The sequence below is a fragment of the Schistocerca serialis genome, chromosome 6 (genome assembly GCF_023864345.2).
Source record: "Schistocerca serialis cubense isolate TAMUIC-IGC-003099 chromosome 6, iqSchSeri2.2, whole genome shotgun sequence".
NCBI classification, from domain to species: domain Eukaryota; kingdom Metazoa; phylum Arthropoda; class Insecta; order Orthoptera; family Acrididae; genus Schistocerca; species Schistocerca serialis.
In genome coordinates, this window is record NC_064643.1 from 501,127,094 (window position 1) to 501,199,182 (window position 72,089).

Below are 72,089 nucleotides of genomic sequence, written 5' to 3' on the forward strand. Positions count from 1 at the left end.
TTCAGAACAGCTGTGTGCAATCTAAAGTGCTACAACCATGATGCAATCCTTCCCTTTCCTATCCTAATTCTTGTCACATAATGAAAATCTTTTTTTTTTTTTTTTGGTAACATCATTTCTGTTCGTAGGTTATACATTTTTTTTCCATTCGCTGAACTCCAGTGCGAGTACACTTATGTCACTTGTCAACATAATATTTTGCCAGTCTGTTTATTTGTTCTGAATATGCTAAAGAATTTTTTCAGTGCCTGTGCACTTTGTTATCTGTCAAAAAATTTGTATATACATTTTTCTGATTTGCTACTATGTTTTGTATTCACATTTTGTCTTTGTCTGATATATTTTGTACTTAGTGCGTGTGCACAACATTTAAATATTCTGTAAGTTGTAGGATTTTTTTAATTAAAGAAAAATTTTGCCGCGCTTGGCAAGTCCAAATGACTCACCATCGCTGCCAAATTTTTGCCCCCCCAGTGGAGGGTTATGAAACACGTATGTAACATAGCAGCGATGGCGAGGCATTGTAGCATCTGTGACCAGAGAGTATGCGCTTGACCGCGCGAGTGTTGCGAGCGGTTCTCAGTCAGTAGTCGTTGCGAGCAGTTCGCTAGTAGCCGTCATGTAGAGCAGTACGCGAGTTGTAGTAGTCTGTCAGTAGTCGTTGCGAGTCTGTAGCTCTGTCTAGTTGTCGCTATGCAGAGCAGTACTCTGTCAGTAGTCGTTGCGAGTCTGTAGCTCTGTCTAGTTGTCGCTATGCAGAGCAGTACTCTGTCAGTAGTCGTTGCGAGTCTGTAGCTCTGTTTAGTTGCAGAGCAGTACGCTAATAGTCGTCATGCAGAGCGGTCGGTCAGTAGTAGCAGCCCAGTGCGGTTGTGTGATGTAGGCGGTCGGCAACACTGGTCAAGATGCTGAATGAGGTATACTGTTAATTAATATAATCATTAGACAATGTAAAACTTATTTATTGTAATCAATCTCTAACAAGTCCCCCCAATAATAATTTTGATTTCAAAAGCATTTTTCAAAAAATTTTATTTTTTATTGAACTAAAGATTTCGTTGCACTTCCCATTTCATTCCACTTCTTTTGAAGAAAAATTTCAGTAAATTCACAAAAAAAGGGAATATTATTATTTGCAATGCAGTTCCTCCAAGCCGTGCGCAGAAATAAGAGCAGAAATTTGACATCCAGTTATTCTGAGGTAAGACTTTAATTCTGATTGTTTTACACAGGGCCAAAGACCGATGTTTCGGTTTAATTGAATTTTCTTATCACTGAATGGACTTTAATTTTTTGTGAAGAATTTATATTTGAGTCAGATTGCGAATTTAACATTTTTGTTGCCATTATCAGTACATTTCATTTTGGGCAGGTTACGCTTAGAGCAATGTCCATTGGCATTCATAAATAATATTTCTGTCTTGTAAACTTTTGTGGGGAGGTTACAACAGGATCAGTTTTCTCGACTCTGATAACAGAATAGAGATCTTCACCCTATTCTAAGAAAATTTCAGCATGTTAGCTAAATTTCATGTGCAGTGGTATCACCAAATGCAAAGTAGTAGTGAACCCTGAAGCTTCCTGGCAGATTAGGACTGTGTGCCGGACCGAGACGACTCGAACTCGGGGCCTTTGCCTTCCGCGGGCATGTGCTCTGCCATCTGAGCTACCCAAGCACGACTCACGGCCCATCCTCACAGCTTTACTTCCGCCAGTACCTCGTCTCCTAACTTCCAAACTTTAAAGAAGCTCTCCTGCGAACCTTGCAGAACTAGCACTCCTGAAAGAAAGGATATTGCGGAGACATGGCTTAGCCACAGCCTGGGGGATGTTTCCAGAATGAGATTTTCACTCTGCAGCGGAGTGTGCGCTGATATGAAACTTCCTGGCAGATTAAAACTGTATGCCGGACCGAGACGACTCGAACTCGGGACCTTTGCCTTCCGCGGGCAAGTGCACTGCCATCTGAGCTACCCAAGCACGACTCACGCCCCGTCCTCACAGTTTTACTTCCGCCAGTACCTCGTCTCCTACATTCCAAATTTCACAGAAGCTCTCCTGCGAACCTCACAGAAATAGCACTCCTGGAAGAAAGGATGTTGCGGAGACATGACTTAGCCACAGCCTGGGGGATGTTTCCAGAATGATATTTTCACTCCGCTGCAGAGTGAAAATCTCATTCCAGTAGTGAACCCTGTTTTTCATTGCAGACCTTTATCGAATTTCGCACAGTTTCTCACTTCTTTGCAAATATCACTAAATCTGTCGACAGTAATGAAATGATGGGCATGTTATCATGGAACTGACAATAAAGCTAATAGTAAAGCAAATTATCTTTTTTTTTACGGTTTCTGTGAAATCGTTTCACAAAGATTGCAGGACGTGTGCTTGTTTCTGTATTGCAGCATGTCGTCATCTAGCTGAAAGTGGGCAGATAATGTTGGCCCCCCTTTCTGAACGAACGAATGAACTCGCCCAGTGCTTCAGACGAAAACTGAACACTGCACATCGGCCAACATGTAATGCGCAGATCCCACCAGTGGTTACACTACAAGCGCAGCTGCTGACAGACGTCCAGTGTGGGCTGTAGTTATAGCATGGCAACGAAACGTGGTAGATATTCGAATACGATAATGCGGAAAATATTTCCTTTCGAAAAAAATTGTTCCATTTTTCGCCACCAGGTGCAAATCTGGCGATGTGACCGCAAGAAAGACTTACAGAAATGTTTCCATGTGTGAAGAATTAGGAAAGGGACATGTTTGAAAAGGTCAAACAAGTGAGGAAGGCATAATGTTGATTTTTTTTTTTATTAACCACCACTTGAACTTTCTCAATATGAGCACGGAAGACTTCGACGAGATGCTGCATCTGTAAAATGACGTGATTAACAGTTCCCTGCAGCAATTCCAGTGGAATATAAGCAATGTTTTCCTGTGTAGTGGCCTTCAGATCAGATAGAGACTGAACAAGTCCCAGGTAAGCGTGTTGCTTTAGATATTCCGAGAGCCAAAAATCACCTAGATTCAAGAGAGATGATCTTCCAGACTATGCGTCTGGAAAACCTCTGGAGAAAACACTTCCATTTAAGGCTGCATTAAGCACGTCTTCCACTGGACAAGCGAAATGAGAGGTTGCCCCATCTTGCTTGAGAAGAGTGGTTTCTACACAGTTACCATCTTCCAAGGCAGGAATCACATGCTCCGTTGCTATCCATTACATGTGGAAACATTTCGATATATCTTTCTTGCATTCACAGAGCCAGATTTGCACCTGGTGCCCAAAATTGGAACTAATTTTTTTCCCTGCGTAAATCGGTACCACATTAATACATTAGCATATCTACTAAGTTTCGCTGCCATACGATAGTGACAGCCCACACCTCTGGACCTCCGTGAGTAGCTGCACTTAAATTATAACCACTCGGTGTATAAGACGAGGCTGGTTGCTGGATTTCTTCAATTAACAGATTGTGACATTCAGCCGATCCGAGTAAACATTTCGAAAAGGTGCGTATCTGTTGTCACGCATGTTAAGGAAAAGAAAAACAAGTCCAAGTGGCCGATTATTTTTACTATCGTGGCACTGTATCAGCGTTCCAGTGGAGAGCCACGAAAATGCTGCGAATACCGAGAATCAGGCGTTAAATAATGCTTCAGTGCCATTTACAAGCAACCCGTGGACACGGTAGCGGGCAGCGACAGCTGCGATGCGAGAAGATAAGGACACCAGTGGCAGGTGGCGACTACACGGCACGCTGGGGCTGGCTGGCGCCCCGGCGCGGCAGGACGCCGAAGCGTGTCGCTCACAGGAAACGTGCGCATCGTGCGTCTGTCGCACAGCCAAACGCCGCAAGCCCGTTGCGTTTCAGGCCATGGATCTTGCTACTGATTATTTGTAATCTGCCTTCACTTTCTTGGAAATGCACTGAAGAGCCACAGAAACTGGTACAGCTACCCAGTGTCGTGTAGGGCCCCAGCGAGTACGCAAAAGTACCGCAACACGACGTGGCACGGACTCGACTAATGTCTGAAGTAGTGCTGGAGGAAACGGACACCATGAATCCTGCAGGGCTGTCCATAAATCCGTGAGAGTACGAGGGGTGGAGATCCCTTATGAACAGCACGTTGCAAGGCATCCCAGATATGCTCAATAATGTTCATATCTGGCGAGTTTGGTGGCCAGCAGAAGTGTTTAAACTCACAAGAATGTTCCTGGAGCCACTCTGTAGCAATTCTGGACGCGTGTGGTGTCGCGTTGTCCTGCTGCATTTGCCCAAGTCCATCGGAATGCACAATGGACATGAATGGATGCAGGTGATCAGACACGTATGTGTCACCTGTCAGAGTCGTATCTAGACATAGCAGGGATCCCATACCACCCCAACTGCACATGCCCCCCCCCCCCCACCATTACAGAGCCTCCACCAGTGTTCGAACAATCCCCTGATGACATGCAGGGTCCATGGATTCATGAGGTCGTCCCCATACCCGTACACGTCCATATCACTCAGTACAATTTGAAACTAGACTCGTCCGATCAGGCAACATGTTTCCAGTCATCAACAGTCCAGTGCCGGTGTTGACGGGCCCAGGCGAGGCATAAAGCTTTGTGTTGTGCAGTCATCAAGGGCAGACGAGTGGGTCTCCGGCTCTGAAAGCCCGTATGAATGATGTTTCGTTGAATGGTTCGCACGCCGACACTTGTTAATGGCCCAGCATTGAAATCTGCACCAATCTGTTGCACTTCCGCCACGTTGCACGATTCTCTTCAGTCGTCGTTGGTCCCGTTCTTGCAGGATCTTTTTCCGGCCGCAGCGATGTCGGAGATTTGGTATTTTACCGGATTCTTGATACTCACGGTATACGCGTGAAATTGTCGTACGGGAAAACACCCACTTCATCGCTACCTTGGAGATTCTGTGCCCCATCGGTCGTGCGCCGACTATAGCACCACGTTCAAACTCAATTAGATATTGATAACCTGCCATTGTAGCAGCAATAACCGATCTAACAATTGCGCCAGACACTTTTTGTCTTACATAGGCTTTGCCGACCGCAGCGTCGTATTCTGCCTGTTTACATATTTGTGTTTGAATAGGCATGCATATACCAGTTTCTTTGGCGCTTCATCGTTAATCATCCAGTCTACAATCAGGTCGAGAAAATTCGATAACAAAGTGTTATTTGCGGCGAAGTCTCTTTGATTTGTTGTCTTATTTTTTGTTCTTCATTGTCATCGTTTCCTCTTCAGAACATTAGCAGTGAGTGATATCTACTCGTGCTTCAACTACACATCATCTCCAAATGGTCCGATTGGAAGCGACCTTGGCGTTCGTTTATATGGAGTGCGTTTTTGTCAGATTTATGGGCTAATTGATAGTTAAATCAATTACGCTTGCACTGAATCACTGAGATTTTATTCCCTTGACTAATATTACATTCAAAATAAAACTTGCGTGTTAATGCCAGCCGGCCGGTGTGGCCGAGCGGTTCTAGACGCTTCAGTCTGGAACCGCGCGACCGCTACGGTCGCAGGTTCGAATCCTGCCTCCGGCATGGATGTTTGTGATGTCCTTAGGTTAGTTAGGTTTAAGTAGTTCTTAGTTCGAGGGGACTGATGACCTCAGACGTTAAGTTCCGTAGTGCTCAGAGCCATTTGAGCCATTTTTTTGTTAATGCCAAATAATACATTAAATTAATCAAATCAGATGCCTCTGAGGGAACCAGACTAAAACTTGGACGGGTTAAACAAGTAACGTTATGATCACAATTTAGTAGTCAATTAACATATATTAAAGAATGAAGTCATAAGATCATCAGTTACGAACAATAATGACCAGTAAAAGAATGCTTGGTATTCTTCATATAGGATAGTAGTTATTTCATAAACTCTATCTCAAGACGTGGGGAAAGCCTCGGTTCGGTGTAAAGGATGGATTAGTCTCATCTATATGCACACACACATATATCCAACAATAAACACACACACACACACACACACACACACACACACACACACACACACACACACACAGACACACAGTTGGCTTCAGCGATCGATACCTTGCGTAGAAGTTCTCGATCTCAACGATACCAAGTGTGTATGATGAAAACAAACCCTTATCCGATTCGAAAGTTTATTTAAACAGCACATTTCAATGAATAGGAACGTCGAGTTGAAGGCTCCCCAAGCGACAGAAATGCATGTAGTTTAGTTTACCTAGACAATACAAAGAGCTCACGAACTGAATTCGAAATTTAAACAAAGAAAACAGAATCCTAGTACGACAAACGGATAACATACGCACCACTCATTGACACTTTGAGATTCAAAATAAAACACACACACACACCACGAAGTAATTATCCGAACCGGACGGATAACGGTACATGTATAGATAAAATTCAAGAAAAAGAGCTTCGCATATTGAGCCAGAAAATAACGCGTTGGTCCACTTCTGGCCCTTACGCAAGCAATTATTGAATGTCTTCCGGAGGCATATGTTAAATTCTGTGCAATTGGCGCATTAGGTCATCAAAATCCCGAGCTGATTGGAGGGTCCTGCTCATTTTGTTCCAAAAGCTCTGTTTCGGAGAGATCCAGTGACCTTGCTGGCCAAGGAAGGGTTTGGCAAGCGCGAAAGTAATCACTAGAGCCGGCCGTGATGGCCGTTCGGTTCTAGGCGCTTCAGTCCGGAACCACGCGACTGCTGCGGTCGCAGGTTGGAAAACGACTATTCAAGTTACTTTACAGGATCTAAGAATCTGGAGACAATTCATCAGAATTTCGGAAAAATATCATCCACACAATCCCGCAATTGGCAAGGACAAGTACGTGCGAGAGATGTTACACAATTAGTTTAACATTTGCTTCCAAGAATAATATATAGAAGAATAATATATAGACGAATGTAGCAGGAAATTGTTTTGTTAGATGATCAGTTTGACTCTGTGAAAGGTAAGGACACCAAAGAGGCACTTCTGACGCTGCACTTGATAATTAAGCCAAGACATAAAGAAAATCAAGATACAACGTTCGTAGGAACTATCGGCCTAGAAAAAGAAAGATGTTCGAAAATCTCTGAAACCTAAGAGTAAGCTAAATGATTAACAAACAGTACGTGCAAGAGCCAGGAAGGAACAACATGGGTAAAAAATATCAATGGCAAGATTCACGAACGACATTGCTGTCAGTGAAGTGAGGAAAAACTGCAGAACATAGTGCATGGACTGAAATGTCTACTGATGACGCAATATGGACTGAAAATAAACCGAAGAAAGGTCGAAGTAATGAAGCGTAGCCGGCAAGAGATTAATGAAACGCTTATTATCAAAATTTAGAACGGCGAAGTAGATGAAGTGAAGTAATCTGCTACCTTGGAAGCAAAATAGACCATGGCGGACGGACCGAACAAAACATACACTGAGGAGAGAAAATTCATCGTGTCAAGATCTTCTCTCGCCCAGCGTACTGCAGCAACTAGATTTGGCTTGGAAATCCCCTGTAGACATAGCCATCCATGATTTCGAAAGTGTTGCCAGTGCAACATTTCGCGCATGAACTGATCTATCAGTTACGTCCCATAAATATTCGTTGGAATTCGTTTCAGGGCGATCTGGATGACCAAATCATTCGCTCGAATTGTCTAGAATGTTCCTCCAACGATTTGCGAATAATTGTGGCCAGTGACATGGCGCATTGTCATCCATGAAAATCCCATCGTTGTTAGGGAATACGAAGCACTTGAATGGCTGCAAATGGTCTCCAAGTAGCCGAACATAACCATTTCCAGTCAATGATCGGTTCATTTGAACCAGAGGACCTATTCCATTCCATGTAATGGCAGCCCACACAATCCCCCAAGGGAATTCGCCACCTTTTGGTGGGATCATGTGAGGCTACCATCGGGCCCCAGCATTTGCAGCATCTTTTTCCTTCTGTGCAATCTTCTTGCCACTCTTTTTCCCTCCCTTGGGTAACATGTTTGGAGCGTTTTTGGGAATGTTCCGCATTGTCTGTCGCTGACATAAGAACAGTCCCACAGCTGTTTTTCGTTCCCTTTTCTTTTCTTTGTTTCCCTTCTCCTTTCGTTCCTCCGCTTCAGCGTTTGAGGTTCCTCTTTTTCTTCTTCTTCCTCCCTGTGTACTCCTGACGGCTGGCCCAGGCGTCTGATGCGGAGCAGGTGACTGGGTAACGCATAATTCCCAGTCGCAGGTCAACAGGTAGGGTTCGCTCATACCCCCTGGTACATGCCAGGCCCAGGGAGGGGCGACTGCCTGAGCTGCTACATTCCCAGATTGTCGATTGGTCCCTCTGTCAGGTTTTCGGGAGGTGTGACCTGAGGTGTGAACCATCACCTAAAGCAGATGCACTCTCTTGTGAAGGGGGCTCCAGTTGGAAGGAGGGCACCACTGGACACGATGGCAATCATGGGGATTTTCTCGCAATGATCTTGTCATCTTCACAGTCAACATCTACGAAACGTAAGCGTAATGAGGCTAACTATTCAAAGACCCTTCGACCTGCACCACAGTTCCTCATGGTTTCATGTACTGAAGATGGTCAGTCCTTTGCCATGGTAAATCTGTTTATTATTCAGAAAGGTATTGATGCCATTGCTGGCCCTGTGAAATCCTACTCTCATGTGTGGAATGGCACTTTGCTTTTGAAGACTGCTTCTAATTCTAAAGCACAAGAACTGCTTGCGCCATGCTTCTCCACAGCTATCCTGTTCGTGTCAAGGCCCATGCAACACTGAATTCTTCCCGTGGTGTTATTAACACAAGGCTGCTCGACGGTCTGACTGAGGCTGAAATCCAATATTACCTCACTGATCAGGGTGTTACTGCCGTCAATAAGGTGTTGAAAAAGGTAGATTCCTCCTTAGTGCCCACCAGCACTCTTTCTCACACCTTCCATCGAGTAGTGCTTCTGTCCAAGGTCAAAGCAGACTATGCAATTATCACAGTCCGACTGTACATTTTGAACCTGATGCGCTGCTACCAATGTGACCATTTCAACAACACTAGAACATCTTGTTACCCAGCCTATGGTAGGGATGTGCATGAGGGCGACTGTCTGCCTACTCCTGCCCGCTGTATTAACTGCAACTGCCTCTCGGGGTTGTCCCCTGTATCTTGATAAGTGGGCTGTCCAGGAGATCCGTATAAAGGAAAAATTACCTTACCGAGTGGCTTGCAAGTTACTGGCTAGTCGCAAACCCTGCGTTCTCCCATCTGGCGCATATAGTTCTGTCTTGTTACCTCTCGCTCCTTGAAGGACATGGCCCCACAGACATGCGACCTCAAATTCAGCTGTGAGTTTGTGAAATCGCCCAGTGTCAAAGTAGCATCGCCATCCCCCCTTCCAGCTGTGCAACAAGCCATCAGACTCTCTCCTCAAGGGGTGAAGCCACCAGCTACACAACCAGTAGGTCGGAAAGGACAGAAGAAGTAATCCCGTGAACACTGTAAAACGTCGTGGTCTCCTGACCTTCATTGCTTACATATTTTGCCCTCACAATCGTATTGTATTCTGCACATCAAGACGATTCATTCGAGCCCAAACTCGATAAGACAAAGTCAATGTTGTATGAATTCATGTAAGCGATATGCAAATAACAAGTAAGCACACCGTGGTTGAAATACTTGAGGCTGGTGTACGCACATACATTCCAGACATGACGGTCACAGCAGCTTTTAGTTCGGGAGACACAAACCGCACGCTGGAGGGGCCGGTCCCTTCAGAGGAAGACATCTTCTTAATCAACCCAACTTCTTCTGCCTTGACATTGGAGCACCCACATTTCTTTCTGACTCCTCGCACACCGTTTCCCATTTGAACCTACCCTTCTGCACTGCCAAGATTGTCCATCACCTTGAGTGGTCAGTTCTTTCTGATACCTACTCGAGCGACCGTTTCCCTTATGCTATCCGTTTGCTGACTCCTACCCCACTTGCGTGCACACCCAAATGACAGCTTACTAAGTCTGACTGGTGGCTTTACTCCTCCCTGGCGACCTTTGAAGAACACGATTTCCGCATCTGTGACGACCAGGTGGAATATCTCACAAACTTTGTCCTTGCTGATGCAGAACGTTCCATTCCTCGCACTTCCTCTTTACCACGCCGTGTCCCAGTCCCTTGGTGGACTGAAGCATGCCACAACGAGATTCGCATGTGGACACGTGGTCTCCGCGACTGTAGCCGTCATCCTACTATGCGAAACTGCATTCATTATAAAGAGATGTGTGCAAAGCATGGTCGTATTCCATGAGATAGCAAAAAAGCTAGCTGGATTTCATTCACTAGTTTTTTTAACAGTTTCACACCTTCCTCTGTCGTTTGGGCCAACCTCCGACGACACTCTGGGTCCAAGACCAATTCGCCAATTTCCGGCCTGACAGCAGACGATGTGATCGTGGACCCTATTGCTATCTCAAACACCTTGTCCCGCCATTTTGCTGAAATTTCGAGCTCTTCCCATTATCATCACCCTGCCTTCCTCCATTGGAGACGAGTGGAGGTGGCTCAGGCGATACCCTGAGACGCTGTCCACATTCAGATGTTGTAGCGTCTTTCTCTTGCGAGAAAGCACATTCTTCTTAATGCATACAACTGCATTTGGGCAGAGGGCACATTTCCCAAACGTTGGCGTGAAGCCACCGTCATACCCATACCTAAGCCCAGTAAGGACAGCCACCGCACCATCTCTCTCACCAGCTGTGATGGAATGTATGATTCATGCCCAGCTGGTATGGTGGCTCGAGTCTCTAATTCACTAACGACCTTACAGTATGGATTTCGTTCACATCGTTCTGCACTTAACCATCACGTTGCTTTATCTATCCATGTCATGAATGGTTTTCTGCGGAAATCCCAGACTTTGGCCGTGTTTTTCTATGTGGAGATGGCTTAAGACAACTGCTAGAGAACTGATATCCTTTGTACTCTTCACATGTGGGCATTCCATGACTGCCTGCCCCGTTTCCTTTTCAAGTTTTCACGGTACATATGTGTTCTGCCTTGTCGGACACCTTTATCCAGGAAACCGGTTTGCCTCAGGGTTCCATCCTGAGCGTCGTCCTCTGTGCTATAGCCATTAACCCTATAATGGCCTGTCTCCCGCCAGGTATTTGCGGCTCCCTTTTTGTTGACGATTTTGCCATCTATTGCAGTTCTCCACAGACCTGTCTCATTGAGCGGCGTCTTCAGTGATGTCTTGATCGTCTATACTCCTGGAGCATCGACAACGGTTTCCGTTTACCCACTGACAAAACCGTCTGTATGAATTTCTGGGGGCAATTGGTTTCTCTCACCATCTTTACATCTTTGGCCTGTTGCTCTTCCGTTCGTTGACACCAAGAAACTGCTGGGGCTCATGTTCGATGGGAAACTCTCTTGGTTCTCACATGTGTCTTAAATGGCAGCCCCTGCCAGCCGCGGTGGTCTCGCGGTTCTAGGCGCGCAGTCCGGAACCGTGCGACTGCTACGGTCGCAGGTTCGAATCCTGCCTCGGGCATGGATGTGTGTGATGTCCTTAGGTTAGTTAGGTTTAAGTAGTTCTAAGTTCTAGGGGACTGATGACCACAGCTGTTAAGTCCCATAGTGCTCAGAGCCATTTGAACCAAATGGCAGCCCACTGTACACAGTCCCTCAATGTCCTATGTGTCCTCAATGGTACTTCCTGGGGTCAGATCGAACCACCATCCTTCTTTTGCACTGGTCCCTTGGCTGTTCGAAACTAGACCATGGGTGCTTTATTTATACATCTGCATGTCCGTCACTTTTATGCCTAATCAATACTATGAACCATCATGGCATCCGTTTGGTCACTGCCGCCTTTTTTACTAGCCCAGTTGAGCGTCTGTATGCTGAAGTTGCTGAACTACCACTGTTATACCGCCGTGAATTTCTCCTCAGCAGGTATGCATGCCATTTGTCTGCCTCCCATCCTCTGATGATTCCTTTCATCGCCAGTATGGGGCACGTCCCTCTTCTCTGTTACCTCCTGGAATCCACTTTCGGCACTTGCTCCAGTGGCTTAACTTCACACTACCTGCAGTTTCCTGGTGGGTGTGAACCCTTCACCATCGTGGCTCCAAGAAGTGGCCCATGTTAACTTTGACCTTCGTTCACTTCCTAAAGGACACTACTCCAGCCTCACTCGTCTGCAGCTCATGGTCTCACAGTCACGTTCTCGCTTCCCGAGCACGGGGTCCCGGGTTCGATTCCTGACAGGGTCAGAGATTTTCACCTGCCTCGAGATGACTGGGCGTTTGTGTCGTCCTCATCATTTCATCATCATTCATGAAAGTGGTGAGACTAGACTGAGCAAAAGTTGGGAATTTGTACGGGCAGTTGAGTGCCCCATGCAGTTGAGCGCCCCATAAACCAATCATCATCATCCAGCCTCACTCTATCACCTTCAGTTCCATGACCTTCGCATGGAACTTCGCGATAACACCGTTGTGTACACTGATGGCTCTGAGTGTGGTGTAGGGTGTGCCTTCATCCTTGGCGCCCACATCTTTTGGTATCAGCTTCCGGCAAACTGCCCAGTATATACAGCTGAGCTCTTCACCATGTACCTGGCCATGGAATACATCAGGCGACACAGATTTTTCGACTGTGTCATCTGCTCAGACACTCTCAGCACTCTTCGAAGTCTGTGCGATGTACACTGCCCATCCCTTAGTTCAACGGGTCCAGGAAAACTGTCACTTGCTCACTCTTGGTGGAGCCACTGTGATGTTTATGTGGGTTCATGGTCATGTCGGTCTGCCAGGAAAACGAGGCTGCTGACGCTGCTGCCGAGGCTGCTGTCCTCATACCTCAGCCCGCGAATTCCTATATTCTCTCCAATGATCTTTGTGTTGCCGTCTGTCAAGAGGTGGTGTCCCTTTGCCATTGCCAATGGTCTTCGCTTCACGGGAATAAACTCCGGCTTACTAAGCCTCTGCCAGTGGCTTGGACGACCTCCTTGCCCTCCCACTGGGAGTCATTTTAAGTAGGCTGCATGTTGGGCCCCGTCTTTCTAGCCATCGTCATTTGATAAGTGATGCTACCCCATCACTTTGTACACATTGCGCCCAAGTTTTAACTGTCCACCACTTCCTGACGGAATTCCCATTTTTTAAACATTTATGTTCCCACTTGGACTTGCCGTTTGAATTATCAGCCTTTTGGCGAATTTTGGAACACGTATTATGTTCGAATATAATGACTTTTCTGGAGACCAGAAATCTGCTCTGTAGGAATCAGCATGGGTTTCGAAAAAGACGGTCGTGTGAAACTCAGCCCGCGCTATTCGTCCACGAGCATCTGAGGGCCATAGACACGGGTTCCCAGGTAGACGTGTTTCTTGACTTACGCAAGGCGTTTGATACAGTTCCCGACAATCGTTTAATGAACAAAGTAAGAGCATATGGACTATCATACCAATTGTGTGCTTGGATTGAAAAGTTCCTAGATAACAGAACGCAGCATGTCATTCACAATGGAGAGAAGTCTTCCGAAGTAAGTGATTTCAGGTGTGCCGCAGGGGAGTGTCGTAGGACCGTTGCTATTCACGATATATATAAATGACCTTGTGGATAATATCGGAAGTTCACTGAGGCTTTTTACGGATGATGCTGAAGTATATCGAGAAGTAGTAACATTGGAAAATTGTACTGAAATGCAGTAGGATCTGCATCGAATTGACGCATGGTGCAGGGAATAGCAATTGAATCTCAATGTAGACAAGCGTAATGTACTGCGAATACATAGAAAGAAAGTTCCTTTATCATTTAGCTACAATATAGCAGGTCAGCAACTGGAAGCAGTTAATTCCATAAATTATCTGGGAGTAGGCATTAGGAGTGATTTAAAATGGAATGACCATATAAAATTAATCGTCGGTAAAGCAGATGCCAGACTGAGATTCATTGGAAGAATCCTAAGGAAATGCAATCCGAAAACAAAGGAAGTAGGTTGCGGTACACTTGTTCGCCCACTGCCTGAATACTGCTCACTGGTGTGGGATCTGTACCAGATAGGGTTGATAGAAGAGAGAGAGAGAAAAGATCGCATGGAGTGCAGCGCACTTCGTTACAGGATCATTTAGTAATCGTGAAAGCGTTACGGAGATGATAAACTCCAGTGGAAGACTCTGCAAGAGAGACGCTCAGTTGCTCGGTACGGGCTTTTGTTGAAGTTTCGAGAACATACCTTCACCGAGGAGTCAAGCAGTATATTGCTCCCTTCTACGTATATCTCGCGAAGAGACCATGAGGATAAACTCAGAGAGATTAGAGGCCACACAGACGCATACCGACAATCTTTCGTTCCACGAAAAATACGAGACTGGCATAGAAGGGAGAACCGATAGAAGTACTCAAAGTACCCTCCGCCACACACTGACAGGTGGCTTGCGGAATATGGATGTAGATGTAGACGCGCGGGATGTCGACCGCATTTTACTTTTTATCTGTCAAAGCAATATGGCAAAGGCCACTTAATTTTTGGTTTTGGACATCCGTTTCTGTATAGTCTTTTGTAGCCCTTCCTCCACGTCCCTGTTATTAGTTTTCTTCTCTTATGTCAAGTGGGATTGACGTATAGTCGTTTTTTAACTCTTCTTTCTTCGTGTTCTATAGTTTTGACTTGGGCGTGTAAGACCCCTATTTGTTTTTGCGTCCTAAAACAAGGCAAAACAAAACAGCCAACATCATTATGGGGCAACCACCAGTTTGTACTGTGCCTTGTTGATAACTTGGTTCCATGCCTGGCGTAGTTCCTGTTCCAAACTGTCAACAATGTAACTCAACAGTCAGTACACATGTCGTATACTTTAAATTGTGTATTATAATTCAGTCTTTGTCTCTGTTGTACCTGTATTAGTAGCAAATGAATAAAAAACATGTACAGTTTATGCAGGGAACGGAAGACTGTCATAAAGACGGATAAATGAAATTTAAACAACGAGAGTGCCCAACATTTCCGCTTTTTAATATCTACATTAATAACAGCATTAAAAATTGGAAGGAATTCGTGCAAAAGTTTACGAAAGTATCAAAACATAGTGGTTTAAGCGGTTCGGGTTATGTAGACGATGCGTTAATATTGTAATAAAAATATTACTTAAACGATCTGCGTTATGTACGTAGTTAATACGATAGGGAGATCTCTAAACTGATGACTTTCGGTGGAGAAGCTCCGGTGTTAAAAATATAGACGGCAATATTCGCTAGATCTGGACGTACATTTCTAAGAAAAAACAAGCGGTTACTCAATGAAAAACAAGATGAACAGTGCCGCCTACAGTCACACAGAATAAGTAGATATGGCAAATTACTTTATTCGCTTCATTTTGGTTGTGGGACAGACCGTGGATGTGAATATAAAGTTACTTTTCATAAGTAAAATGAATTTCTACTACCAATCGAATAGCGACTGGTAGTAGAAACGCCTTTACTTTATGAAAAATGACCTTATAAATACGTGTAATAAACATTGGTGAAAACCAGTGGTAATGGGGATAGAACTTAAGAGACGTCATTTTCGTCTGATGTAGCGGCCATTAGACGTTTCACCTCTTATGGAACTCGCAGACAGAATTCTGAGCACTATATTTTAACAAGAAGTTCACTTTCCGCAGAAAGCATGAACCTTATTGCAACAAACGGGTGGCATCGCGAACTGCTATGAAAACTACATGGCGAAACAATTAAGATCCATTGTTTTGTTGCTCTCTCGTGTATTTTACACGAGTTGGCTATGATTAATAAGAATAAAATGATAAACTCAAGAACATAAAACTAAAAATTTGAGATTTGGTATAACAAAAGTAAAACTTCAAAAGTAAACCAAAAGTAGGAACGTGTGGGAGCCCCGTCATACTCACGGGGAATTCCATATAAAATTGGGACAGATGGCAACCCTAGGTGGGCAACACACACGTTCTAAAATCGGACTGGGTTATAAGCCGGTAGGTAGGTAGCTATAGATACGGCACAGACGGAGAGAATCGGCTAATCTGTGGAGATGGAACAACGTCAAGCCTAATTTCTTAACTGAACTAGAACATACAGACTGCAAATTTTTGTGGTAAAGCATTCAGTAGGGGAACAACATTAACGTACAGCTAATATGTCTGGTTTAGAATGAGGCCAGTTTATAAATTCATAAATTTTAGAGTTGTAGAAACTTCGCATACTATGGAAATGTGTCAACATAGTATACGGTGTCTAACCATGGAACCAATAAAACTTGGGCCAAAACTATATTTCTGAGAAAAATTTCTTCAGTCATTAGTAGGGAACAAGTCAGAAAGAATAGAGCAAAGATTTCATAATTAAATTTTTTCTCACCAGCGACAATGTACACTCCTGGAAATGGAAAAAAGAACGCATTGACACCGGTGTGTCAGACCCACCATACTTGCTCCGGACACTGCGAGAGGGCTGTACAAGCAATGATCACACGCACGGCACAGCGGACACACCAGGAACCGCGGTGTTGGCCGTCGAATGGCGCTAGCTGCGCAGCATTTGTGCACCGCCGCCGTCAGTGTCAGCCAGTTTGCCGTGGCATACGGAGCTCCATCGCAGTCTTTAACACTGGTAGCATGCCGCGACAGCGTGGACGTCAACCGTATGTGCAGTTGACGGACTTTGAGCGAGGGCGTATAGTGGGCATGCGGGAGGCCGGGTGGACGTACCGCCGAATTGCTCAACACGTGGGGCGTGAGGTCTCCACAGTATATCGATGTTGTCGCCAGTGGTCGGCGAAGGTGCACGTGCCCGTCGACCTGGGACCGGACCGCAGCGACGCACGGATGCACGCCAAGACCGTAGGATCCTACGCAGTGCCGTAGGGGACCGCACCGCCACTTCCCAGCAAATTAGGGACACTGTTGCTCCTGGGGTATCGGCGAGGACCATTCGCAACCGTCTCCATGAAGCTGGGCTACGGTCCCGCACACCGTTAGGCCGTCTTCCGCTCACGCCCCAACATCGTGCAGCCCGCCTCCAGTGGTGTCGCGACAGGCGTGAATGGAGGGACGAATGGAGACGTGTCGTCTTCAGCGATGAGAGTCGCTTCTGCCTTGGTGCCAATGATGGTCGTATGCGTGTTTGGCGCCGTGCAGGTGAGCGCCACAATCAGGACTGCATACGACCGAGGCACACAGGGCCAACACCCGGCATCATGGTGTGGGGAGCGATCTCCTACACTGGCCGTACACCACTGGTGATCGTCGAGGGGACACTGAATAGTGCACGGTACATCCAAACCGTCATCGAACCCATCGTTCTACCATTCCTAGACCGGCAAGGGAAGTTGCTGTTCCAACAGGACAATGCACGTCCGCATGTATCCCGTACCACCCAACGTGCTCTAGAAGGTGTAAGTCAACTATCCTGGCCAGCAAGATCTCCGGATCTGTCCCCCATTGAGCATGTTTGGGACTGGATGAAGCGTCGTCTCACGCGGTCTGCATGTCCAGCACGAACGCTGGTCCAACTGAGGCGCCAGGTGGAAATGGCATGGCAAGCCGTTCCACAGGACTACATCCAGCATCTCTACGATCGTCTCCATGGGAGAATAGCAGCCTGCATTGCTGCGAAAGGTGGATATACACTGTACTAGTGCCGACATTGTGCATGCTCTGTTGCCTGTGTCTATGTGCCTGTGGTTCTGTCAGTGTGATCATGTGATGTATCTGACTCCAGGAATGTGTCAATAAAGTTTCCCCTTCCTGGGACAATGAATTCACGGTGTTCTTATTTCAATTTCCAGGAGTGTAGATTCAACAAATGAAACTTCAGAATAAGAGTGGACCTGTCCTCAATACAAAACAGATTTTTATTTCCGTTAGAAAACAATATTTATATTTCTAGTTTATAGCAACATTATAATTTTGAGAGCTTGCACGAAATTTTAGTTCCAGTTGTGTTTTTACGATCTCTGATAACATTCTCTTTCTCAATACCGAAATGAATATTCCGTTCCACGCCATCCACATGAGTTACTGTAGTTCTCAAACCCGCAGCTCGTACACTGAGTGTATTTGCTGTCGGTGTCCTCATATCTGGCATTACGTACGTACTCTTTTCGTGTGAAATAACTCACAGTTCGCACCAGATCGCCAGTTACGACAATAGTCGTTGTTTTGCAGTCGACGTGGTGATGATCCACATTATGCATCCGTCATAGAAAGGTGCTTTCACACCTGTGCGTCTTGCGACTGTGCTTGCCCCCACACGCAAGCAGAGGCACGCCTAAAGGTTACATGCCTCTTCCTCAACACGTGTATGTGATTCCATTCACACCTGTACTCACATTCGGACCCTCTGGTTCCGTGTGCGGCAAGCTACTAGTTGCAAAGCGTACAGGCTTAAACGCACCTTTCAGGTACCGGTAAGGTAGAACAAAATAATCACCAATCGGCGCAGTCCAGTAAGCAAGACGTCGGTCTCACAGTTTGCTCACGACGATGATGATACTACGAAATTTCACAAACTGAATACACAAAAAAGTCTGTCGTTTGTCACATGCAACATCCTTCTATTCCAGAACAGGCGTCATCGGTAGGTCAGTATTCTGAACTGTTTTGGGAATTTTTTTCGCTATCAGCAGCGAGCTGTTTAAGTACAAACAAGTTTCTGGAAAAGGCGCTCACTGCAGCATTCCTTTCTCTATACGTAAGTTGAGGAAGCTATTCACCAGCGAAACTGGTTGTTCGGTACAAATTTCTTGCGTGTCGCTCGCTGTCAGCTGATAACAAAGATACGGTTATGTGGAATATACGCGCAAGATAAGTATATCGCGGCATGTGCTCTCTCTCTTACGCGGAATGTTAGTCAGAAGCCAATATCTCCAAGTTTACCCAAAATGAACATTAGAACTACTCGTAACGTAATGTGGATTTAATTATCTTCGCTCTGACATAATACTGAGCTGAAGTATCGCGGCTATAGCAAAAATACAGAATTGCGGGCGCCAAGAAAACATAGCCCCCCTCAACCCCCGTCAACATCAACTATTACCAAGAAAGAGAAAAGAAAATGATTCAGTTGCTATAAATAAATAAATAAATAAATAAATGTCGTGAGACTAGGTCCTCCCGTCGAGTAGACCGTTCGCCGGGTGCAAGTCATCGATTCGACGCCTCTTCGGCGACTTGCGCGTCGAAGTTGATTGTTGCGTAGATAGTGTTCGTAGATATATCGGAATTCAAAAATTGGAGACACGTACCACAAGGGGGCACAAGCTGATAAATACCTGGTGAGACGTCGAAGCGTTCTCAACTATGTTAGGCTCCCCGCCTCTGTCTTAACTATATCTTCGGCAGTGGGACGTAGGAGATGACATATTTACAATTACTTTGTGTAAGCCGGCCGCTGTGGCATAGCGGTTCTAGACGCTTCAGTCTGGAACCGCGCGACCACTACGGTCGCAGGTTCGAATCCTGCATCGGGCATGGATGTGTGTGATGTCCTTAGGTTAGTTAGGTTTAAGTAGTTCTACGTTCTAGGGGACTGATGACCTCAGATGTTAAGTCCCATACTGCTCAGAGCCATTTGAACAAATGTAAGGATGTAGAAACACATCACTATGGGTAAGATACATACTGCCTACAGGAAAATTGAAAGAGACCTTTGGAGAAAAGAGAATCATCTGTATAACTATCAAGAGCTCAGATGGAAAACCACTCTTAAGCAAAGAAGGGAAAGCAGGAAGGTGTAAGTAGTATATAGAAAGTGTACGAGGGAGATGTACTTGAGGGCAGTAGTATGGAAATGGAAGAGGACGTAGATGGAGATGAGAAAGGAGATACGATATTGCGTGAAGCATTTGACAAAGCACTGAAAGACCTAAGTCGAAACAAGGCCCAGGGAGTAGACAACATTCCATTAGAGCTATTGATAGCCTTGGGAGAGCCAACCATGACAAACTCTTCCATCTGGTGAGCAAGACGTATGAGACAGGCGAAATACCCTCAGACTTCAAGAAGTATATAATAATTCCAATTCCAAAGAAATCAGATGGGGGTAGGTGTGAATATTATCGAACTATCAGTTTAATAAATCACGGTTGCAAAATACTTGCACGAATCCTTTATAGAATAATGAAAAATTTGGTAGAAGCAAATCCCTGGGAAGATCAGTTTGCATTCCGAACAAATGTAGCAACAGGCGAAGCAACATTGACCCTATGACTTCTTGTAGAAGATAGTTAAGGAAAGGCAAACTAAAGTTTATAACATTTGTAGATTTAGATAAAGCTTTTGACAATGTTGACTGGAATACTCTCTTTCAAATTCTAAAGATGGAAGTGGTAAAATACGGGAAGCGAAAGGCTATTTACAGTTCGTACAGAAACCAGATGGTAGGTATTAGAGTCGAGGGACATGAAAGGGGTGCAGCGGTTGACAAGGTAGTGAGACAGGCTTGTAGCCTGTCCCCAATGTTATTCAATCTGTATATTGAGCAAGCAGTAAAGGAAACAAAAGAAAAAAATTACAGTTTGAATTGAAGTCGAGGGAGAAGAAATAAAAACTTTGTCGACGACATTATTTCTGTCAGAGACAGCAAAGGACTTTGAAGAGCAGCTGAACGGAATGGACAGTGTCTTGAAAAGAGTATATAAGATAAAAATCAACAAAAGCAAAACAAGGATAATAGAATGTAGTCGAATTAAGTCGGGTGATGTTCAGGGAATTAGATTAGGAAATGAGACATTTAAAGTAGTAGATGAGTTTTACTATTTGGGAAGCGAACTAACTAATAATGGTCGAAGTAAGGAGGATATAGAACGTAGGTTGCCAGTGGCAAGAAAAGCGTTTCTAAAGAGGAGATTAGTCAGGAAGTCCTTTCTGACAGTATTTGTACGGAGTATAGCCATGTATGGAAGTGAAACACTTACGATAAACAGTTTAGACAAGAAGAGAATAGAAGTTTTTAAATGTGCTGATACAGAAGAATGATCAAGATTAGATGGTTAGATCACATAACTAATGCGGAGGTACTGAATAGAATTGGGGAGAAGAGAAATTTGTGCTACAACCTGACAAAAAGAAGCGATCCGCTGGTAGTCCATATTCTGCGACATCAAGGGTCACCAGTTTAGTATTGGAGGGAAACGGGTGGGGAGGGGGGGGGGGGGCTAAAAATCATTGGGGAAGACCAAGAGTGGAATACAGTAAGCAGAACGATGTAGGTTGCAGTAGTTACTCGGAGGTGAAGAGGTTTGCACAGGATAGCATGGAGAGCTGCATCAAACCAGTCTTTGTATTGAAGAAGAAGAAGAAGAAGAAGAAGAAGAAGACAACAAAGATTCTGCCGCAGTTATACTGCATTAGCACGTTAGTGAGTTTAAATTCGCTAAACCTCGCCGTGTTTTGGAAAATAACGTAATTCTAACATGGCAAACAAAAGGCGAAAATAAATCGGTCCTCCTTTTTAATTTTCTGAATAATCCTGTAATCCACCGTGTTCTTAACAATAAAGGGTTCATTTTGTCAAAGTATTAGTCATACTGTCATAACCTGGTAATACGATCGTTTGTGGACTCGCTGGCTGTTGCTTGAAAGCATTGCGAGATACGTGTTTGTGTGGAGTCTTCAGTTGTAGAACTGTATCACGGCCGTCCGTTTGCAATGGAATCCCCAAACGACTGTCGTCACCTCCCCTACCACGCTCGCTGCGAAGTTAGGAATCAAGTAATTCTGTACGCACTTAATTGTTCGATATGTTTAGCAAAATCTATTTAGGTACTTTTACAACTGGAAGGAACAGCGGAAACCAAGGATAATAAATGTAATCAATCCAGTCAGAAGACTGCTGACGATTTTTTTTTAAATGCCTTGTTATACATACAGCTCACAGCGTGACGTTGCTGTGTGAAACAATTTATCGAGAATGGTGTCAGTACGAACAGTCATGACTGCAGCAAGATGTACTCTTGGCAACAAATCATCTTGACTACATTCGGTATGAAGTGCATAGTTCTTGTAAAATATTTCAACCCAAAAATCATTAATTAATAATATTTACCCACTGTCTCCATATAGCATCAAAGCAATCATTGTTCAAACAAATATCGGGATTGCAGCCAGTCGTTTAATTCATCCCTCGATTTTTCAATTGGGCCCCTATCAGCCTTCTTCAGGTTAGCTATCGAAGACTGATGAAGGCTTGCTCCGTTACGTAATACAGCTCGCTACGATTATTCTGCGCACGTGTCAAAATAAAGTTGACAGAAAGACCACACTTCCCCGCTGCAGCGCCCTCGCTGGTGGAACCACGGAGCTCAGCTGTCCTATGCATTACCGCTTGCAGCAGCCGTTGGCGCTCTCTGTTGGAGATGATGGGAGTTCCATGCACTAACTGGTAGCAGCTATCATGGTTCATCAGCTTTTCCGCCAGGCGTATTTCCACTGATTCTTTAATAATGGAGTTCCAAACACTGGTTGCTGTGGTCAGAATCATAGTTTCATCATTCTCCATTGAATGTCCTGTGAAAATACGAGATGAATTCAAGTTGTAAGGCCTCCGATTTTTTTACTAATTAACTACTCACCCGAAATCGACGAAACTGGCGTTACTTCTCGACGTAATCGCCCTGCAGACGTACACATTTTTCACAACGCTGACGCCATGATTCCATGGCAGCGGCGAAGGCTTCTTTAGGAGTCTGTTTTGACTACTGGAAAATCGCTGAGGCAATAGCAGCACGGCTGGTGAATGTGCGGACACGGAGAGTGTCTTTCATTGTTGGAAAAAGCCAAAAGTCACTAGGAGCCAGGTCAGGTAAGTAGGGAGCATGAGGAATCACTTCAAAGTTGTTATCACAAAGAAACTGTTGCGTAACGTTAGCTCGATGTGCGGGTGCGTTGTCTTGGTGAAACAGCACACGCGCAGCCCTTCCCAGACGTTTTTGTTGCAGTGCAGGAAGGAATTTGTTCTTCAAAACATTTTCGTAGGATGCACCTGTTACCGTAGTGCCCTTTGGAACACAATGGGTAAGGATTACGCCCTCGCTGTCCCAGAACATGGACACCATCATTTTTTCAGTACTGGCGGTTACCCGAAATTTTTTTGGTGGCGGTGAATCTGTGTGCTTCCATTGAGCTGACTGGCGCTTTGTTTCTGGATTGAAAAATGGCATCCACGTCTCATCCATTGTCACAATCGACGAAAAGAAAGTCCCATTCATGCTGTCGTTGCCCATCAACATTGCTTGGCAACATGCCACACGGGCAGCCATGTGGTCGTCCGTCAGCATTCGTGGCACCCACCTGGATGACACTTTTCGCATTTTCAGGTCGTCATGCAGGATTGTGTGCACAGAACCCACAGAAATGCCAACTCTGGAGGTGATCTGTTCAACAGTCATTCGGCGATCCCCCAAAACAATTCTCTCCACTTTCTCGATCATGTCGTCACACCGGCTTGTGTGAGCCCGAGGTTGTTTCGGTTTGTTGTCACACGATGTTCTGCCTTCATTAAACTGTCGCACCCACGAACGCACTTTCGACACATCCATAACTCCATCACCACATGTCTCCTTCAACTGTCGATGAATTTCAATTGGTTTCACACTACGCAAATTCAGAAAACGAATGATTGCACGCTGTTCAAGTAAGGAAAACGTCGCCATTTTATTTAAAACAGTTCTCATTCTCGCCGCTGGCAGTAAAATTCCATCTGCCGTACGGTGCTGCCATCTCTGGGACATATTGACAATGAACGCGGCCTCATTTTAAAACAATGCGCATGTTTCTATCTCTTTCCAGTCCGGAGAAAAAGAATCGGAGGCCTTAGAACTTGAATGCACCTCGTACAATATTCAGCAATAGCGAACTCGGTTGGTTGCAAAAGGTGAGTGCATCGTTGATATTCAGTGCAGCGTTCTTTCACAGTGCGTGTGGTCTGTCCTTTGTAAGTCGTACCACAGTGAGAAGCTGTTTTGTAAATTCCATCTTCTGCAGTAACACTCCGTCCTTCACAGATCCCAAAATGTCAGTAACCTCTGAACATGTCTCCAATCTTAGATGGTGGGCGGAAAATCCGTCAGCTTGATTTAGACGCAGGTGCCTGCGCGACATACTCGCAGTGCGTAAAGGAGCAAGTCTTCGATGGGTCATATGAAGATGACTGACAGATGCCCAGTTGAAATATCGTGGGATGTACTAAACGACGACCGGATGGTAGCCCTTAATTTTTTTGAACATTTATTTCGATGGGAAAACAACAAAATTCACAAATAATGATCAGCTGTGTCAAAATGTCAAATGTGTGTGAAACCTTATGGGACTTAACTGCTAAGGTCATCAGTCCCTAAGCTTACACACTACGTAACCTAAGTTATCCTAAGGACAAAAACACATGCCCGGGGTAGGACTCGAACCTCCGCCGGGACCGGCCGCACAATCCATGACTGCAGCGCCTAGACCGCTCGGCTAATCCCGCGCGGCTCAGCTATGTCGAAATGAATGGTAGCTTGTACGTTCTTGTACACAGCGCTTCTTATTGACGAATAACTGGTGAACAGGATGATCTCTGCCAAATCAAGCAAACCATTTGACTCAGAAGCACATCAACACTTGTTCACGGAAGTTCGATCATACGGAGTTTCAAATGAAATTTCAGTATATCCATTGTGACTGCGACTGTGATTGAAACTGGCGATTCATCTATTAATAAATATGCAACCAGTCGCATTTTTACGAATTATTCAGCCATGAACATATTTTCGAGCCACTGCAGGCTTATCATCAGATCAAAGTGTGGAGCTGCTCTTGTAACACATTCATCTGATGAAGAGCCTGCAGTGTCTCGAAAACATGTTCATGGTTGAATAAATCTTAAAAAAGCGACTGGTTCCATATTTATTACCAGATAAACCGCCAGTTCAAACGAAATTTGTAACTGGATTGAGGATTTCCTGGATGGAGAGTAACCGACAGATACAGAAGAGAGTTAAAGTGTGCCCGCAGAGATAGGTTGGGATTCTTTCTGTTTAGGTTGTATGTTAATGACTGGCAGACGACAGAAACTTTTTGCAAATTACACAGTTATCTCTAATGATGTACTGTCTGGCAAAAGATCTCAGAACTGGCGCAAAGATTGTAAACTTGCTTCGCATGTTGAGAAATAAATATAAAATTATACACTTCACTAAACGAAAAAAGTAGTATCCTATGACTACAACACTGTAATTCGAAATTAGTATGTCAGTTCATAAAACCATCCAGGTGTGTGAAACTCCATGTATAATGGCTCAGTCAGGATAGAGCCTTTAGAAGACTTCGGTACATTGGTAGGTTCGGAGGAAATGGAAACGAATCTAGAAAAGAGATTTCATACATAACACACGTGCTCTCAGTCTTTGAATCTTGTTAAAGTACATTGGATTCATGCTAGATAGATGTAATGGGGTATGCAGAACAAATACCAAGGAGGACAGATTGAAGGCTGGTCGGTCTACAGGAGTATGTAACTTGGATCCTGAAAAACTGACTGGCAGGAGCTTGAAAATAAATTTCAAATAACCCGTGGAATCCTACTTACAAGGTCTCAAGGAAGAGTAATAAGCTGAGCCTAGTGACACACTAAAGCCCTCGACGTACCGCTCGTGTAGGGATCGCGAAGGTACGTTCAGTCCAAATTCAATGTCCCTGCAACATTATAGATACGTTGTGCGCTTGCTGGCTCTACAAAGTGGTGCAATGTAGCATTCAAAAATTTTCTTGTTATTAGATAGGCTTTTTCAGGGTTGTATTAACTTGTATTTTAAACTTTTTAACCGTATTTACCTATGAATGTTGTAAAAAAGAAACTCATAATGACCATATAATAATGACAGCGACCCTCTCATTGCTTGTCACAGACAGCATCATTTCGGCCCGAGACTCGAGTGAGCGCCACCTTGCACACTTGGTTTGTAAAACCGACCCATCAGTACAGTTTAGGCTGGTGCTGTGCATACTTCTAGGCTGACTACGGCATAGTAAGACATTCAACGTTCTATTATACTCCTCTATCGAAGTTATGACATGCTAATGTGGCGTTTTTAGTAAGTTCCCATAACTACACGGGAGTCACAAATGCAAAAAGTTTTATCCGGCTTCCTATTACTCAGAGGTGCCCGCGATTCCAGTCAGTTTACTCACAGACAACCGCTTTTAGCGTGGTATTGATTGAATCTTGAGATGAACGCTGGGCCTTGGCTCCAAGCATTCACTTCGTCACGCCATGATTGTTCACAAAAATAAAGAAATCTGTGAGTACTCAACTCACATTGATGTATATGGCGCTTTATGGTAGGACATAACTATTTTTAAAATCATTGTAATTCTTTAATGTTTCAATTTCGTGAACGGATCACCTGCGATACATCTCTACTGATGCGAAACCGGTCATGAAGTTTTAATGAAAGTATTCTCTCAGCCAAAGCGGAAGATTTTGTTCACCATAATTCCAAAGCGTACACTACGCGGTAACGTGAATATATGTTACATTGTAAGTACCTCTTCAATACATTTCACAGTGATTTATCGAGGGTAGATGCAGATGTTGACATGGATTTCCTGACAAGTGAAAAAGTGCGGTAATGTGGACAGGTTAAGACAGTACGCCACAAACTAAACGGAATACGAGTGAAAAAAATGAAAACAACAAGTAATCTCATGACTGTCACATTAAGATATATAAAATACTGTGTGCGCATAGAAAACACAACGAAATTGACTGCGTAATGTTTTCGTATGTTTTCTGCCACTGTAAATAATTCACTTTTACCGTAGTGGGTTAAAGACGCGTGAGCGCGTTACACGTGTAACGGCTAAGATCCTTGACTACCAGTAAGTGTTTAATGTGATCTGTGGTCTGCTTGGTTGCTGGTCAGTTGCGCAGCGTTGGGGTATTCTTATTAGGACAGTAGCGAGCAGTTGAGTTTTAGAGGAGGATATCCGACATCTGTGAATCTGGGAGAAATTATCTGAAATACTTTTTTACAGAGTTGAAAACTTGTGTATAAAGCAGTTTTATTGATTCTGTTGATGGAGAAGGTTTTTGGACGAAAGTCCCAAAGCACCCCATGCACACACAAGAATGAAACGTGCGTTTTTCAGGACTATCAGTTGGAGAAAACCTTTGTCCCTTAGATAATTAGCACTATTCATGATTTGTGTTAATCTGACCTCTTTGTTTTCATTATGTCACAAATCACGCAGTTGGTTGAAATATCGGCAGCTTCTGTAATGAGAAAATTTCGTCTCTGTTAGAACATTCTTACGTTGTACAGTCTTTCTTACAATAATCAGAGTTTAAGTTTTCAAGAACACTTCTCTTTAAAGTAAAACCTGCCTCCATTATTCTTGTCGTGTAAGTATTGCACCTTACGCCACTCGCAGCCATAGATTATTTGACGAACAAAGAAAAATTTACAGTAAACTGTTATTTTTTAGCTGATGCGTTTGCTGATTTCAGGTTGCTTCCTAGAACATCAGTACACAGCCACAAAATAGCTTATGGGGTATGTTACGTTCCTTTCATGGGAGATTTCACTTTGCATTCTTGTTAGCAAACAGTACGTCGTCAGAATTTTCAGGTGTTGTACTAAGTAAGCAGATTAAGTTGCAGTGAACAGTGAAGGTAATATTAAAGTTATTTTCTTCCGTGTTGAGCGATATTTTATTTCGTGGATATTCCAAGTCAGACATTGCACTTCATGTTACATAGCTTTCAAATGTTCATATGTGTGTGAAATCTTATGGGACTTAACTGCTAAGGTCATCAGTCCCTAAGCTTACACACTACTTAATCTAAATTATCCTAAGGACGAACACACACATCAATGCCCGAGGGAGGACTCGAACCTCGCCGGGACCAGCCGCCTTAGACCGCTCGGCTAATCCCGCGCGGCTTTTATAATTCACTTCAGTAGCGACAGTCAGTTAAATAGTTTTTGCTGAGGACATAATTAGTTTCTTTTGGTACGTAATTAGATTCATTTTCATTATTTAAAATTCAGCTTGCAACACAGGGCCAACCAACAGTCAGTTCTGCGCAGCAGTTGTATACAATATCTAAAGCACACTTTACATGAGAAGAATGTTTTTGAAAAAATAATGTTAGTATTTCAAATACAGATATATCACATAAAAAGCTTGCAAACACGATGCAACTGACTTCAGAAGTCTTACTCACCCAAATGGTTGTAAGAAAATGCAGATTATCAGCGACGGTGATAAACTATTCTACAAAAATGCATATCCTTCTGTAATGTGCATACCATCTATTGCCGGAGACCTCGTTTCCATTTCTTGAACCGTTCACGAAACAGAAATGGTTTTATCTCTTACGCGCCTAACCCCGTATAAACCCCCAGGAAGCTCACATTCTTTTTGTCAACAGCTTTAACAATGCGAGTTAGAACTGCAAAATTGACCATGTTTTTATTGGAGTTCATCACTTTGAATTCTGTGCGCTCTGTGACATGAGTGTTGGACTATTAACCTCAGCATCGGTCTTTCGGTGAAACGACAGGTATCGACTTCCGATTCCTTCCCTGTGACGTCATCTCCATTGCTGTCTGTCTGGACACGCTACGACTTTCACCGTGGTGTAGGTCATGCAGGCCACTCGGCTGCTTAAAATTATTCATGAAGCTGAATGCACGTAATCCGGTTGGTAGAAACCCACCGCTGTCGATTCCCAGAACTTGGATTCACAGCTTCTGCTGCTCTCCAAAAACCACAAGAGATACGTTGCCAACATCGTTCATCATTCTTGTCCTTCGAGACACAAAAAAAAAACGCTGGTACAGCATAATATGACCGCTTTGAGCTGTGCCTCAGTACTTTAGGTTTTATGTAGCGGAATAACAATGTATAGCAACTGCGTCATACAACATAACTGAGTAGAAATCATTTACAACGGTTTAAAAATTCCAAACTGTAGTTCCAGTGCCGGCCAGTGTGGCCGAGAGGTTCTAGGCGCTACAGTCTGGAACCGCGTGACCGCTACGGTCGCAGGTTCGAATCCTGCCTCGGGCATGGATGTGTGTGATGTCCTTAGGTTAGTTAGGTTTAAGTAGTTCTAAGTTCTAGAGGACTGATGGATGACCTCAGCAGTTAAGTCCCATAGTGCTCAGAGCCATTTGAACAATTTTGTAGTTCCAGTGGTTACTCAGGACCGAAGACATTTTATTTAAAATAATCTAAGAGGTAAATGTGGTTGGTATGACCAGAAATCTTTGGATAACCTTATGATTCGACATCAGTTTATTATTAATCATCGCGACTTGTATGAAAGCGAAATTCCATGCTACACCGCCCCTCGTAACGGCAATAATTTCATGAATAGTTTCACATGACGATGACACTCTTCCAAGGACAACTTAATAATTACAGAGTCGAATACCATTGTAGAGTGTGCATACGCGCGTACATGAATTCAGATTATAACCTATTAGTGATGAACAGAGGAGTCAATGAAGGTATATTTGTACGATTAAATGAAATACCGAAAATTTAGGACCGAATGAGGCGAACCGGAGATTCTCGCGAAATTTACTAACAAAGCGAAATAGTCAGGTGTTGTGCGAATGTATAGGAAAAGAAATAATTCAACTGTTACAGTTTGCCTTAGATACAACGGAATCACATACTAAAAAGTCGTGGATAGTTTAGCAAATACTTCAGCTACAGCAGAACAAATACGCGTCCAGAACGAAACAGAAAGCCAGTAGTGTCAGTTGATCATTTAAAAATAAATTTTAAAAAACCTGAAGGGAAAGAAAAGAGGTCGGATCGGAATGGATGAGTTAAACATGAAAGAAACTGAGAAGAATCGACGCAGCATATTAAATTGAATATAAATTGCGAAAAATATTAGCAAAACTGTTACCTCAAAGGAGAAAATGAGAATCTTGTGTTACTTCCAAAAAACAGAGAGGATAGTATTTGTTAGAAAATGTAGGTAAGCAAGGTTGCTAGCATCCAACACAGACAATGAATAGACATCATTAGCTCCAATACGACGGGAGTGGAGGAATTACGAGCAAAGTTTAAACGGATTGCAATCGCGATCTGGAGAGTCTGTCAAGAAAATGGATGAAGTATGGAAGGGACCCTCAGTGATTTAATAATCAAATTCGAGAAACACTGAGGAAGCAGATCGTTGCACTATTGGTTCAAAAAGAATCGCGCAAATGCTGACAACTGCGCAACTGTGCGAAGCATACAACTACTTCCACCGTCATACCTTAGAGAAAGATCTTGCCGAGAAGCCGAGAAAATTCTGGTCAGACATAAAAGTCTGGCGTGGCAATAGAACGCAGTAAAAGGAAAAGTTGGAACTTTAAATCATAGAAACACACTGTCGTTTGACCATTGTCAGTCGCACCGACTCCCCGTATAGAGAACATGGTAAATAGGCATCCCTGGCGCACAGAAGTAGCTGATATTGCCGAAAACTAACAAGTCGCCAGGGCCATACGGAGTTGTTTTAGTCCCTATCGCTTGCATTGCTTGCTCTGCTAGAACAGAATTCCGTATGGTATCTGTCGCAGAAGCAAGCACACACAAATTCACAGAGCATCATGCACGTTTAATGAAAGCTACTGCCTTGCAGGCACAGGGATTTTTCAGATGCGAACTGGAAAACAGTACGTTTAATTTTAAAGGGATTATTTCTTCCATCAATTTCGATGCGAACCATGCATATTTGATCACCCCTGTGAAAGCAGGTACTCTAAACTGATGAATAATTGAATAAAATGTTTTTATGAAATCTTCCCTTGCACGATTTCTCTATTAGTCGCTAGCAAGTCGGGAGGATTTTGAATTTCTTTTTCGTGAAAATTTTAACGTTCTATAAAATAGAACATCTCTTGGTTGGCAACGATGAGTACATTTGGGTGAGATAGTTTTTACGTTGCTGGTGCATGCCTGTCCTGACTGTAAAGTGTCTGATCGGTCTGTCCTCCCCACGAATCAATAACGTAAGGAAATTTTTCTTGTCCCACGCACGAAATAATGGCAGATTTCAATAACTCTTTGCGCAGTACTTTCGTGAACTTCACTGACTTCGTGCAGGTCAGACCCATATTTTGTAATTTGAGTCAACTCGTCCAGTCTCTTTAACAGTACGGTCATATTTCCCGGATGGTTTCTGCATACATTAGACACAGTTATAGTATACTGTGTTGTGAAGGAAGACTAATCTTGTTCAAATCGGTTTGCGCCCTTGCTGAGCAAGAGGTCTGTTGCACGTCGATTTGATTGGCAGACGCTTTTATTGGTATTAATTACACAATCGAGGTAAAAATTAGAGATGAGTATGAACACTTACATTGATTAGGAGTAGGTTTATTTTAAGTAACTGTGTATCTGCAATTTATGCCGGCCCGGTGGCCGAGCGGTTCTAGGCACTCAGTCCGGAACCGCGCGACTGCTGCGGTCGCAGGTTCGAATCCTGCCTCGGGCATGAATGTGTGTGATGTCCTTAGGTTAGTTAGGTTTAAGTAGTTCTAAGTTCTAGGGGACTGATGCCCACAAATGTTAAGTCCCATAGTGCTCAGAGCCTTTTGAACCATTTTTTTGCAATTTATGAAGTGTGCATTCTGTGTTGTTTGAACTCCTTGATGTATGGCAAGAAAATTTGTTTTGTCATGTATAACTGAAAAAAGCAAAAGAATATGTTGAAATTTTAAATTGTTGTAATGTGAATATGTTTATGAAAAATGTATGTTTGTTAAAAGCTGGTTCATACTTAGGGCACTTGTACTTGTAATATGTAAATGCTGTAGGGAAGTCCCTCCGCAACGAAAGTGGCATGGGGCGATGTAAGAGATGGGTTTGGCGGTCGTACTGAGCGGCCCCATTGTGTGAACGTCACGCAACTCGTGGCTAGCTTTAACGCGGTACACCTCGACGGTGCTAAGAGAGGCAATTGGAAGCTGCATTAGAAGGGATTTGCCTCGCATGTGGACCTGGCTATTATTTAGTATTCACGAAATAATAGAATGGCTCTAATATGTTGAAAATCCGACTCCAAGAAGAGATTGTATAGAGCATTCGCACATCAAGAGCCGTGAGTACAGTTAGCCGCCACTTCGCCTGCCATTAATCTTCGCCGCTGCTTCACAGACTTCATACATTCAGTTACGTAATGTATTTTGGCATGGACCAGTTAATTTGTGCGTTGTTTCGATAATAATCACCTAAAACGTCAATTCGTGATCGAAACCATAACTTCAATCCTGATCACGAACGTACGCAGGGTCCTCACCTAAGCGCTACTAAAACCGATTATCCTGATCTAAACGAACGATTCTGGCATTCATGTGTTTAGAAGTGATTTTTTGTCTAAAGTAAAGGGAGTGGGAAAAGTTAAAGTAAGAGTAAAATTTGGAGGGGTTGATTTGGGGTAAGAGACCATACAGCGAGGTCATCGGTCTCATGGGATTAGGGAAGGTGGGGAAGGAAGTCGGCCGCGAACTGTCTAAGTAACCATCCCGGCATTTGCCATTTAGGGAAATCACATAAAACCTAAATCAAGATGGCCGCATGTGGAATAGAACCGCCGTCCTCCCGAATGCGAGTCCAGTGTGCTAGCCACTGCGCCACCTCGCTCGGTGTGTAATATTTGGATGCTTTGTTTGTGGATTAGTCCAAGTGAAATTGTTAAAGTAGGAAGTTTAAGTACAAAAATTTAAAGATCAATCAGTAGGAAAGTGGAAACCTTAATAATTTAAAAGCTAAAACCACAAAAGTGAAGTTGGATCGGCTTTTGCTAAAGTATCCTTAGTTTATAATAAAATACAGTTTCGTAGGATTGCACTTAACGATTGTATAAATATTATCGCCAAGAATACCTGTTTCACAGCTGATTAAAGTACAAGTACATATAAATCTTAAATGAACCGATCTGCGGTAGTATTATTAAAAATGAAGTTATGCGCATTTTCAAAGATAATGTAGTTTTGGTACCCGTCATAAATTGTTCCCTTTGGAAGTTAATCAAGCCCTTGCAAAGTTATTTAAGTGAATCAAATTTATTTAAGTGAATGGTTAACTTTGACTTAGTTTTTACTTTTGCAATAATCAGAGAACCTTGGGTAGTGAAACTATACCATTTTATAGGTCCCCGTCATATTGTCCTCCTATTAAGAATAAAATGAACTATTACAGTTACTGAGCAAAACTGCTATATGCACAGGAGCTTAAACAGTGTATTTAAGATGTTATTCATGTCAGTCAAGATAGAAGCCCCTCAAGACCAAAATTATTTCTGCACTTCGTTCAGTGATGTTTCAGTATTACTGATTAAGTAATGCTATTGATTGTGGCCGTCATTAATATGAGCTCGGTGCAATTTTGCTCCCCATAATTTACTGATGTGTGTGGTATTGGTAACTGCTGCTACACACGGTACAGAGTGCGCTGTGTCAGTTTGCATCCTGTTTGCGATTCAAAGGGAAATGGCAACAAAACTAACTTCAGTAACTAATATCCAATTTTATCAAAAATATATTTCCAAAATAATCTGCCTAGGCGGGCGACCGTTCTTTTTTTTCATTCACTTATAATTTTACCACTTCTGTTAACTCCCAAGGTTAAGACCCGTTTGGTTTTACTGTCAACTTCACAGTATTCGAAATTATTGTCCGATACCCTTTTCTATTAGAGACACGCACGGTCTAACTTTGAAATCCTCTCAGAGGGTAACACTGGCGTGTTTTACGGCACGTAAATGTTATACGTAGCTTTTCCCCTGGCAGAACTAAAGGTTTAGTTATTAGGGAATAGTGTTATAAGTACTTTCATCTTTATATGGAATCCTACCACAGCTGCTAATTCTTCATCCATCGTTAGGAACTCGTTTTAGCTGTCCAACTATTTGGAATTATTACTACAAACCACAAACGAATTACGCATTGTGTGGTAATCACTGATTTATTTATGGAGAAACTACGGCAGGATAATCATTTTTGAATAATTTTTCATGACCTACAACTAATTAATGGTATTGTATGCGCCAGGGCACCATAGGACCGTGTTCTGAAGCCAAAATTTGTTGGAGTTGCAGCGCTACCTAATAACTATCTGCTGATGAATTTCTCTTGTAAACAGCATCCCATACGAGCAGACCAATTGCGTCTTCACTTGAGGTTATTCGTACTTCAGGTATTTGGGTTATGCTCGGCTGTTTTTGAAAACAATGGCTCTATACAGTCACAGAGGCTAGCCGCGTACATCTGCTTTCATGTCCCGAAGCTAATTCGCTGTATGTAATGCAGTCAAATAGCCTATGCGTTGGTTAGAATTGAGAGTCAATAAAATACCCAGACATGAAAAATAAAAGTTAATTGATAATTTAATAACAGGGGTTCTATTCTAACGTCTGTAACTGATGTAGACGACAGAGAATTACGTTGAATAATGTTCATTCAAGGGAGGACATCTCAAATGAACTGGAAGTGTTCCTACGGTATTCAGTTAAAATAGAGACATAAAATACCCTTAACAAATGCATAAAGTTACATTGACAATGTTTCTAGAATGGTAGCAAAATCCCCAAATGAAATAGTAATCAGAGATACAGGAAAACTAAGTCCATTTCGTAATCACAATACACGAAATATTCACCTGCTCAATACGGTTCAGATTTCAACATGGCAATTGACAACAATCACATGTGATGCAAAGAATAGTAACTCATGCCCTGGTTATCCTCAGTTCCATAACAAAAGCGGATAACGTGAAAGGTGGCGACCCTTCAGGCACACCATCTTTCATCCCCTTGTTAATGAGGTAGTCCCTACAGAAGCATCGTAGCATTCTCAGCTTTATAGCGATCCATCAGGACGAGCAGTAGTAGGTATGACAGGGAGTTACAGAGTTTGTTTGCCGCTAGGAATAGTAGTTGTGACACTAGATTTTTGCTGTGTCTATGAGGACGTCCAGGGCAGCAGAAGTCAAAGAAACAGCCGGAGGCTCTTCCAGGAAAGTATCCAGGCTTCTACAGAAGAGTGACTGCTTTGCTTGTGAGCGCAGGCGTAGCATCTCGCCATAAAGCCGGCCCCCGGGGGCGGCAGGACGATGGCCGGCGACCTGCATTCCAGGGGCGTATTGTCATGTCCACCTCGGGGTGTGCAACCGATAGACAGGCGCCGAGTTTTGTTATTTGCTCTGAGAAGGAGCGCACTGTCCGCAGGAGACGGAGAATGCATTCGCGTTTCTCCGGCCCCAAGTTCAGCGAAGGAGAGCATAGATTTTGGCGGCAAAGTTTCACATTGGAGAAATACCACTCGCCGTGTCTAGACAGTAGTAGTGGCGCCCTGTTACAAGTATGTCATTGGTGCGATTTAGCCGGGCAGCTTGGCCATTGGAGGGGACAATTTTTGGATACTCCACAAGGATTTCGTGTCGGAGAGGGAAGAGAGCAGAGATTTTCGTGGATTAGGTGGAAGTCTACTGTAGAGGATGGTGTGGGCATTACGGCCGAGATACAGCAAGTTGAAGGAGAGCCACCACAGACGATCTCTCTGCGAGCGTACGCTGGCCGCGGCCCTTGTAGTTCTGCACCTATGGCCAGTCTCCATATCACCGAATGGGCAGTTCAGTGCTGAGCATATCAGCAGACCGGGCTCGGTGGAAACAGATTTAATGTTACAGATATACGAAATACGCATAAAACTTCAGCATCGATTTCCTCGGAAACTACGAGCCTTCGCATGAAAAGCTGCTAGCCAAGTGCTCAGAAAATGTCTCTCTACAACAGTTGTTCCCAAACTCTCCCCTGACAAAGTTTTGAGAATCATTGCACTCTGATGGGACATCTTGTTTACTTGAAGATTAATAAAAGTTTATAAAAATCAGAAAAACTTTTTCATTCGGTAACTGCATCCATTTTCAATCATAATTAATGGCACAGAAATCGTAATAATATTTTAAAACGTAATTAGTACCGTCAAAATGTAGAGAAAATTCCATGTTATTAATAGTTTTTCGCCAAGCACTTACTTTCCACAAAACACCAGTATTCAGCAGAGCAACATACAATGTGCCACAGACTGTACAATATACCACAGACTGTACAGTAGCCGGCCGCGGTGGTCTCGCGGTTCTAGGCGTGCAGTCCGGAACCCCGCGACTGCTACGGTCGCAGGTTCGAATCCTGCCTCGGGCATGGATGTGTGTGATGTCCTTAGATTAGTTAGGTTTAAATAGTTCTGAGTTCTACGGGACTGATGACCACAGCTGTTAAGTCCCATAGTGCTCAGACCCATTTGAACCATTTTCAACTGTACAGTATACCACAGACTGTACAGTAGACCGAAGACTGTACAGTAGACCGAAGACTGTACAGTAGACCGAAGACGCTACAATATGCCAAAGACTGTACAACATACCAAAAACTCTTCAAAATCCGTGATTAGCTGGTCTGATGGCCCCTTCTTGTTAAACAGTGTGAAATACAGAAGTAAGAACTTCAATGGGTAGTTATGATTCTATTTATGATGACCGGCTTTGGCAAATCTTAGTTGTCATCATTAGATCTTATGTAAATACACCTCAGTAAATCTTCATATTTCATAATATACAATGTCAAATCATAACACGTCATTCCAGGAGCATGACACTATATACACTGAGATGATAAAAGAGATATTGATATATACATAAACAGATGGCGGTAGTATCTCGTACACGAGATATAAAAGAGCAGTGAATTGGAGGCCTGTCATTTGTACTCGGGCAATTCATGTCAAAAGGTTTCCGACGTGTTTATGGTCGCACGTCGGGAATTAGCAGTCTTTGAACGCGGAATGGCAGTTGGAGCTAGACGCATGGGATATTAGTGTCAACCATTAGGCAATTCAATATTCCGAGATCCACAGTATCAAAAGTTTGCCGCGGAAACCAAATTTTGGGCATTACCTTTCACCACGAAAAATTACCGCGAGCAGCGACGTTTGCGCAGCGTTATTAGTGCTGACAGACAAACAGCACTGCGCGAAATAGCCGCAAAAATCAATGTGGGACGTACGACGATCGTATTTGTTATCCGTTAGGACAATGAGCCGAAATTTGACGTCAAAGGGCTATAGGAGCAGACTACCGACGCGAGTGTCTCTGCTGACAGCACGACATCGCCTGCACCGCCTGTTTACTGATGTTGCTGAGTCGGCCACAGTGCAGTTTCGACCGTCATTGCAGGAGCAATTTCTGGATAGGCTTTCGCCTGTATTGTCACACTTAAGATACGGATGGTTTGAAAACGGACGTAGGTGTCCGAAACTAGTCACCATCAAGAAATAAGAGATACTTCTTCATGCGGCTTATGACGGAGCTACAGCCATTTGTTTCGGTTATAAAACAAGTTGTGGTCCTATTTTTCACCGTCATCATGCTGCAGGTTCGTAAAACAATAATTGTCATACATCATCCACTCTAGCCTTCCGTCGTAAAGCTACTTCGGCGACTTACACGTCAATTTCGATTATCTGTGTTCAATCAGCTTTTCAGTTGGCATAACACGGCTGAGTGGATCTCCTCCCAGGCCTTTCCACCAGAACAAAATTTTAAGTTGTTGCCCGTAATCGGAACTGGGACCTCTTCGTTACTGGCCGTAACCACTAACCCCTAGCCCACGCTTTCAGTTGCATTTTGCTGCTGCGACGTTATCTTTTACTGTAGTGACATTACAAGACTGGAAAGGCAGAATATCGTGTCAAAGAAGAGTGGCGTCGGTACTGGAGGAAATATACTTTGGCGAACTAGCAAACTGAAAATATAATAAACTCAGTCGGCATAGATTGGGACGTGGTGGTGGTGGTGGTGGTGGTGGTGGTGGTGGTTGTGGTGGTGGTGGTCAACGGCATGGCCATAAGCGCCCTTACGAAGAGTCAGTATGCCATTCTTGGGGGCAGGGGAGACCAGGAAGGAGGGGTAATGTTGCCCCAAAGGCGGAGTTGTTTATAATACATTTAAGTCCATCTCCCCTCCCCAGGAGGACAGTGCACAAAATTTTAAAAAATGTGGCACTGACGTCTGTATCGGCGAGGATGGTAGGAAGATCTCCAGCCAATCCGAAGGTTGTTATGATGTCAGTACATGAATCACACTCTGCCAAAATATACTGAACTGAAAGTGGCACACCACAAACTTCTCAGAATGGTAGATCCACCTGCTGGAGGAGGAACCGTCTCTTACAGGACTTTGTGCTACATGCATTCTGGTGAGCAGCACTTCCATTGGTGTGATGGCACGAAATCCACCATCACTGTATGGTCGATTGGAGTGACAGAAGTTTGTTGTTACTGGTCAGTTTCGTCAAAATGCTCATACCAGGCACAGTCGTTAACCTTCTCATAAACTACTGAAATTTACACATACTTGATACCTCACATTGCATAAAATGCTAGTGATTTCTCCAGAGTTTGTAGCTCTTCAAATCATTCTCTGTATCAATTACATTTCGTACGAGTGGTTCAGCCACCCATCACTGGTAAGGATAGACGATTCAAGGCAACCAGTGTAGCACCTCGCCTTAAACTGTGTACTGAGAGACGATTTTATCAACATGTGGCGGTAAGATCTAGATATGTATCGCACCAAAGGACACGGTTAGGTGCCATCAGTTACATGTAGCTGGGGTCATACTAACATCATACTCAAAGAGTAAATCAACTTAAATACTACAAATTTAATTGTAGATCAATTGAAGACCCCCTCTGAAGTTCATGACACATCCTTCCAGAGCCCAGTCCTTCCTGCTGACCGGATCCACTTTCCCCGTCACGTGGTACAATGTCACCTGCAAGCTACCTTGAAACACGTATGTATTCATTACCGGCGATGGCGAGGCATGACAGAATCTCTGACCAGAGAGTTATTTATCGTTGCTAGTCTGCGCTTGACCGCGCGAGTGTTCAGTTGTACTCTGTCTGTAGTAGTAGTCAGTCGGAGACGGTAGCAGACGTCGGCATGCGTCGGCGGCGTGCTCTTCTTGCGACTCTGGTCAGGATTGTGGTGGATGATGAGTATTTTTGTAGAAGGTAATGAAGCAGCATTGCGCACATCTAGTAATGTATGTTAATTGTAATTAATTTGTTCAAAAAATGCCCCAATAATAATTTTTTTATAAAGTAAATCTTTTAAAGAAAAGTAATCATTTCAATTTAAAGAATATTTCCTATGCATTTCCTCCAAGAATCAAAATTAAATATACGCCAGCGTTGCACGAAGCTGTGTCGATAGATAAGAGCAGATATAGATGCAGTTTTTATTCAGGTAAGAATTTTGTTTTTTTTTTATTCAGAATACAGGGCCGAAGGTCAGCGCTGCTGTCCTTACAAAATTTATCAGGTTTAATTATTTCACAGGGCCGAAGGTCAGCGCTGCTGTCCTTATAAAATTTATCAGGTTTAATTATTTCACAGGGCCGAAGGTCAGCGCTGCTGCCCTTATAAAATTTACCAGATATTATTATTTCTGTTGAGATGTTAGATACGGTTCATGGTTCATTATCTAATTCATATTATTGTGGGTTTACGATCAATCTTCATTCCTTAATTCTGTGGGGAGTTTAAGCTTGGGTCACATTTTGATTGTCATATTTTGCGGGGACGTTACACTTGGCTCCATTTTTTCAATTTTCATTCTTTAAATTCTTGCGGGGAGATTGCACTTGGCGACATCCGGACCAGGATCGTATTTCTTTGTGAATCTTCTGATAAGTAGTCATATATCTGCTCTTATTTACTTAAAAATAATTAGCATTTGGCGCAACGCTTTTTCTAATTTGTCAATCTTTCTTCCACAGATCATCGGCAATTTGTTGCCCTTTGTTGTAATAGTGCTTTTTTTTTAAAAAAAAAAAGAATTCTTTATTCAACATCAATATTTATACAAAGGAACCCACCACCTTAGTGATTAGTGGGTCATAACTATTCTACAATATTAGATATTCAGCAGCTATTTCTATTTATTGTTATATAGTACTATGTTAATTATTGTAAGCTACAGACAGGATACTACAGGATAATAGGCAGACTACAGCTATTATTCTATTCTACTTGCTAATTGTCCTACTTGTTAATTCCTAACTGCCTGCAGCGTTACAGGAGTGTCAGCATAGATATAAACCTACTGCTTTAGGCCCTGCTCATCGAGCTAATCCCGATGAGCGTGTCCCTGACACTGGGCTGGCCAAGACTGTTTGACGCTGCAGGTTCCTAACTTAATATCTATATCTAAAGCTACAACTACTGTACTAACCTACATCAATTCCGGTGCTTTATTCTTCATTGGTGTACCCTGATCCCCCTAACCTGCACGTGGCGGACTGCAACTGAAAAGTCGGCCTGTCCACGCACAGGCGGTATAGGATTAGGGTAATTGGACACATTCGGTAAATGTCGTTAATCATGAAAGACCCTCAAGTATCCCGTAATGGGACACATTTGGTATATGTCGTTAATGAAAGTCACTCAAGTATGCCGTCAGTACTTTTCGTGACACCTCGTTTGCCAGTTTGTTTAGAGTTTCAAAAGTTCCTTCGTGTCTTAATAAGTCATATGTGTTGTTATGCGGAAGCTGTTGTCTTAGTGTCATTGCTACATCATCGAAAAGGGGGCACTCGTAAACCACATGGTCGGGAGTGCCCTCCGAAGCACCGCAGTCACACTCGGGCGTAGCCTTTTTCCCAAACCGACACAAGTATGTCGGGTAGGGACCATGACCAGTGAGGAAATGTATTAGACCCCGCGTTGGCTCAAAATACTTCATCCCTAGCCTTTCTTTTACATTTGGCAGGAACCCAAAGGTTCTTCTGCCAGTTTCTTCTCTTTCCCAAGACTGCTGCCATAAGTCCTCGCCCCTTCTACGTATTTCTCCCTTGTCCCTTACCAGTGTTCCCAGGATGTTCTCTATTTTCGCGTTGTTCCCCTTCTTGACCCAATACCATGCTGTTTGTTCTCGAATTTTTATATCTAAAGGACAGAGCCCCATTATTATCAAAAGTGCACTTCCTGGAGATATTCTATACGCCCCTATGGATCTTAAAAGCATGTTTCTTTGTACTCTTCTCACTGCCATGGCAGGCACCACCCTCGTGAGCCTATGTGCCCAGACTCCCGATCCGTAACCCACTACTGACGTTAATATGCCATTATGGTACAACTTGATTAGGTGTGGTGGAAGATGAAATCGTTTATGACCTATTGAGGTAAGGTTGTTTAATAATTGTAATGCTTTTTGGGTTACGGACTCAATGTGCCTTCCAAAGTTCCACCTTTCGTCGATGATGACGCCCAGGTAGCGAGTCTCTTGTCGTCTTAAAATTGGTGAGCCTCCGATTCTGACTGTAGGGTTCCTTACCAGCTGTCCCTTCAGTAGTAAGTACGTCGATTTTGTCGGTGAGATCGTCATCTTGGTGTTTGTGCACCTCAGTTGTAATTTGGTCATTGCCCTGTCTATTTTTGGCTCGATGTCCTCGCGGCTCCGGCCGCCGACCAGCAGAAGGAGGTCATCCGCATAGGCTATCACCTCTAGCACTTCTTCACTCTGTTCCAAACTATCTAAAAGCGGTTCCATAAGGATGTCCCAGAACAGGGGACCTAAGACGGAGCCCTGGGGACATCCTTTAGTTATAGATTTTCCTACTCCACCGCTAGGGGATGATAGCCAGACCTCCCGCCCTTCACAATAGCTCCTCAGGCAGCCATATAGCGACCCTGGACACTCCTTCTCCCGCAAGCAGGAGAAGAGCGAAGGCCACCACAGGCTGTCAAAGGCGCCACTGATGTCAACCATGATGCCAACAACGTACTTGAATGGGGTAGAGTCGCAGACCTCAGCCGCCAGAGCGATCGCATCAGTTGCCGATCGCCCCGGCCTGAAGCCGAACTGCCTGCCACTCATCCCACACAGCACTCGGTGTGCAGTCAGTCTGTCAGCTAGCAGTTTTTCAAATAATTTCCCAAGGATGTTCAGTAGGCAAATCGGCCTATAGGACTTGACATCCGCTGGGTCCTTGTTGGGTCCCTTTTTGATTATTACAACGTTTGCCTCTTTCCAGATTTTCGGGAATTTTTCCTGTCTTAGGCATTCATTGTATAATTGGGTTAGTGGTGCCACCAGTTGAGGTGCCAGGAACTGCACTACCTCCGCCACAATGCCGTCTGGGCTGGGGGCTTTTCCTGTTTTTAGTGCTTTAATGTGACCAGCCACCTCCTCTTCAGAGAAGGGGTAGACTGCCTTGTTGTTAACTACTCTATCCAGATCTTGATTTCGTAACTGGGACTGGCCCTCCGTGTCGCTGGCCTCATCGTCATCAGGGAGCAGGGACCGGAGAAGGACCTCGGCAGTCTCCTGCCAGGACTCCGCCATCCCATCCCCGCGCCTGACCGTTGATAGCATCATTGGGGATCGGATCTTTTCCCTTACTAGTTTGTAAGGTATTCCCCATGGATCCAAGGCCAGCTGGTCCAGCACAAATCTCTCCCAACTGCGTATTCTAACTTCTTTCAGTTCTTTTTGAAATTTGTCTTTTGCCTCCCGGCATAGCAGTAACCATCTTTGCTTTTCCCACCAGACGACACTGCGCTGGTAGTGCCTCCTCAGCCTTCTGACAGACTGACGCATTTCCTCAAGTTCAGCTGACCATGGTGACGGGGAGGCCGCCATGGCCCTCCTGGTTCGAACAGCTGCCTTAACCGCTCTGGTAAATGCGTCTACCAGTTCTTCAGCCCGCTTGTCTATGTTTGTAATAGTGTTTGTTGGATTTTGCATTGTCTTTGTTTCATTTGTGAATAATTGTGATTTGTGTAAAAATGCCGCGAAAAACTGTTAATAGTACATCGCGATGTATAATGAGTGAAATAGCCGACATAAATAACTTGACCGATAGTACTTGCGACATGCAGTATAATGATGACAATCCTCCATTTGCAGACAATCAGTGCGTACCGAGCACTAATGTTGATTTTGATCCAAGTGATGAACAGACGAATTCAATTGTGTCCTCTGTTAATCTAACGACAATTGATGACGCGGGGCGTTCTGTTGCAATGAGCGCTGCCCAGCTTAACACACCCGGTTTGCAGGATTTACGTGACGAACAGACAGATTTTTTTAATGAAAACGAACAGTGTAATCAGAATGCGTCGGATTTATTTAATTCCGAGGTAGTGACTAACGGTGCGCATCCGATGGGCAAACCTTTTTGTGAATCACAGAATAACCAAATGGTTACGGAAAACGCGACAATTGAAGGTACGCCATCAAACAGCACAGAGAATAGAGTAGGTAATGTTACTTTGGATCAAATTATGGCACTATTGCTACAAATGATTAAAAAACAAGACGACTTTCACAAACAACTTGTTGAAGAGAACAAACAACGTAATGAAAATCACAAACAATTCATGAAAGAACAAGATGACTTTCTCAAACAACTTAAAGAATCGAAAACGACAACCTTAACGAACAGAACAAACAAGTTAGTGAACAGATTACAGCTGTTACCGTGCAACATCACGACACGAAAGAACAATCATGTGAAGAAAGTAAGGTTTATGCTAGGAACAGTAATGAAGAAATTACATTTGTTGTACAGGAATTAAGTAGTACACCTGTAGGCACAACAGAATCACATAGAGACGAAATTAATGCAGTCACTGAACAATGTTCTAAAAACGCAACACAGATATACGACGAGTTTAATTTAAAATCACCAGAACTGTCACACACACTGGATACGGAAGTCGATAAGAAATGTGAACAACAGAACAATCAAATTGACGAATGTTTTAAAGTGACAGAAATTAAAATTGTTTCACTCACTAACACGTCACAGCATACGCCACATTGCGAGTATTTGTCACACTCACACAGCCAGTGTAATTTGGATAATTTACAGGGAGTACGCGACTTAAAATCCGAAAAGCTACGCGACTTAAAATCCGAAATGACACAGACAAACAGATTCTCACACAAACCTGAACGTGTTCACAAATTCAGAGACGATAACGTTGATCATCAGCAATTTTTATCCGTAAGAAAATCTAAGGAACTTAATAATGACAGAGCACAGGTACACGCACTGAACTGGATACGACAATTTGTTTTTGTGTTTTCAATAGCATTGCCTGTAATGCAGAAACTAGCATTAGCATGGATACAGCAATTTATTTTTCAATTGTCACCGGCATTGCCTGTAACGCAAAAGCTGAAATTTATTTGCAACGCGTAATAAACCTCAGGGGATTCATTACGCTTTAATGAGTATGTGCCGTAGCGTGCACAGGGCCCCGAGCCGTAGTAGTGCTGTTTCATCTTTAGTTTTCTGCACTGCTGCCTTCTCTTCTACTGTCCTTTATATCTATCAAAACAGCTCTTTAACTATTGCTCTACCTAGGATTAAAAGTGAGTAAAGAAAACCCGATAAGACAAGTTATACCGAAAGTGACACTTTTTCATTAGACGCTCCAGAAATGACAAACACGAGAACTTTAATAACAAAAAAAATTGTAATCATCAGTATGTATAGCATTTTCAGCAATCGTCAAAATCAAGAACAACATCGAACGCATTTTCGTAACAATACAGGTTTTTCACCGCAGCAGCAACAAAACCAGCCAGTTAGCATACCTAACCAACAATGTAGTTTACAAGGTCAACCAAGCTTTAATGTTTCGCCGCGTGCATGTATAGTCTCAGCTCCAACAAATAGTAATGCAAAGCAACAAGGAAATAACTACGTACAGAAAACACACTACTTCAATTCCTATCGCAATGCCCCGTATAGAAATGACTATCATGACAGACGTAAAAGTAATGAGCACAATTTTCAGCGTACCTTTAATGACAGTCTATCTTATCAGCAGCAAGAACATCAGCAACAACATATTATCATGAATAAACCAGATAGTAGGTATCATCCAGAGCGTAATACGTCAGGAAGAATTAATAGAACAGTGCAAATAGTTGAAATGCCACAGCATCCTCCTGAAAATAACAACACGCCAGAAGGAATTTGATTAAATACAGTACAGGTTGCATATTCCAGTAACGCAAACAATACTTTTGACACGCAGAATCTTGTTCACGAAAACGTTATTTGAAACATGCTGATGTAATTAATTCCATACCAAATGAATCCACTATGCTATCTCCGTCTGTTATACTGAAAAATGTTGAACCACCTAACAAAATTAAAGAATTAGTAAACTTTCCTACATCTCGTCGACTACGACACCATGAAATAATTAACATTGCGCTGAACAACATCAAACGTGCCGCAGAGCGCCGGAGAAGACAGCAAAAACAGGTTTGTACACGCCGTGACTTTCACATTGGACAGAACGTATTGGTACGTACACACTATTTATCCAACAAAGGAAAGAGTAAATGCAGTAAATTTGAACTTCTATACGCAGGTCCATATCGGATTCGCAGCATTCCTCACCCCAATGTTGTACACGTCGAAACTTTGAGAACCAGAAAAACCAAAGGAAACTACCACATATCGAATATCAAACCTTTTATTGAATGAAGATACTTTATGATTTAACATGCTGTAATGCCATTTGCTAATTTTTATGACCACTTATGCAATTATATTCACATGAATACTTACTGATGATCGTCGTATTTTTTCTTGGCAAGTGCCTGGCAAGGTAAAGTTAGCAGGTCGCTCTTCTTGTCGTTACACATCAGACCGTGCATATTTTTCCAGATGAACTTACACATTTTATGACCACCTATGCAATTATATTTATGTGACTACTTACTGATGATTACCACATTTTTTCTTGGCAAGTGCCCGGCAAGGTAAGGTTAGCAGGTCGCTCTTCTTGTCGTTACACATCAGACCGTGCACATTTTTCCAGATAAACTTACATATCTTATGAATAATTGTGCAATTTTATCTAGTGACATATTAATTTTATTAAATTCTCTCTCCATTAAAGTCTTTAATTCTCGCCTCTATTAACTACACAACATACAAGCTGAACACAAAGAAGGTCACATTTCTTGCCATCATTTTTTATGTATGTACGATTGTTTTCCTGTTTTGTATGCACTATGAAATAGTTAAGCTATAGCAAACACCAGTTGACTTTGACATTTTGCCTTATGATATCTCAACATCGTGACTACTTTACTTCTTTTTTTTTTGCCTCTGAACACTATCTATGTTTTTGACATATTACGTTTTCTGTCATGCTATGCTGTATGCTCAATTATGTTACTATAAACCAGTTTTTATTTAATGAGTATATGATTTAAATGCAAGACATTAATTTTTGTTCATCATTTTCAGAAAGAAATAACGTGTAAAAGAAATAAATTAAACAGAAAGGGGAATTTCACCTTCGGAATGAACGAAAGAGGATACAATACTTCGTGATGAAGACTAAATGGATCAGGATTAACAAGCATTAACAAGAATATACTATACACATCGTAGAATAGCAGTCTTAACTAATTTTTTCTTTCAGAATGCGAGGCGATTGATGCAGGCTGTCAGACAGAACTACACATTTTAGTTTTAGTGAGGAAATATGCTAGAAATAAGGAATAGTTGTATAATGAATAATGAAGTGACTTTTGCAGATGATAATGAATGGTGATGAATAATGATGAAGAGAATGCTACTATGGATAATGAAGTTTTTGTTTACAGGTGATGATAATAATGGAGTTATGGTGATATGGATAATGAAGTTTTTCTTTGCAGATGAAAATAATGATGAAGTTTATATATGTGCTGTTAGTTAAGAGATGCTGTGTAGTTATTTAAGTATTTGTTGCAGTTCGTTTTGACAGTATGTGTTATATTGCATAGTATGATGACTGAAGGTTTTGGAAAGGACAGCTAGGGAACACAATTTTTTTTTATAGACATTTCACTACCTGTTAATTCGAAGTTCACTACTTTTCAGCATAAAATGCGTTTCTTCTTTCAGTTTAATAATACATTTTTTGTATTTTGCAGGAGAAATTATTTATGAAATTAATGTGCTATAAGCAGCTGTTCATTAAACCTATGTCATTTATGAATGTGATTACATATACTGTACTTGTTTCATAATCTTGCTACATCTGACTCATTACGAATGACATTACACATCTTCATTTGCAGCAACAACTCAAAAGCAAATATTTTCATTCTTCAGTAATTACCCAACGCAATGCATTGCTTAATATATATATATATATATATATATATATATATATATATATATATATATATATATATAATGCTTTATAATTAAGCAATGAGTGCCAATGTTCTCTGTAAAACGACTCAGGAACATTATTCTGTAATACTATGTCATTTATTAGCTCCTGTTTTCAATGATAACTTCTGATGGTTTGTAATTAGGCAATGAGTGCCAATGTTCTCTGTAAAACGATTTATGTACATTATTCTATAATACTATGTCATTTATTAGCTCCTGTTTTCAATGATGACTTCTGATGGTTTATAATTAGGCAATGAGTGCAAATGTTCTCTGTAAAACAACTCATGAACATTATTCTGTAATACTACATACATGGTACAGAAATGTTCAATAACCGGGCAATGAGTGCCACCAACTATTAGTGTAATTCTCAATGAAGACTAGTATGTGACTTAATGTCCTTCACCTTCTGACCTAATTACCTGGAATTACTGCACTATCCGTTTGTCCTGTATATCCTCACGATCATGGAGCACTATATTTGGTTTTTGCACTAATTCTACGTTGGTGTACCTTACAAGAACGTGGTGTTGACACGACATGCTGTCCACCACCGTGAGCGGTGGAGATGCTATTATGGTCCCACTGTTTGGTGTACCTAATGTACCACCAAAAAGATAACATGGAATATTACGACGACATTTCAGTGTCTTGGCTACGCTGATTAATACTTCTGGGAAAAGAACTTCAGATTGTCTCACTTGGTGTTGTGCTTCTGTAGAAAGATATGGACTTTCAGTGCAGCTGTGTGCAACCTAAAGTGCTACAACCATGATGCAATCCTTCCCTTTCCTATCCTAATTCTTGTAACATAATGAAAATCATTTTTGCTAACATGATTTGTATTCATGATCTATACATTATTTTGATTTGCTGATATGTTCTGAACTACAGTGCGTGTGCATTTTTGTCATTTGTTAACATGATTTCTACTAATTGCATATACAATTTTGATTTGCTGATATGTTCTGAACTACAGTGCATGTGCACTTATGTCATTTGTTAATTTGTTTTGTACTCATTGTATATATATTTTGTCATTACCTGATATGTTCTGTACTCGGTGCATGTGCACTATATTTACTTCATGTTCTACACCTATATATCTGTATATTCTGTGATTGTAAAGTTAGTTAGTTAACAAAAATTTGTTGCTCATGGCCAGTCCAAATGACTCACCATCGCTGCCAAATTTTTGCCCCCCCAGTGGAGGGTTATGAAACACGTATGTATTCATTACCGGCGATGGCGAGGCATGACAGAACCTCTGACCAGAGAGTTATTTATCGTTGCTAGTCTGCGCTTGACCGCGCGAGTGTTCAGTTGTACTCTGTCTGTAGTAGTAGTCAGTCAGAGACGGTAGCAGACGTCGGCATGCGTCGGCGGCGTGCTCTTCTTGCGACTCTGGTCAGGATTGTGGTGGACGATGAGTATTGTTGTAGAAGGTAATGAAGCAGCATTGCGCACATCTAGTAATGTATGTTAATTGTAATTAATTTGTTCAAAAAATGCCCCAATAATAATTTTTTTATAAAGTAAATCTTTTATTTAAAGAAAAGTAATCATTTCAATCTAAAGAATATTTCCTATGCATTTCCTCCAAGAATTAAAATTAAATAAACGCCAGCATTGCACGTAGCTGTGTCGATAGATAAGAGCAGATATAGATGCAGTTTTTATTCAGGTAAGAATTTTGTTTTTTTTTTATTCAGAATACAGGGCCGAAGGTCAGCGCTGTTGTCCTTATAAAATTTATCAGGTTTCATTATTTCATAGGGCCGAAGGTCAGCACTGCTGCCCTTATAAAATTTACCAGATATTATTATTTCTGTTGAGATCTTAGATACGGTTCATGGTTCATTATCTAATTAATATTATTGTGGGTTTACGATCAATCTTCATTCCTTAATTCTGTGGGGAGTTTAAGCTTGGCTCCATTTTGCATTATTATTATACATAATTCTGTTGGGAGTTTACATTTGGCTACATTTTGCATTTTTTTATTCTTTAATTTGTGCGGAGAGGTTACACTTAGCTCAATTTCCACATTTATTTATTTAAATATTTTACGGGGAGGTTACAACCTACAGTCTGGTATGCAGGTATGAGTTCTCTTTGGGGGTAACGGACTGCTAGCCTACACAGCATCAGAAACGATTCCACGCTACCTGGGACGTCAAAACCTTTCTGGAAATCTTTGTCCAAATCACCGCAATCAGAAACTACATTCTTTCGATTCCCTCCCGCTCGTCTTCTGTCCGCTATACTTATTCTATACGAAGGCTGTAATGGGGTTGCACTATTGAGTAATGATTGTTAAGCAAAAAATTCTATACGCTGCACCGTTTCCGAGTTGTTCAGCATTAGAGTTAGCAAAATAGGACGTCGGGAGAGCAAATTCGGCTACTCGTACCTGCACGCGCTAAAATGCAGTAATGTACAGACATTCGTGTGTCTTTGAGTTATCGCTTGTTCAAATGCTCATTAACATTTACAATGTGCCATTTTCGGAAGTGATAAATGTAAGCTACGTGAGCAGAAGCTACGTTTGTTCGGTTTGAGGAGACCAAACGAAGAACGCGTTGGGCGATGTCTTTGGCAAGCCGCTTGTATTTGTGGTCACGACCTGATTGGCTGACTTCATTGCTAAATAATTCCAAAATGAAGCGACGTATCGAATTTTTTTTTCTTAATAATTATTTCTCAGCTCAGCTTCATCTGCAACACGCTTACAAACTTTTCAGACTGTTTCTGGCTACATTCTATACGAAAAGATTCGGGAGGAGCTCGTAGACCTCTCTACACGTCCCATAAAAGATCGTCAAACTCTTCCAAGCTACATTTTCACTGCCGACTTACTACCGAACTTGTATGCAGTTATCAACTGCACTTTGCTTCGTACCTTCAAAGCCAGCTCGCCCATTTGTAAATCCAAGAGGCACAGGCAAATGATCATCTAGAGCTCCTCCACCGGAGTGATCTCGCATAAGCCGTCATCCTCAGAAAGACTCCCCTCCGCATTCTACGAAACGTTATCGCTGGCTGTATGCTTGCTTTAAACGAGGCGGTAGGTTGAAACACGTATGTAACATAGCAGCGATGGCGAGGCATTGTAGCATCTGTGACCAGAGAGTATGCGCTTGACCGCGCGAGTGTTGCGAGCGGTTCTCAGTCAGTAGTCAGTCGTTGCGAGTCTGTCAGTTCAGTCGTTGCGAGTCTGTAGCTCTGTCTAGTTGAGAGCAGTACTCAGTCTGTAGTCGTCATGCAGAGCGGTCGGTCAGTAGTAGCAGCCCAGTGCGGTTGTGTGATGTAGGCGGTCGGCAACACTGGTCAAGATGAGGAATAAGGTATACTGTTAATTAATATAATCATTAGATAATGAAAAATTTTATTTATTGTAATTATTCTCCAACAAGTCTCCCAATAATAATTTTTTTATTTCAAAAGCATTTTCTCAAAAATTTAATTTTTTATTGAACTCAAGATTTCGTTGCACTTCCCATTTCATTCCACTTCTTTTGAAGAAAAATTCCACTAAAATCACAAAAAAAAGAGAATATTATTATTTGCAATGCAGTTCCTCCAAGCGGTGCGCAACAACAAGAGCAGATATGTGACATCCATTTATTCTGAGGTAAGACTTTAATTCTGATTGTTTTACACAGGGCCAAAGACCGATATTTCGGTTTAATTGAATTTTCTTGTCACTGAATGGACTTTAATTTTTTTGAAGGATTTATATTTGAGTCAGATTGCGAATTTCACATTTTTTGGTTGCCATTGTCAGCACATTTCATTGTGGGCAGGTTACGCTTAGAGCAATGTACATTAGCATTCTTAAAATAATATTGTCCATAATTTTTAAAAATTATTGTGGGGACGTTACACTTGGCTCCCATTTCTATTAAGTATTGTCTTTGTCTTTTCTTTTAAATTACGGTGGGGAGGTTACACTTGGCGACACCCAGTCCAGGATCGTATTTCGTTGAGAGTCTTTTGAACAACCGTCAGATATCTGCTCTTATTTGCTTAAGTTAATTAGGATTTGGCGCTACGCTTTTATTAATCTTGTGACTTTCTCTCTACAGGTCAACGGCAATTTGTTGCTTTGTTGTATTTGTGTGTTGCTTTTGCATTGTGCTCATTTGTTTTGTGAAAAATTTTGACTATTGTAAAAATGCCGCGAAAGACTGTGAATAGTGTATCGCGAAGTATTGTGAATGAAATTACCGACTTAAACAACGTGACCGATAGTAATTGTGATACGCAACGTAATGATGACAATCCTGCGTTCACTAACAATCAGTGCATTCCAACCACTAAAGATGACTTTCACCTTAATGATGAACAAACGAACTCAATTGTCTCGTCTGTTAACTTGACGACAATTGATGACGCAGAATGCTCTATGGTAATGAGCGCTGCCGAGTTTAAGACACCCGATTTAGAAAATCCAAGTAATGTACAGACGAATTTTTCGAATGAAAATGATCAGTGTAGTGAGAGTATGACGGATCCATTTAATTCCGAAATAATGTCTGACAGTGTACATCCGACTGATAATCCTTTTTGTAAGTTGCAAAATGACCAAATGGTCACACAAAGCGCGACAACTGCAGGTACACCATTAAACAGTACTGAGAATGCAACAGCTACTTTAAGTTTGGATCAATTTATGACAATAATGCTACAGTTTAAGAACGATCTTGGTGTAGATATCAAACAAGATAATGAAAAACTCAAACAACACTTAAATGAGAAACTTGACAATAATGACGAAAATCTCAAACAACTTAGGGAAGATAACAAACAACAAAATGAAAACCTCAAGCAACTTAGTGAACAGGTCAGACAACAAAATGAAAAATTTGACGACAATTCGAGGCAGCTTAGTGAACAAATTAAAGCTGTTGCCGCGCAGTGTCATGACACTAAGGAACAGTTGCGCGCGGAAATTGAGGCGTGTTCACAAAAAAATAGCGAAGAAATTAAATCTGTTGCGCAAGAATTAAGAGAAATGCAAACAGTCGCAACAGAAACACTCAGAGACGAAATTAGCGGAGTCGCTAAACAATGCTCTGAAAAAGCTGCACAATTACGGGACGAGTTTAAAGCAATGACGGTAGAACTTTCGCGCACTATGGACGCAAAGATAGACGCGAAATTCGAACAGCAGTACACTCAGATTAACGAGCGCTTTAGTCAGCACATACAGAACAGTAATACGCGTTTCCGCAGATTTATTCAAGATCAAAACAAAGTAAAACGACAAGTCATGGAAACAATCACTGCACAGAGACAAGAGGACAAACGTAAAATATTCGCGAAAGCGAAGACGTATGTAGACAATAATATTACTACAGTGTCCGACAAAATTAATACCATAGAACAATTGAACGCGGAATTACAGGATGAAATTTCTGATCTTAAAGCAAAAACAGATACACACACAGTAAATATTCAAACAGTGACAGATAGATTCGAACAACTAGATCTAACACAGGATTGTGATGTCATCAAAGCTGATGTTAAAAAACTGAGCGAAACTACGCGCAAGTTGCAAAAACAGATTAATGCGTCTGATTCTAAAACCGATGATCAGGTTAAAATACTGACTGAAAAATGTGATGAATTGGCCAGTCGTATTGATGTTATCGAAAATGCTAATGACAATAAATCAGACGATACTGCACCGGTTTCATATATCCAAACACCTGAATTTCAAAATTTACAGCAGACAATTAATGAGATCGATTCATCTAACAACACGTTACGTAGGAAGTTATCAAATTTACAACAAGAAGTAACAGAGTTGAAAACTATTTCAGTCACCAATACGTCACAACAGACGCCACTTTATGAGCATTTGTCAGAGTCGCGCAGCGTGTATAATGTGAACAATTTACAGAGAGTACGCGACTTAAAATATGAAATGCTACATAACTTGAAATCCGAAATGACACAGACGAACAGATTGACATACAAACCCGAACGTGTTCTCAAATTCAGTGACGAGAACGTTGATAATAAGCAGTTTGCATTTGTAAGGAAGTGTAAGGAATTTAATAATGGCAGAACACAGATACACGATTTGCGCTGTATACGACAATTTGTTTTTATGCTTTCACCGCTACTGCCTGTAATGCAGAAGCTATCTTTGAACCTGAGGCGACAATTTATTTTTGTATTTACAACAGCATTGCCTATAATGAAGAAACTAGAATTAGCATGCAGACAGCAATTTATTTCTGAATTTGTAGCGCCATTGCGTATAACACAAAAGCTGAAATTTATTTGCAGTGCGTAATAGACCTCAGGGGATTCATTACGCTTTAATGAATATGTGCCGTAGCGAGCATAGGGCCCCGAGCTGTAGTAGTGCTGTTTCATCTTTAGTTTTCTGCACTGCTGCCTTTTCTTCTACTATCCTTTATATCTATCCAAAACTGCTCTTTAACTATTGCTCTACCTATAATTAAGAAAAATGACAAAGAAAACCTGATATGACAAATCTTTTACCGAATGTGACAATTTTCAGCAGGCATTCCCGTAATGACAACTACCGCCGTAATTTTAATTACAGATAAAATCGTAATCATCAGTATGTGTAAAATTATTAGTAACAGGAACCACATTTTTGGTAACAATAGACCTTTTCACCACAACAGCATGAAAGTCAACCGCTTAGCATACATAACCAACAATGCAGTCTACAAGGTCAACCAGGCTTTAATGTTTCGCCGCGTGCACGTATAGTCCCAGCTCCAACAAATGGTAACGCATGGCAGCAAAGAAATAACTACGTACAGACAACACCATTTCAACTCGTATCGCAATGAGCCGTATAGAAATTACTATCAGGACAGAGGTAAAAAAAAAAAAAAAAAAAAAAATGATGAGCACAACTTTCAGCGTACATTTAATAACAGTCGATCTTTTCAGCAGCAAGAACATCAGCAACAACACATTATCATGAATGATCCAGACAATAGGTGTCATCCATAGCGTAATACGTCAGTAAGAAATAACAGAACAGTTCATATAGTGGATATGCCACAATATTCTCGCGTAAATAATAGCACGTACGACAGAATTTGACCAGACACAGCACAGATTGCATATTACAGTAACGCAAACATTACTTTTGACACGCAGAATTTTGTCCACGAGAATGTTATTTGAAACATGCTTTGTTGAATGCTCCACTTTTATCGCACCCAGACCTTACTAGAAATTTTTCCATTGCTACCGACAGTTCCAACACCGCCTTAGGCGTACACATTTTCCAGGAAATTGAAGAAGATGGTTCAATTGTAATCAAAGACATCGCATTTGCAAGCCGCATTCTGTCACCTGCTGAACGAAATTACTCCGTTACAGAACTTGAAACATTTTGTGTTGTATGGGCTTTTACGAGATTTCGGCACTTACTTTATGGCAGACATACCACCGTTTACACAGACCACAGAGCGATACAATTTTTACTCTCGGCTAAATTTACTCACGACAGGTTAAGTAGAAGGAAACTTTATTTACAGGAATTTAATTTTACAATAGTTCACATTCCCGGTACGCAAAATGTTATAGCAGTCGCACTATCGCGTTCTCTCGGTAACAATCAGCAAGACGTAGCAACCAGCTTCTGTAAAACAAATTTCAGTGTCATGTACATTCAGCAAGTTGCATTTGAAAATTTTATTTCATCGTCATTACAGGACATAGCAAAGGAGCAAAATAAGGACAATGTGTGGAAAGAAATTAAACACCTTTGGCAAGATAGGAAAAATGTTACGATTAGGAACCACTACACTGTACGCAATGACATTCTGTTTCGCCGCTCTCATCCTGACAGCAACAATTGGTTATTATGCATTCCTGACGAACTGGTTAACAAACTAATTTGGTACACTCATTTAAGTTACGCACATTACGGAGCACGAAAATGTTTTCTTATACTGAGACAGAACTGTTATTTTACTAACATGGAAAAACGTATACGACGAGTTTTAGCGTCTTGTAAAATTTGCCAGAAAGCTAAATCAGACACCACTTCACATATTCCTCCGTTATATCCCATTATACCTGTTAAATTAAGACACATGGCCGCTGTAGATATTTTTGGTCCGATTCCCAGAACTAACAGAGGTTTTTGCTACATATTTGTCGCTGTTGAGCTCACTTCAAAATTTGTTACTTTCACTCCATTATGCAAAGCTACTGCTAAAACTGTTTCAAATGCATTTATAAAACATTTTCTATCTCATGTAGGGCATGTAATGAAAGTAATTTCTGACAATGGATCTCAATTTCGTAGTAGCGTATGGACACGCATGTTACGAGCCAGAAACATTTCTCCGATCTATATATCCAAGTACCACGCTTCTTCGAACCCCTGTGAAAGATTAATGAAAGAAATTGGTAAGCTGTGCCGAATATACTGCCACAAAAGACATATTGATTGGGATACATACATACTCTCATTCCAAGATGTAATTAATTCCATTCCAAATGAATCCACTATGCTATCTCCGTCTGTTATACTGAAAAACGTTGAACCACCAAACAAAATTAAAGAATTAGTAAAACTACCCAAAAGTCGTCGCCTACGACACCACGAAATAATTAACATTGCGCTGAAGAACATCAAACGTGCCGCAGAGCGCCGGAGAAGACAGCAAAAACAGGTTTGTACACGCCGCGACTTTCACGTTGGACAGAAGATATTAGTACGTACACACTATTTATCCAGCAAATTAAAAGGTAAGTGCAGTAAATTTGAACTTCTATACGCAGGTCCATATCGGATTCGCAGCATCCCTCACCCCAATGTTGTACACGTCGAAACTTTGAGAACTAGAAAATCGAAAGGCAATCACCATATATCAAACATTAAACCGTTTATTGAGTGAACCCACTGTATGATTCAACACACTATGATGCCATTTACTAATGCAATTATTTCACGTGACTAATTACTGATGATTATCGTATTTTTTCTTGGCAAGTGCCCGGCAAGGTAAGGTTAGCAGGTCGCTTTTCTTGTCGTTACACATCAGACCGTGCACATTTTCCACTTTTTTTTGTGTGTATGATTGTACTCCAGTTTTGTTTGTATGCACTATGAAATAGTTAAGATATAATACACACCAGTCGACTTTGACATTTTTTTTGCCTTATGACATCTCAACATCGTGACTGTTTCACATTTTTTTTTTTGCTGCTGCATAGTATTATTCTGTGTATATTTTTGTTTTTGAACACTGTCAATGTTTTTGACATATTACGTTTTCTGTCATGTTATGCTGTATGGCTAATTATGTCACCATAAACCAGTCATTATTTAGTGGGTATATGATTTAAATGCAAGACATTAATCTCTGTTCATCAATTTCAGAAAGAAATGATGTATGTAAGAAATAAATTCAACAGAAATGGGAATTTCACCTACGGAATAAACGAAAGGAGATGCGATAACTTTATGAGGAAGAGTAAATGGATCAGGATTAACAAACATTAACAAGAATATACTATACTCATCACAGAATAGCAGTCTTAACTAATTTTTTCTTTCAGAATACAAGGTGATTGATGCAGGCTGTCAGAGAGAACTACACATCTTAGTTTTAGTGATGAAATATGCTAGAGATAAGGAATAGTTATGTAATGAGTAATGAAGTGATTTTTTGCAGATGATAATGAATACTGATGAATAATGATGAAGGAAATGGTATTATGAATAATGAAGTTTTTCTTTACAGGTGATGATAATGGTGAAGTTATGATGATATGGATAATGAAGTTTTTTTCTTTACAGATGAAGATAATGTTGAAGTTATGTATTTATGCTACGTAGTTATTTAAGTATTTGTTGCAGTTTGCTTTGACAGCAGGTGTTACATTGCATAGTAGGATGACGGAAAGTTTTGGAAAGGACAGCTATGGAACACATTTTATACACATTTCACTACTTGTTAATTCGAAGTTCACTACTTTTCAGCATAGTGTGCGTTTCTTCTTTCAGGTCAATAATCCGTTTTTGTATTTTTTCCAGGAGAAGTTTTTCATGACACTTACTAAACCTGTTACTTATTATACCTGTTCTAGTACTTGCATTTTTATATTTTTTACCCATTTTTGTTTATCATTTATAAATGTGATCACATATACTGCCTTGTTACATAACCTTGCTACAGCTGACTCATGACGAATGACGTTACTATCCTCATTTGCAGCAATAGGTCAAAAGCAAAAAGTGTTATGCCTCAGCAATTAATTATCGATCGCAACGCAATGCATTGCTACCAAAAAAAATGTATTACCAGTCCCACATAATGTCACTAGTTTATGATAATTCTGAATAATACTGATCAACTCTGAATAGCATGTCACTTGAGTAATGACCTCTTAATGAGACTATATTCAAAATAATGCTTTGTCACTAGCTAATAACTGCCACTGTTTATTGTAATGATACCACTTATAATGCCCGTGATTATTAATGATTTGACTGTAATTAACTGATTTTAATAATGACTTTGTAATGGTCGGAATACTACTGAAGGAGGAACACTGTTTATTGTAATGTTACCACTTATAATGCCTGTGATTATTAATGATTTGACTGTAATTAACTGATTTTTAATAATGACTTCGTAATAATCTGAATAATACTGAATGATGATTCTATTCAATACTTGCTGGCCACTGAGTGCCAATAATTAATGTCACTTGAAGAATTGTTATTAATTATGCCATTAATTAGCCCTTTTTTTTCCATGTTGACTTTTCATGTTTTGGTTAATAGCCAATGAGTGTCAATAATTTGTATCACTCAATGTATTATGTTAATGCTAGGCCAATAATTGACTCTCCTTTTTAACTAAGACTTCTGATGAACATTATTCTGTCTTACTAAATATACTTTGTACCTGGCGAAGGACCGCCACTGTTTATTGTAATACGATTACCCATGATGCCAGCTAGTGATTCTTAATAGATTGGAATGACACATAATTAATTAACTATGGTACTGTTTAATAATGCTTTGTAATTAATTAAGGCTAATAATTCTTACTATATTGAAATGACAAATGATTAATTAATTAACTGTAATTAGACAAATGATTAATTAACTGTAATTAGACAAATGATTAATTAACGACAAATGATTAATTAACTGTAATTAGGAAAAGGCTAATGATTATTGGAATGAAAATGATTAATTAACTGTAATTAGGAGAAGGTTAATGATTCTTAATTATACTCTGTAACTGAAAAGAATGCGATTACTTCATAATGCTTTGTAACCAGGAAAAGAAGGCTACTGATTCTATGTAAAACAATCAATGAACATTTTTCTGTAATACTACATACTTGGTACAGAAATGTTCAATAACTGGGCTATGAATGCCACAAACTACTAATTAAGTCTGTAATTGTCAGTATTATGTGACTTGATGTCCTTCACCTCATAAGCTGACTACCCTGAATTACTGCAATGTCCATTTGTCCTGTTTATCCTAGTGATCATGGAGCACTATCTTTGGTTTCGCACTAATTCTACGTTGGTGTGCCTTGTAAGAGTGTGGTGTTGACACGACATGCTGTCCACCACCATGAGCGATGAAGACATTATTATGGTCCCACTGTTTGGTGTACGTAATGTACTGCCAAAATGAAAACATGGAACATTACTACGACAGTTCAGTGTCTTGGCTACACTGATAAATTCTGATGGGAAAAGAACTTCAAGTTGTGTCACTTGGTGTTGTACTTCTGTGGAAAGATATGGACTTTCAGAGCAGCTGTGTGCAATCTAAAGTGCTACAACCATGATGCAATCCTTCCCTTTCCTATCCTGATTCTTGCCACATCACTTATGTCACTTGTCAACATAATATTTTTTGCCAGTCTGTTTATTTGTTCTGCATATGCTAAAGAATTTTTTCAGTGCCTGTGCACTTTGTTATCTGTCAAAAAATTTGTATATACATTTTTCTGATTTGCTACTATGTTTTGTATTCACATTTTGTCTTTGTCTGATATATTTTGTACTTAGTGCGTGTGCACAACATTTAAATATTCTGTAAGTTGTAGGATTTTGTTAATTAAAGAAAAATTTTGCCGCGCTTGGCAAGTCCAAATGACTCACCATCGCTGCCAAATTTTTGCCCCCCCAGTGGAGGGTTATGAAACACGTATGTAACATAGCAGCGATGGCGAGGCATTGTAGCATCTGTGACCAGAGAGTATGCGCTTGACCGCGCGAGTGTTGCGAGCGGTTCTCAGTCAGTAGTCAGTCGTTGCGAGTCTGTCAGTTCAGTCGTTGCGAGTCTGTAGCTCTGTCTAGTTGAGAGCAGTACTCAGTCTGTAGTCGTCATGCAGAGCGGTCGGTCAGTAGTAGCAGCCCAGTGCGGTTGTGTGATGTAGGCGGTCGGCAACACTGGTCAAGATGAGGAATAAGGTATACTGTTAATTAATATAATCATTAGATAATGAAAAATTTTATTTATTGTAATTATTCTCCAACAAGTCTCCCAATAATAATTTTTTTATTTCAAAAGCATTTTCTCAAAAATTTAATTTTTTATTGAACTCAAGATTTCGTTGCACTTCCCATTTCATTCCACTTCTTTTGAAGAAAAATTCCACTAAAATCACAAAAAAAAGAGAATATTATTATTTGCAATGCAGTTCCTCCAAGCGGTGCGCAACAACAAGAGCAGATATGTGACATCCATTTATTCTGAGGTAAGACTTTAATTCTGATTGTTTTACACAGGGCCAAAGACCGATATTTCGGTTTAATTGAATTTTCTTGTCACTGAATGGACTTTAATTTTTTTGAAGGATTTATATTTGAGTCAGATTGCGAATTTCACATTTTTTGGTTGCCATTGTCAGCACATTTCATTGTGGGCAGGTTACGCTTAGAGCAATGTACATTAGCATTCTTAAAATAATATTGTCCATAATTTTTAAAAATTATTGTGGGGACGTTACACTTGGCTCCCATTTCTAATTAGTATCGTCCTTTTTCTTTTAAAATTTTTGTAGGGAGGTTACAAGGTGTCAGGAGCTCACTGTGGTACAGCCGCCGTATGTGTGAAGAATGTTTATAATTCACCATTACGTATTAAGAAACACGCATTTCACAAAGTGATATTGAATATGTCTGAAAGAAACAGACTTCATTAACTTGATATTCGTTACGTAAACTCAGTGATCGCTCACCTCGGATATGACGAAAGAGAACATAAAATGCATTTATTTTCATAGGTGCCGTAAATCTTGTAAATACCCATTGCGTAATGTTCTCTCCTTCCTACGTACGTAATTGTACTACTAGCATAAAGTTAAGCTTTCTGCGCTTAAAAGCCTGGAGTCCATCGCTCGTCAAGACAACAGACAGTGTCTCTTCGGCCGGATGTTCACATGACGCCTGAGCGGTTTCCCACTGAGTAATTTGGGTGCGGGGAGGGACATCCCCTACCCATCTGCCTGCGTGTCGCAGTAACTGCGCGTTGCGTGTTTCCGCGTTCACTCGTGCGTGCACACGTTTTATTTGACGTGAATATATGATTTAGAGCAGTGTTCACCTAGCCATACGCTCTCAACCTTTTCCGGCATAACGCCCCCTTTTCGAAGAAAAATTACTAAGGGCCCCGACCCACTTTTTATATCTCAGGCACGAAATCAGGCACAATCCCGATCTATACAAAAATATCATGAAGTTTTCCAAATAGCTTTGATCATGACTTTCTTTTCGAATAATAATTCGTATGGAATACTCTTGACCCAGAATCCGATATTACGGAAGGATGCTCGAACAATCCACGGGTATACTGCCGGTTCATAGTGTCCAACGGGCACGATATTTCGGCGATCAGACAGGTCGCCATCGGCGCGCTGACGAACTGAGCTCCTGAGGGCGGGCGGTCGATTTAAATCCCCTCCCCCCGCGGGCCGCTCTTCACCGTCCGCGCCCGCGCGCCAGCAGTCGCGAAGACGTTGGCGTCGGAATCTGTCGTAGCGTCGATGTGCTTGCTACGTCAGCCCTGGTCGCCAGTTCGTACTTCTTGCCGAAAGTCTTCTTAATTACATTCAATGCCGGGTCCCGAGCCTTGCTGAGATTGTAGCCGCAATCTCGGTTGATAAGATCTTCTCTGGTGCGAATTTCGATAGCCTCCCTTATAACGCTGTCCCAATATATAGGTCTGAGCCAGGGTCTTGGTACGCCCATAATCCATCTCGTGTTTCTCAGACAAACAGTGCTCTGCTACCGCCGACTTATTTGGATATTTCAGTCGAGTGTGCCTTTGATGTTCTCGGTAACGATCTTCGATGGTGCGTACTGTTTGTCCGATATAGGTCTTCCCAAAAAAATGTTCAAATGTGTGTGAAATCTTACGGGGCTTAACTGCTAAGGTCATCAGTCCCTAAGCTTACACACTACTTAACCTAAACTATCCTATAGACAAACACACACACACCCATGCCCTAGGGAGGACTCGAACCTCCGCCGGGATCAGCCGCACAGTCCATGACTGCAGCGCCTCAGACCGCTCGGCTAATGCCGCGCGGCTATGTCTTCCCACACTCACAGGGAAGGATGTTTGGAAACATGCGGAGAGAGGTAATGAAACATAAAATTGTGAACTGTTGTGGGTTGTGCTCCAGTTCCTGAATTTGTAAGAGCACTGCTCCAAATAAGGAGGCATCTGTATGAAATTCCAAGTGGTTCACGGTTTTCATTTTGTAGTTAATGTTTAATTCTTAATTAGGATTGAAAAATGATATACTTTTAAAATTATTTTATTAAAAGCTATTACTATTATTGATATCATTCTCAAGGGCTGATTAGAAAATATGGATTTAAAAATCATACAATATTTTTACTGAGAGGTCTGAACTTGGTGTAATGACACTAATTTTTCAGTATTTGGTGATGCCTTCATCAGCAATCGTAAATCCCCTCACTATACAATTAACAATCTATTCCTGTACTTACTATGTCTCTTCATCGCGGGTTTGCCAGTATTGCTCGGGAGCGGGGAGGGGAGCAGCAAACGGTCGTCGTTGCCCCTACGTTTGCTTTGGACCAACCCTCCAAGACCTCATCACCGCCCACCCCAGGGGCGGTACCTCCTCTGTTGAGAACCACTGGCCTAGACGGAAGTGGAAACTATTGGAATTATTCATGCTGATGGACACAGCGTGACAGAGGTTGTAAACGGTATTTTCGGCTATTCAGTTCTCCATTGGTTGCATCTCTTTCAAATGTCGAGATTTTAGTAAAAGGCTTAAGTAAAAAGATCGCGCCGAGATAATTTCCCACTATGAGAGACCATAAGCTCTGCTAAGTGGAATAATAAGCGCACCTTGTTTTTGTTTTTTTAAAAAAAAAAGGCTGGTAATATTTCCATAGGCAAATATGGTTATAATTAAAGTTTCTCTATTTAACACGTTATAACACGGAAACTAATCACTGTACGAGTGCCAAACTTGGTAGCATAAGTGTCAATGACATAGGAAAGACAAATAATGCAGAATCAGTTCAACTGAAACATTTTTAATCTGCTGCTATGGAACATCATACCATTACATACCGGTACAATTACTGCTACAAAAGGGGCTCAATGTGGCACCCATCAGTGCCCAGAAGAGACTGAAAACACAGCACTGCATTCTACACAGCAGAACAAACCATATCCATACGTGTGCCGGCTACCTCTCTTGATATGCTGCGCCACAGATCGGCATATTTTTGAATGCTCAGGTAGCCCCACAACCACAAAGCACAAGGAGTGAGATCAGGTGATCGTGCCGGCCAAGCATTTGGAAACGATCGGCTGATAATTCAATCGTTTCCGAATGTGTTTCGGAAAAGCAAATTAATTTCACGAGCGATGGGCGGTGGGGCCCCATCGTGCGTTAAAATTGTTGAGTTTAATGCGTCTCTCTCCTGTAGGGCGGGTATGACATGCTGGCGAAGCATATTGCACCAACGCTGGCCAGTCACACTGCACGTCTTTGGTACTTGAGCGCCAACCTGCTCAAAAACGAATGGGCCAATGATGACCGTAGTCGCGAAGCCACTCCATACGGTGACACGTTCATCATACAGAGGAACTTCATGCACGATGACTGCAGGTGAAGATCCCCACACTCGACAATTCTGTTTGTTCACCTAACCTGTCAGAGATAAATGAGATTCGTCTGTTCATAGGATGGTCTAGGGCCAGCCCTCATCAACTTCAATTCTTGCGAAGTCAACACATCGTTGTGCATCATGTGGTGCAAGCTGCTGTGCGATACGGATCTTGTATGGATACCATTTGAATGGTTCGAAGCACCTTCCGTACAGTGGACAACGATATGTTCAACTGTCATGACACAGCACGCATACATTCTGACGACCGGGAATTGCGCGCAGCGTTGTCTGCCGTAGCAACAGCAACAGCACTTGTGGTGCAACCGGTCGTTGGCCTCTTCTCGGAGTGACGCCCGGTTATCCAGTTCATTCGAATTACTTCATCATGCTCCGCACAGGAGCTGTAGAATGAAGACCCTACCGTAACCCTTTCAGCCAGCGATATTCTCGAAGTACAGCTGCCGCTCTCGTTTTGATAATAAGCTTCACCAATAATGCCCTGCTCTTTTCGTCTAAGCTCATGTGCACTGCGACTAGTCAGGCTGTAAGGTGCGTTTTTGCTTATTCTAGAACTGAGAACAACTGTGTAAGGTGAAATGACAAGTTTAATGTCGCAATTTTTCTCACAAAATTTACACAGTTTTCAACTCAACAACATAGAAACAGCGCAATGAATAATGCATTTTGCCAATATCAAAAAGTGAAATAATTTTATACACAACAATGTTAAATATTAACTCTCTGAAAGACCTTTAATCCTAAACACAGTATTATGAAAGTTTAATTCGAAGTTTCTTTACAAAATTGCTCCTATACATATGTTATGATGTTGGTCAGTACTACGAAAATCGTCCGATTCCAGTTCAAAGTTCGGTACTATTTAGGATGACAATCAAGTCTACGGTGGATGGTTAGTTATGTGACAAATTTGAGCGCAAGATTACCCAAGGCCGCTCAAGTTTACAGTGGACACAAGCTGGTGAACCAACAAAGTTTACGCCTCTGCTTGGGTATTTACCTTAAGCTGCGACGTGCTGCCGACTGTAAGATCGCTCTCTTCCACTTAAATTCCTACAAAACTAATCTGGCCTTTGCTGAAATTTCCTGCAGAAACTTTCCCTATGTTTCTCGATAAGCGAGAAAACATGTACACAGCCCTAGTCTTAATATGTGGCGATATAAACGCGCATGGTTGGAGCAGCGTGCACATAATAGTGCCCTCTCAGCTCTTGCAAGAACAATTAACTAATTTGGTCGGTTCGTTTCTCCACAGTTGGAGCTAAACGTTGCTACAGCTAATTTGTAGCTGGATTGCAGCAGCTGTGAACGCAGTGTCCACACAAATTTCTTCTCTGCGCCGTACAGAGCGATAAGCGCTCTGTTTTGCACTTGACGCCAGTTCAGAGAAGAGTCCCCAAAAATTCCTCTCTCCCCCCCCCCCCCCACTTGGGTTCATTCGTTCTTCCCGTCACGGCCTTTTTCGACCAATAGGAGCGTTCCTCTTATTTTGTAGAAACTCACTCTCTCTCTCTCTCTCTCTCTCTCTCTACGAATCGCAATGTCCCTTCTATCAAAGTGCATCGAAACTTCAGTATTTTTCTCCTTCCTAGTGCGTTTCCGCCAATCGGACGTTTTGTGCCCATTCTAGACGCCTGACGTACATTGACCTTTCCATGTGTCGCACCTGCTGGAAGAAATGTGTCATTGGCGTTTGTTCGTATCCCATTGGAATTCCGAAACACAGCTTTCTAAAGCTTTTTCTCTGTCCCTTGTGCAGATGTGCCGCTACACGTGTCCTCCGGCCCAAATCACCTGGCCCAGGGTCGGTGACCTTCCTCCTGCCACCCCTTTAAGTGGATTCTTTCGTAACCCCCACAGCGTGCCTTCACTACGCTGTTGTACAGCTGGCTTTTCAAAACTAAAAGCGACTGGCGTTGCCTGTTCCACCTTCCGCTCAAAGGCATCCATTATATAGGAACGGTGCATTAGTTACCATCGATGGGCTGTCATCCCTTTTTTGCATTACATACTGATAGGCAAATGTTCTCATAACTGCCGAATTAGGTGTAATCTTCACCTTCTCGTTGCGATGTATAAAGATCTCATGTAAGGTGCGAATCTGACCATTTATTCTGCCACCTTACAAGGTGAGACTATGCGTCATGATGATGGATCATGGCTCGTGGTCGCCATAGTTGGAACTGGACGGTGGCACTGTGACATATTGAAATCATGCACCCCATACTCTGGACATTAATGCTACCTTGTTTGGTACTCATACCTTAATTAGTTTCCGTGTTATAATGTGTTAAATAGGAAAAGACCCACCAGGGTAGCCAAGAGTGCTAATGCTCTACTTCCTGGACTCAGGTTGGTGCACCAGCCCCGGATCGAATCCGCCCAGCGGATTAACGACGAGGGCCAGTGTGCCGGCCAGCCTGGATGTGGTTTTTAGGCGGTTTTCCACATCCCACTAGGTGAATACCGGGCTGGTTCTCACGTTCCGCCTCAGTTACACACGTTGCATCCATTTGAAAAACGTCCACACTATTTCACGATTTACACTAGACGCAGACAGTTTGGGTACACTAATTCCGTCCTGGAGGTGGCAGCAGGAAGGACATCTGGCCATCCCTAAAACTAACATTGCCAAATCCGTTGTAACCACGCCGACCCTGCGATCGCTGCGGGAGAATGGCGCAAGCAAAAGAATGAATGTGTTAAATAGGAAAAGTTTAATTATAACTACCCGGTAGGATGACAGACAGCTGACAAACCAAATCTCACATTATCAGATGCTCTTCACGACTGTAATATGCCTTAGTAGCCCTAGTAACAACACTAAATGTGAACAACACTTACCCATTCTGCTGGCCGTTCTACATCTTAGCGAGAACTGTAGCTCGTATCATTTATAGACCCGCATATGATGTCTACACGTACGAAGGTACGTTGACATCTGACTATTTCTACTGGGTGCTTCTCTTTCTTTGTCAGGCAGGGTATTTTCCAAACCAGATGTGTTTTGCCCGCTTTGTGGTCGAGCCCAATTTGGAATTGTGATAAGTAGGTTTATCGCCCAAGCTGGTAAACTCAGTAAGCAAGACGCTCAACGAGGGCTCTGCTCTATACTGCGAGCATAGGAAAGCGTGCAGCTACCGCGAAAAGTTGCAAGCTGCCTGCACACCGCTAGCTGCTATAGCACAGCCAGTGCCGACAGCGCGTGGAACATATAAATCCCATCCGCTCTCCGCACTCAGCGTTCGCCCGACTCTGTATTCCCTAGGCGGATCAGCGGCAGCAGTCGCTCCACGTTTCTTTGAATAGCTCCCGCATGGCCGGAATAGTCTCGCCACAATTTAGCGTGCTGGCAAAGCGACAGGATAAAGGCGAGTACAAGGTTTCGGGTGCGGCTATAAAAACGGGCCGCAGACTCGGGAGCAGAACAAGTGCGGGACATTTCTTCCGCTCCTTTCGTTTCCCTACCCCCCTTCCCCCCTTTTCCCACTCTTCCTGGAGCCTACGTTTCCTCCCTCCCTCCCCACTCGACAGGAGAGCGAGGGTCCCTGTGCGTCGTATCTGTCGTCCCGAAATCCGCGCCGCCGTATGTTAGGATCGTTAATTCCGCTCTCCCCTCGCCGTGGAACGCACGCTGCGGAGGCGTGCGGGCGACGCATTAAATAACTGTTCCTCACTTTGACGTACGCTGCTCCTGCGAGGGAACCTGTTAGCGGAATTTCGACACGGCCGGTCGCGCTTTTGGTGGCGGAGCATCCAGCCGCTACCGCTAAAACCGTACCTCACGTCAATGGAGTGTTAAATCAAGAATTAATATCCTAGTTTACCCTCGTCTTATATCCCCGTATTTTCTACATGATTCCGCAGGTGAATGCATTAATGTAACGGATACATTTTTAAAACACATAAAAAGAAGTTGATGCTACCAATCACAATTCTTATTTATTGATGAGTCATACTTAGATACATACCAGAAACTGTTAAGTGAATCGCTTTATTATGTTACCATTTTCAAGCTACAAGGTAATCAACAGGACACAAAATATCTGCTTAGCCTATGTACGTGCAATCCATCATAACTTCGACTGTAACCATCCTTCCCAAATTAAAAACATGTACAATCAGTCTCCTTCTAAATTTATCTTCGAATTGTCAGAAATGATAAAATTACAAGTCAAAGGTGTGTCGTTGACGTCACAAAAAGGCTTTATTTAAACAGCAATACTTATTAAAAGTTTCTCTATTGTCAGATGACAGATAATGTCGAAAATAAGTGTGTCTGACATTTATATACCTACTGCGCTCTCCTTTATATCTCCTTGTATCGACTGAGAGCGACATTGACAATGACGATGAAGGCGGTCACGAGAATGACGTCGACGACGACTACTACTACTACTACTACTACTACTACTACTACCACTACCACCACCGTGACAACGACGATGACGATGACGATGATGACGACTATTTGGTTCAAATGGCTCTAAGCACTATGGGCACTGAGGTCATCAGTCCCCTAGACTTAGAACTACTTTAACGTAACTAATCTAAGGACATCACATATATCCATGCCCGAGGCAGGATTCGAACCTGCGACCGTAGCAGTCGCGCGGTTCCAGACCGAAGCGCCTAGAACCGCTCGGTCACAGCGGCCGGCGACGACTATTTCTGTGGGTTTAGAGGTATTTTTTCCTTATAGTTTAAAATGAAATCTTATAAATGAGTTACAATGAAGCGAAAATATATGACAAATCAACTAAAAAGATCGGAAATTCCAAAACGCCTTTTTCCTTAAAAGTGAGCAAGAGCTGTGGAAATAACAAATATTGTAGGAAAAAAGAGATGCAGGTGGATTCGAAGAAAAACTGTTGTTGCTCTGAAGGCGGAACAGCAGCACCCGCCGACAGCGAATTAAGCTGGTGATAATTGGAGCTGTCTGCTTATCCCGCCATTATAGCATATCACTTGGGCAGAAAAATATTTAAGAGCATACATGGGCCTGTTCTGCCGGTCTATTTGCATCGTTACTGTTCGTTTGGGTTCAATAGTTACGAATGCATTTCTTTACTGTTTAAAAGTAAAACATTACAGCAACCTATGTAACGATTACGTTTGATTGCTAACTGTTATCTAATTTATGCTTAGTTGCTTTCCTTTACTCTTCACGTTACATCCTTCTCAGCAAAAAAACAATTTAATACGTCTTTTTCCAAACTACCCCTCTCGACTCAAAATTACGAGACACTTAAGGGGACGTAAAACAATCGTGATACACATGTTGCATGCACTACATACGACTCAAAACCATTTAAATGTTCAACTTAATATTGTATTTAAATGTTTTAAACATAGCTGCACAACAGCAACGGTTTCACGTAATGAAACTATAAACAGCCGACCAGTTGCAATGGATAAAGAAATTCTTTACCTAGGTTTCGACAAATATAAATTTGTCTTCTTGAGAAGGTAGCAATTTTACATTAGTAAGGACTAATATACCATCGCCGTTTTTACTATTGTCGGCATAGATCCACGTGTCAAAAATAAAATATAGCCCACCGTGTTCCTTTCGGTATTCGATGCGAGACAGCAAGTCTAGTGTCAACTCTTTAGGCGACTTTCACGTTAGACACCAATTAAGGCTCCATAATCATCATTTCGTTTTGAAGCTCTGACAGTTATATTTTACATTTGACACATGGGTCTATGCCGACAATACGGCGATGGTACATTAGTCCTTACTAATGCAAAATTGCTACCTTCTGAAGAAGACAAATTTATATTTATCGAAATCTAGGTAAAGAATTTCTTTATCCATTGCAACTGGTCGGCTGTTCATAATTTTATTCTATTTAAAGGGAAAATGCATTTTGCAACACCACTCTAAATTGAAACAAGACATCAAATCCGGCAAAGAGCTAAATCAAACAGGTGTTCCTTTCGGTATTCGATGCGAGACAGCAAGTCTAGTGCCAACTCTTCAGGCGACTTTCAGGTTAGATGCCAATTAAGGCTCCATAATCATCATTCCGTTTTGAAGCTCTGACAGCCGCCGTGTTCGGATTAAATTACAGAGTTCATGTCCACTTATTTTGCAAACGACTATTACTTCAATGTCCAAACACGTTTCGGCACACACGTACCATCATCAGTGGGTCGTTTTATTCAAGTTTGTAAATGGAAAATATTGTAAGTCTTAAAACCATTTCAAGTCTGTTGTGGTTATCGCCTTCTTCAGCAGAGCATTAGGTTCTGTAGGGCCATCTTTGCATTATTCAATAGCTTGCCACCTGCAACGAAATGTTGAGTGTTTGGTTGGCAAGTTAACAAGTCACTTTATCTAGAAAAATGTGTTTCTTGAGGGATAATGTTTTGGCTTAACTTACCGCTATTTCCGTAGTACATGTCCTTATCTACATGCTCACCTGTTGTAAAAATGCACACAGAAACACAGTACGTTGTAGGTGAACCGCACTAACAAGTCACAGTTTGGAACATCACGGTATACACGAGTGTGCAAAACTTAAGTATGGAAGTAACTTTCGTATGATGCGTCACTGCCAAATAAGAAAGCTTGACGAAACTTGGAGCATACAGAATGAATTGCTACAGTATAAGCAGGAGATAACTGCAAGAAATACGCAATGTGACCAACAGAAATGACACCTTTATTCAAAAGCCACTACATTGAAAATTCGCGACTTACGATGATCACCTAGACAATACAACCGGTGGGACATGGCTCTTACTAGGGAGCAATGTGCTCCCATGCTGGCCAGAAGGTTGGCAAGATCGTATCTGTAGGGCGTTCCATTTCTCCACCAGCGCGGATGACAATTAGTGGATGGTTGTTGGCGCAGGCAATACGTCTCCGCAATGCATCTTATACGTCCTCTATGGGATTTAAGGAGGGGGGGACGAGCAGGCCAGTACATTCGCCGAATATCCTCTCGTTCCAAGAGCTGCTCCACCCGCGCTGTTCGATGCAGTCGCGCATTGTCATCCATTAACAGTGAAGTCAGGGGCGAATGCTAGTCTGAGAAGTAGTATACGGGAAAGGAGTGGCGCCACAGTAACATGGATCGGTGAGTGTACCGTTTTCAAACATTTGGCGGTTGGTACGGCCCTGCAATGTTATGCCTTCCCACACCATAACACCTGGACCTTCAAAACGATCACGCGCGACTGTGCTCGACGTACTCTCATATGGAGGAAGGTTGGAACATGTAATGCACCCATAAACATTGTCGAACATGGCCTCCCCTGCAACCTCGACGGCAAGAGGCCTTGTTACGTGAATATAGGAAAATCAGTTTCGACCCAATCCAGTACGTCCTGCTAAAATACGCCAAAACTTCTCTCGGTATTGTTTTATGCATGGTAGGCGGACCTCGATTCCGATAATAAAGTTCAGTACTTCCCTCAGGATATTTAGTAGTGTTTCACTACTGTTGCAACGACTGGCCGCCTTCCCTAAAGACCCCAGCGCCTTCTCGTAGTCTTGTATTAGCGCAATGGTTAGGCACTACCCTCCAGATTTGGTATTCCCGTGTTTTTACTAAATGTCTTTGATATTACCAGGACGGCTTCTTTGGAAACGCCACAGATAATTTTCTGTCCAGTTCTAGTCCACTGCGAATTACTAACTGAAATTTAAAATTTTGGTGCCGGACACAGTCATAAAGGATTATTTCATCAGTAGCAGCTATTATGTGGAATGCAAAAGACCGTTCTTTACATGACCATAAATTTTTGATAAACGAAATCCCTTGACGCTTTTCTAACAGAGTTTTCACTCCTTCCCATCTGACTATGTAAGCGTAGACCAGCTTTGGTTTGAATTCAAAGAAATAGTTTCGATGGCAGTAGGGAGATACATATCACAAAAATTAATAAAAGGTGGTACTGATTTCCCATGGTACACAAAACGAATCAGAAACCTGTTTTAAAAAATGGTTCAAATGGTTCTGAGCACTATCGGACTTAACATCTGAGGTCATCAGTCCCCTAGAACTTAGAACTATTTAAACCTAACTAACCTATGGACATCACACACTCCATGCCCGAGGCAGGATTCGAACCTGCGACCGCAGCGGTCGCGCTGTTCCAGTCTAAAGCGCGTTTAACCGCTCGGCCACTCCAGCCGGCAAACCTGTTTCAGAAGCAACGAAAAAGCATACTAAATTTAAAAGAATGCTAAGTTGACAATATTTGCAAAAGTCGGAATTTTGAGCGAACTTCAGCGCGAGATGTTTTCTCAGAAGGAAACAGTCTCGAAATCTCGCAGAAAACCCAGAGAGATTCTGGCCATATGTAAAGTACACCAATGGCAGGACACAATCAACACCTTCTCTGCGCGATAACAATGACGACAGTGTCTCTAAAGCAGAGTTCGTAAACACAGTTTCCCGGAACTCCATAGAAGACGAAGTAAATAATCGAGAATTCCAATTACAGGAACTGCAAACACGACTTACTTCGAAGCAGATATCTTCGTTGTAGCGCATTAGCTTAAATATAAGGCAAAGCCTCCGATTCAGACTGTATACTAGTCAAGTTCCTCTCAGAATAAGCTGATAGCGTAGCTCCATACTTAGCAATCATATACAGTCGCTTCCTCGTAGATAGATCCGTACCCAATTGGGGAGTTGCACAAGT